The sequence below is a fragment of the Elaeis guineensis genome, chromosome 2 (assembly GCF_000442705.2).
Source record: "Elaeis guineensis isolate ETL-2024a chromosome 2, EG11, whole genome shotgun sequence".
NCBI lineage: Eukaryota > Viridiplantae > Streptophyta > Magnoliopsida > Arecales > Arecaceae > Elaeis > Elaeis guineensis.
In genome coordinates this window covers 84693157-84765245 of record NC_025994.2, presented here as the reverse complement: position 1 = coordinate 84765245, position 72089 = coordinate 84693157, and the positions used below count along the sequence as shown (strand labels likewise).

General features: G+C 41.4%; 2 protein-coding genes and 1 pseudogene across 10 annotated transcripts; 2 read left to right on the top strand and 1 right to left on the bottom strand.

Annotated features, from left to right (window-relative positions):
• The first annotated feature begins 26501 nt into the window (after positions 1–26501).
• Positions 26502–37486, top strand: LOC140850831 (F-box/LRR-repeat protein 17-like; annotated as a pseudogene).
• Positions 37487–44811: 7325 nt separating this feature from the next.
• Positions 44812–60202, top strand: LOC105055869 (ATP-dependent kinase-like protein notR'). Of its 9 annotated transcripts, none has more exons than XM_073251984.1 (12): positions 44812–44992; positions 47339–47472; positions 47544–47587; positions 47962–48039; positions 56204–56396; positions 56504–56534; positions 56617–56675; positions 56888–56961; positions 58818–58904; positions 59374–59435; positions 59517–59545; positions 59980–60202. In XM_073251984.1, exons 1-12 carry the CDS (start codon positions 44938–44940, stop codon positions 60064–60066), a joined length of 933 nt encoding a protein of 310 aa, XP_073108085.1. In that variant the 5' UTR covers positions 44812–44937; the 3' UTR covers positions 60067–60202. The 9 variants fall into 9 exon arrangements, with proteins under 9 accessions (XP_073108085.1, XP_010936181.2, XP_010936204.2 ...); XM_010937902.4 differs by having other exon boundaries at positions 44816–44992; positions 47544–47616; XM_029268138.2 differs by having other exon boundaries at positions 44816–44992; positions 47544–47616; positions 56201–56396.
• A 6179-nt stretch (positions 60203–66381) lies between these two features.
• On the bottom strand, positions 66382–69626 carry LOC105055859 (auxin-responsive protein IAA16). Its single transcript, XM_010937869.4, has 5 exons — positions 69208–69626; positions 68010–68239; positions 67305–67446; positions 67095–67156; positions 66382–66656 (listed from the first exon to the last, which is right to left on the bottom strand). Exons 1-5 carry the CDS (start codon positions 69489–69491, stop codon positions 66619–66621), a joined length of 756 nt encoding a protein of 251 aa, XP_010936171.1. The 5' UTR covers positions 69492–69626; the 3' UTR covers positions 66382–66618.
• Positions 69627–72089: the final 2463 nt, after the last annotated feature.

The following is a 72089-nucleotide window of genomic DNA, read 5'->3' as shown; positions in this document are numbered from 1 at the left end:
CGGTCAAGTCAGAGAGGTGACTGGGCAACAGTGAAATATAGACAGAGAGCTCGAGCGAGAGAGAGAGAGAGAGGGAGGAGCGAGCCTGCGTTTTTGGGAGAGACGGAGCGGATCGATCCCTTGCACTGTTGCATTCCCCGGTTTATATAGTGGAGCGCGGTATGGCGCCGTCATTAATGGCGCGGACAAGTGAGGAACTGTCAACTCACTGTGGGCGGTCAGAGTCGCCGTGAAAATGTCACGTCGCCGTGCGGCTGTCAAATCACCAGGGTTGACAATGCCCTCAACGGGACAATGCCCCTAGGTAGCCGTGCCGCATGTCGCTGTCAGAGCTGACAAGGTCTGGCAGCTGTACGGCGATCGGAGGAGTCGGCCGACCCTAGGTCGGTGGCCAGCAGAGTGGCGTCGGGTTCCTCTGTCGGTCGGCGAGTTTCACGTGAGTCGGCCATCAGACCTCTGGGTTCAGTCGGTCGGGATGGATACGCCCGACATATCCCCAGTCGGCGATGGACCGTTGAATGGCCGGCAGTGGCGTCAGTCGGTCGCCCCCGACCGTCAATCGGTCGGTTGGGGCAGAAGTCAGTCGGGCCGCCAGTCGGTCGGTCGGGCCGTCAGTCAGTCGGTCGGGCCGCCAGTCGGTCAGGCCGCCAGTCGGTCGGTCCTTCTGGCCGTCAGTCGGTCGGTCGGTGGGTATCCCCCAATAGTTGCCCCCCTCCACTCCGAGTCAGATGGTGAGCTGGCCGACGCCTTTATTCGGGCAGCAATCCTGGACGACTGGGAGTGGATTTGTCGTACGCATAGATCCGACCGTACCGCCGGCTGATCCGACGTCAGACGCCTCATAAATGCCAAGCGATCTGGACGTCTAGTCGGTGTCAGAAGTCACGTCGACGTCAGGTGTCAGACGTCGCATCTTGTCGTCGTCAGATGTTGCATCGGTGTCAGAAGATCGGGCGCCGGACGATACGGCGTCAGGCGGCCGGATATTCGACGTCGATCGCGGAAGTGTGGGCCGCTGTCAGGCGTCCCATCGGGAACGCGAATCGGCGTGGGTGCATAAATGCGGAACCGCGCGCCGCGCGCCGCGTGTCGAGGTGGTTGGCCGGCGCCCCCTCCGGTATTTAATGTGGGCGGTGCGGCCGTCCCGGGATGGGGCGCGCCGAATACTCCGCCAACCGGCGAGCGCCACGCGTCGTGCATCTGAGGGCCTTCGGTCGGCGCGGAAGCATCTCAGCCGTCGGTCGGCCCTATATATATAGGACCTCTCGGACCCATGACCCACACTTGCCATTTTGCTGGGGAAACTCTGTCCGGGCGATTTCTCGATCGTCGCGGGCAGAGCTTTCTTGTTTCCGGAGGGATCCATCTGGTTCGTGGTCCCATCTTCTTCTTCTTCCTCTTCTTCTCTTTCTTCTTCATTCGGTTCCGGTACAATGACCAGGAATCCGACTCAGGGAGCTCGGTCGGGGAACCCGACCGACGACTCCCGATCGGCTCCGAAAGATGAGGCCTCCTCGCTTTCGGGGCCGAATGTCGATCGGCTTCGGGAGCAATATCGCATCCCAAAGCAGTTTCGGCTCTCCGCTCCAGGGGCCGGCGGTCGGGTCAACAGCCCTCCGCCTGGTGATCTGGCGCTATATGTTGAAGACCTTCGCGTGGGTCTTCGGCTTCCAATTCCGGAGTTTGTCCGGAATTTATTAGATTATTACGGACTTTGTCCGGCGCAACTGGCGTCGAACTCTGTCCGTTTAATCATTTCCTTCGCGCTGTTGTGTCAGCTCTTGCCGACCAACCCCCGCGTTTCACTCTTCCGGGCATTCTTTGTGCTCCGACCCCACCCTAAAGCCCGAGGGTGGTGGCTCTTCAACCCCCGGAAGGGTCTTGCCTTCATCACCGGTCTTCCATCATCCATTCATGGGTGGAAGAACCAATTCTTTTTTGTTTCCTCCTCATCTCCCTGGGGCTTTCCTTCCCGCTGGGGCGTGCCCCGGACCGAAGCCAACGACAACAGTCGGGTGGAGGCGGACGACCGGGAGGACTTCCACCGACTAAAAGATATGTCGGTCCCGAAGCAGAGGGAGCTTGTTACCGAACAAGCTCTCTATGATGCTGGCTTGAGTCTGGTCCCCCGAATAGGTATCGTCCGATCCCCCGGTCTTTCTTTTCATTCGGCTCTTGGTCCGGTCTTTAACATTTTTGTCGGTATTGCAGGGACACCTCCAAGGATGCGGCCGACAGATGCCGAGATTCGGCGGTTCGCCATAAGGAAGAGGCCAGCATCGGGGGCCGGCCCTTCGCGCCCTCCGAAGAAACCTGCTCCAGCTCCGCCGACCGTCGAGGCATCGGCGATCGACCAGTCGGAGCCCGTAATAGCCCTCGCGGCTCCGATGGTTCACGCGGAGGAGAGACCGGCCGAGGAGGCGGCCGAGGGAACATCGGCGGTTTCGCCGGTGCGGGTGGAGCCGGATGACGTTCGGAAAATCGAACATCGTCCGACGGCGTCCGTTGGCGCAACGGGGGGCGTCGGGTCGAACTCCAGCGTCCCCTCGCTACCGATCCCGTCGGTCGGGGCAGCTGATCGGGGGAAAGCCCCGATGGAGCCCGCGGAGGAGGATAGATCGGGGAGCCGCTCAGTGCCTCCCAGCGCACATTACCCCGAGGGTGCATCGGCATTGGCCGACCACAACCTTGCGAGGAGGTTGTGTCAGGGGATCCTCCTCCCAGCCGACGTAGAGTCGCTGTGATCTCGGCAGGTGACCGAGATGCTGTCGCGGTTCTACCCGACCATGGTTGAGGTAAGCTTCGCATCACTTCTTCTTTCCCTTAGAAATTTTTCTTGTTATGCGATTCTAACGAAGCCTTTTCAATCGGCAGCTGATCTTCACGATGTCCGAACTGAAGGCCGGGTACCGAAGGTTCGGCAACGTTCGGGCAGCTTACAAGGAGAGGTCGGCGGCGGCCGAAGCGGAGAGGGCGATGTTGGCCGACCAACTTCAGCAATCGGCCGACCGGGAGGCCAAGTTAGTTGACGAGGTCTCCCGGCTTGGGTCCGAACTTCGGTCGGCCAAGAAGGAGGCTAGGCATAAGGGTCGTGCCGTGCGTCGTCTTCGGCGCGAACGAGATGGTGCCACCGTCGAACTCCAAGGGGAACGCGAGCAACTTCGGGTCAGTCTGGAGAAGCTCGTCGAAGCCGAAGAGGAGCTATCCATCGCCCAGATCGACGCCGAAATGGCGAAGGTTGAGGCGGAGTCGGTGAGGGAGTCGCTCGCCCGTGCGGAGGATGAGGCAAGGTCGGCGAAAGAGTCGGCCGATCGGGCGGTGGAAGACTTCCGGGCTTCCAACCAATATCGGGAGGAGATGCTCGAATCGGGCTTCGCCTTATACCGGGTCGGGTTCGAGGACGGTCGGGACGTCGTCCATGCCTTGTACCCGGAGCTGGACGTCAGCCGCATCATCCCGCCGCTAGCCGAGGAGGAAGGAGCCGAAGAGGAAGGAACTGAGGAGATGGCCGACCAGCCATCGAGAGGCGTCGTCGTGGCGGAGGAAGCCGTCCCAGAGCAGGTGCCGACCGATATCCCCTCCCCGACCGAAGCCCCTCCTTCAGCCGCCGACCTAGCGCTGCTTATGGCCGATACGCCGATCATCCCCGATCCTCCGTCGGTCGAAGAGATTGACTAGGACAGATGATCGGGCCCTGCCGATTATCTCTGTTTTTGTTTTTCTGAAGCATTTGTAATCGGGCTTCGGCCTTTTCTTGTAAACTTTCTTTTCAGTAATGAATGAAACTTTCTTACTTTCTCCTTTTGTTTGCAATGTCGAATGAGTCTGCAATGTCGAACGTGAGTCGCTAACTTAGGTAAGTCACTAACTCACGTAAGTCGGTAGGACTTCAGCAACTTGTGCAGCCCCGAAAGTAGAGTGCGTTCCGACTTTAGGTCGGCTTCCGATAGTCGAAGTCGTCAGTCGGGTGCATCTGTTGAGTCGGGAGCCGACCGAACCTGGTAAAGGTTCGGTAGTCGGGCTTCCATAGATGCATTTAGTCGGTCGTCGTTCGGCGCAGTGTCGGGGGAATGACAACAAGTCGGATCCCCAAGCTCTTGCGTCGGGTATTCGCTCTTTATCTTTCGACATACGGTGGCAAGCCGAATGTCGTCCAGCCGGCCGTAGGTAGGTCGGCAAGTCGTAGATGCGACTAAGGTCGCGTCGTGCGATAGACGGTGGTAAGCCGAATATCCCTCGACCGGCCGTAGCCTGGTCGGAAGTCGCGACGACAGTCGCGTGGGCTTTTAGCCTCTCTTTGGTCGGGGCCTGATCGGCCTGTCGGCCGATGGTTCGGCCTGAAAATTCGACCGTAGAGGGAGTATGAACTCCCGTCGCAACAGATGCATCGGCCTTTGTCAAGGGCGGATGTGTTGCCGAAAGTCGAAGGAGTGCAACCCCCGTTGATATGGATACATCGGTCCTGGTAAGGGTCCGATTTATCATTGATTGTCGAAGGAGTGCCAACTCCCGTTCATAAGGGTCCGTCGGCCCTTGTGAGGGTCCGACGCATCGTCGAAGGAGTGTCAACTCCCGTCATTGTAGATGCATCGGTCCTTGTAAAGTCCGTTGCGTTACCGACGATGAAGTCGTCGGTTTTAGGTGGATGTTGGGCCCACATCGATACGTTGGGGCGTTGGCGAGCACCGATCATTAGTCGAAGAGTCAAGACTCTGAGATTTCAAACTGAATTTGTATTCCGGCTACTGAATTATAAAATTCACTGGTAATACAGCTTCAAGTTGTCGGCGTTCCAAGTCCGGGGAATGGGCTTCCCCTCAAGGGTCTCCAGCCGATAGGCTCTCGGCCCGTAGGTGTCTGCAACCTTGTAGGGTCCTTTCCAGTTGGGAGCCAGCTTCCCTTGGTCCAAGGGCTTCGACACTTCTGCCTTCCTCAAGACCAGGTCGTCAGGCCTGAAAAGCTTCGGTCTGACCTTGACGTTGTAATACCGGGCGACCCTCTGTCGGTATGAAGCCATTCGGATTTGAGCCTCATCTCGTAGTTCGGGGAGGAGGTCTAGGTCGGCCCTCCGACTCTCGAAGTTGTCCGACTCTTGGTACCGTTCGACCCTTGAAGATGGTAGGCCAATCTCGAGCGGGATCATCGCCTCTGTCCCGTAGGCCAGGCTGAACGGCGACTCCCCGGTCGGGACACGGGGGGTCATTCGGTAAGCCCACAGAACGGAGCCCAGCTCGTCGACCCAGAGACCTTTGGCTTCATTCAGTCGGGTCTTGAGTCCGTGGAGCAAGGTCCGGTTGGTCACCTCAACCTCACCGTTGGACTGTGGGTGCCCGACTGAAGTCAGTCGGTGCCTGATGTGGAACCTGGCGCAGAAGTCTCTGAAGTCTTGGTTGTCGAATTGCCGTCCGTTGTCGGTGATGATGGTGTGCGGCAATCCGAACCTGAAGAGATGGATTTTTGGATAAAGTCCTCCATCTTCCGCTCGGTGATCTGCGCCAAGGCTCGGCCTCGACCCACTTCGTGAAGTAGTCGATGGCGACAACGATGAACTTCCTCTGGTCCGACGCTGGAGGGAAAGGGCCGAGAATGTCGACTCCCCACTGGGCGAAGGGCCACGGAGCGACAATGGAGCAATTTGGCTGGCCGGTTGGTGCTGAATATTGGCATACTTTTGGCATGGCTCGCACCTCCGGACCAACTCTGCCGCATCCTTCTTCATGGTTGGCCAGTAGTAGCCTTGTCGCAGACCTTGAAGGCTAGGGACTTGCCCCCCAAGTGGTTCCCGCAAATTCCTTCGTGAACCTCTCGGAGAGCGTAGTCGGCGTCGGTCGGTCCCAAACACCTAGCAGGGGAAGGGAGAACGACCTTTTGTAGAGTCGGCCGTCCATGATGACATATTGCGAGGCCGACCATCGGAGTCGCTTGGCCTCCGTGGGATCTTCAGGACTGATCCCGTCGGTCAGGTACCGGACGATCGGGTCCATCCAACTTGGTTCGGACGTTAGCTGCTGTACTTCTTCGACCCGATCGATGCTCGACTGCTGGAGGTTCTCCACAAACGTCCGACCAAAGAGTCGTAGGCCGACGTTGCCAATCTGGAGAGTGCGTCAGCGCGGCGTTCTCCGACCTAGGGATGTGGGAAATTTCGAAATACTCGAGTCGCGCCACGAGGTCCTCACTTTCTGAAGGTACTTGATCATGGTCGGATCTCGCACCTCGAATCGCCTTGACCTGCCCCACGATCAGCTGAGAGTCGGAGAATGCCCGGAGGCTGTCGATGCCCAGCTCCTTCGCCATCCTCAAGCCAGCGAGGAGTGCCTCGTATTCGGCTTGATTGTTGGAGGCTTGAAGTCGAACCGGAGGGCGTATTCGGTGACCACCCCATCCGAATTCGTGAGCAGGAGCCCGGCCCCGCTTCCCTGAGCGTTCGAGGCTCCGTCGATGTGGAGTACCCAGGTGGAGATCGGGTCTGGCTCAGAGACCGCATCTCGTCCCGGGTCTTCAGCTCCCGACCCTTGGTCGGTCGTCGGGCATTCGGCGATGAAGTCGGCCAAGACCTGGGCCTTCAGGGCAGGCCTTGGTCGGTACTGAATGTCGAACTCGCTAAGCTTCATCGCCCACTTGGCGAGTCGTCCAGATGTGTCGGGTCGGCAAATTGCCCTCAGGGGCTGGTTGGTGAGTACCACTATGGCATGGGCCTGGAAGTATGGTCGAAGCCGTTGCGCGGAGACGGTCAGGGCGAAAATCATCTTTTCCGTCTCCGAATATCTGGCTTCGGCGCCGTGGAGCACTTTGCTGGTGTAGTAGATGGGCTGATGAGTTCGGCACTCGTTTCCCGAACGAGCACCGAACTGATCGCCTCGGAAGATGTGGCCAAGTAGAGATACAAGGTCTCCCCGACCTGCGGCTTTACGAGCAGCGGCGGGGAAGCCAAGTACTTTTTCAGGTCTTCGAAGGCCGTTCGCACTCATCCGACCAAGAGAAACCGTTCGCTTGACGCAAATCTTGAAGAACGGGAGGCACCTTTCAGCTGATCGGGAAATGAATCGGCTAAGAGCGATGATTCTTTCGTTCAGCTGTTGGACCTCCTTCTTGGTGTTCGGATGGCGCATGCCGAGGATCGCCTTTATTTTCTCAGGTTGGCCTCGATCCCTCTCTGAGAAATGAGGAATCCGAGGAACTTCCCTGAGGTCACCCCGAAAGCACATTGGTCGGGTTGAGCTTCATTCGGTGTCGTCGAAGGGTGCGAAAGGTCTCCTCGAGATCCTGAACATGGTCCGGGATCTGCGTGCTTTTACCAGCATGTCGTCCACGTACACCTCCATGTTACGCCCGATCTGGTCTTTGAAGACCTTATTGACGAGTCGCTGGTAGGTGGCGCCGGCGTTCTTCAATCCGAAGGGCATCACCCGATAACAGTAGAGGCCCTTGGGAGTCACGAACGCGGTATGCTCCTCGTCTTCAGGCGCCATCCGGATCTGGTTGTACCCGGCGAAGGCGTCCATGAAGCTGAGCAGTCAAAATTCGGACGTCGCATCCACCAGCTGGTCGATCTTCGGAAGTGGGAAGCTATCCTTCGGGCAGGCTCGGTTTAGGTCGGTATAGTCGATGCAGATCCTCCACTTCCCGTTGGCTTTCTTGACCATGACAACATTGGCGAGCCAATCGGGATACGTGATTTCCGAATGAAGCCTGCTTCGAGTAGCTTGTCCACTTCTTCGTCGATGGCCCTCTGCCTCTCTGGGGCGAAGGACCTTTTCTTCTGCCTCACCGGCTTCATCGTCGGGTCGATGTTGAGTCGGTGAGTTATTGTTTCTGGAGGGATGCCCGACATATCCGCTGCCGACCAAGCAAATATGTCGGCATTGGCCGTCAGAGTTCGTCAGTCGGCGTCGTTCGGTGTCGGGCAATTGAGACCCGACCCAAACTTTCCTGTCGGGATTTTCTCCTATCGGGATCGCCTCGAGCTGCTCGGCCGGCGAACCCCGTTCCTCCTCCTCCCGTTGGTCCAGCTTGTCGATCGTCAGAGATCCCCTCGACTCGTCGCTTTGAGCGGAGATTTGGAAGCATCGTCGGGCGAGCTGTTGATCTCCGCGCATCTCTCCGATTCCATTTTTGGTCGGGAACCGAACAAGGAGATGGTACGTCGAGACGATCGCCTTGAGGGCGTTCAGTCCGGGTCGTCCAAGTATGGCGTTGTAGGCCGAAGGAACTCGGACAACCGCGAAAGTGAGGGAGCCGTGCTTTGCCGTGGTTCGGTGCCAACCGTCACGGGCAGGGTAATTTCTCCCTCTGTCGTGACGGCGTCTCCGGCAAAGCCGATCAAGGGCATGGAGACCCTCTTGAGTCGGTCAGTTGACAGTCGCATTCGGGAGAAGGTCGAGTAAAACAAAATATTTGTCGAACTTCCATTATCAATAAAAATTCGTTTTACATCATAATTGGCTATTGTCGCCGACACAACAACAGCGTCGTCGTGGGGAGTTTGGATGCCCCGAACGTCGTCTTCCGTGAAGGTGATTACGTCGTCCGGGCGCGGCCTTTTCGTCGGCTCCCCTCCTGCAGAATGTCCCGGGCCCAGCCGCTTGGAGATCATGTTGATGACTCCGGCCGTCGGCTGGTTGGTTGCCGCCTCTTCAGTCGGCTGGGGGCGTCGATCGGCAACTGGTTGGGTCGGCGGACCCTTCCGGAATTTGCCGAGGTACCCCCGGCGGATGAGAGCTTCAATCTCATCCTTTAACTGGATGCACCGCTCGGTGTCGTGGCCGTGGCTTCGGTGGAACCGGCAGTACTTCCGACGGTCGAGGCCCTTTGCCTTCAGAGGCGGAGGCCGTCGCAGGTATTCCTCTCCCTCGATCTCCATCAGGATCTGCGCACGGGGAGCAGAGAGAGGAGTGTAGGAGTCATACCTGGGGTGCACCGGCCTCGAAGTCTGTTGCCGGGGTGATTTTTGGATCCGTCGGGGTGGCGAGACCCGACTATCGGTCGGGGGCCTGCTTGGTTCGGCGGGCTCCCGACCTTTTCTCCGCTTCTCTTTCGGGCCTCTGGGCTCGGCCAAACGTCGGTCGGACGCTCCTTCGTCCGCGTGCATATACTTGTATGCGCGCTCCAGGAGCTCGGCATAAGTTCGGGGGAGGGTCTTGTCCAGAGAATAGGTGAATCGGGACGCCCTCAGGCCCCGCTTCATGGCTGAGACAGCCATGTCTTCGTTGAGGTCCCGGACCTCGAGCGTGGCCGCATTGAATCGCGCCACGAAGTGTCGGAGCGTCTCGTTTTCCCCCTGCTTGAGGGAGAAAAGGCTGTCCGACGTTCGCGGCGGCTTTCGGCTGGTGCTGAAATGGGCCACGAACGAGTGCTCGAGCTGCCCGAAGGAGTGGATACTCCCCGATCGGAGATCGGAGTACCAAGCCCTGGCAGCCTTGCGGAGTGTGGCGGGGAAGCCGATGCAAAAAAGAGCGTCGGTTGCCCCTTGAATCGTCATGAGAGCTTTATAGCTCTCGAGGTGGTCGACTGGGTCGGTGGAGCCGTCGTACGGCTCCACGTGCGGCATCTTGAACCGACTGGGAATCGGCTCGTCGAGGACCAGTCGGGAGAGAGGTTGGGCGGTTTGGAAGTCGACGTCGTTGGAAGACTTCTGACCGTCCATCTGCAGCCGGACGAGTCGGCGGTCGATTTCCTCAAACCGTCGCTCGTAGTCGTCCTCTCGTCGATGCTGGGAGACCCCAGGAGTGGAGTCTCCAGAAGATTCTGAGAGGGAGGCCGACGGTGTGCGCGGCCGTTTCTCCTTCCTTGCCCGTTCCAACGGGGAAGGAGAGGGCCGTCGGGACCGTCGGTCGTCGTGCCATGGTCGTCCCTCCTTCTCTCCGTGGGAGCGCTGTTGGGGGCGCTCGCATGGAGGCGACAGGGATCGGCGCGGTCGTCGGTGGCTGCTCCTAGAAGGCATAGGTCGGGCCGTCGGTTGCTGCTGGAGGCTCTTGACTGCGTCGGTCAGCACGGTCATCTGCCGTACGATGGCCGCAATCTGGGCCTCCGTGGTCACTGCAGGGCGCGGAGAGCTAGGCTCCGCCGCCGGTGGTGGCGGGGAGGCCTCTTCCCGACGGGAAGAGCGCCTTGCCGACCCAGTGATTCTCGATCGTTGAGCTCTTGTCTTTGTCATGCTGCCCCCTACCTGGCGCGCCAGTCTGTTGCGGCCAATCGCCTCGTCGTCCGATCGCCGGGAAGCGTGCACCTGCAAAATGAAGTCCGCACTGATCGGAGGCGGCTCCGGCGGGGACCCTCCGACGGTCAAGTCAGAGAGGTGACTGGGCAACAGTAAAATGTAGGCAGAGAGCTCTTATCGAGAGGGAGAGAGAAAGAGAGAGAGGAGCGAGCCTGTGTTTTTGGGAGAGACGGAGCGGATCCCTTGCACTGTTGCCTTCCCCGGTTTATATAGTGGAGCACGGTATGGCGCCGTCATTAATGGCGCAGACAAGTGAGGAACTGTCAACTCACTGTGGACTGTCAGAGTCGCCGTGAAAATGTCATGTCGCCGTGCGGCTGTCAAATCACCAGGGTTGACAATGCCCTCGGCGGGACAATGCCCTTAGGTAGCCGTGCCGCATGTCGCTGTCAGAACTGACAAGGTCTGGCGGCTGTACGGCGATTGGAGGAGTCGGCCGACCCTAGGTCGGTGGCCAGCAAAGTGGCGTCGGTCGGCGAGTTTCACGTGAGTCGGCCATCAGGCCTCTGGGTTCAGTTGGTCGGGAAAGATACGCCCGACATATTTCTAGTCGGCGATGGACCGTTGAATGGCCGGTAGTGGCGTTCGTCAGTCGGGCGCCCCCGGTCGTCGGTCGGTCGGTCCCTCCGGCCGTCAGTCGGTCGGTCGGTTCCTCCGTCAGTCGGTCGTTCCGACCGTCAATCGGTCGGTATGCCCGTCGGTCGGTCGGGCAGTTGGTCGGGACGCCAGTCGGTCGGTCGGTCGGCGGGTATCCTCCAACAGGTTCAGATCCTATATTTATCAAAATTAGATATTCCAGGAGTGTCACGACAGCATTGCTACCCATTTGTCGCTGTTCATTGTATGTAATTTTTGTTAAACCAGAATAATGCTTATGGGTGCTATTTGGAATAATTCAAAAATTACGGTAGCTGCATTCATAGGTTTGGGTTCTGTTCTTACATTTATTGGAATTAGATATTCCACCAGTGTCGCGAGGGCATTGCTACCCATTTCTCAGTGTTCATTGTATGTAATTTTTTTTCTTCGACGGGGAAAAATCAGCACAGACAAATAAAAATAGAGTCTTTATCAGCATATAGCTGCAAATCAATAATCAAATAATATGTTGATAGTCTTTGATCTCTAGTGTTATGAACCTCAGAATTTATCATCAAAAAGTTTGAATCCAAACTTGTTTTCATAATATCAGCACTAACACAACAATAATACTAATGGATTATGACGAAGGAAGTGGCTTTTTTGAATAAATCGGATGCCTTATTCTTTCTTCAATAAATTCATGATGTTAAGCTTATGTAAACTCTATCATCTTGGAAAGAGATATCATTTGAGCTTGTTGATGCATGTAGAAAAACTCTACCCACCAATGTGAGGTTTGGCTCAACTAGGCTAGCTTGTCCTAAAGCAACCTAGTCTAGGCTGGGCACAACCTTTGTGCATGATGGAGCTCAACAAGGACTCCCAAAGGAAGTTGGACTCTTGATAACTCTAAGTGGATGCCGAGTCCTAAAATGATTGGAGGGTAGAAAACTCTAGCCTTTATTCCTATTTAATAATCTCCTATCCCTGTAACTCGCCATCACTGCCGGTCATCGGAACAAGGCAAAAAAGGCAATGGGCTACATGTGTTCAGATCATAAACATGGATAGATTGAAATTAATTTATTCAATGACTTGTTAGTTGAGTTTGAGTAATTTTTGAACAGTTGACTTGACTGGCTAAACATGAAAATTCATAATTAAAGGTAAAATTGCATTACCCATAAAAAAATTTATTATTTTTTTATTTTTTGCATGCAGTCATTCATAAAAAAACAAAAAGTAAACCTCAAGCATTACGGAATGCTACCTTCGTCACATGATATTTATGATATTTCATTTTAACTTTTATTATGATCTATAACAACCGAGGATCTAATCCTAAAAAACTAGCCGACAAATGTTATTTTGATTTTTTTGATTCTATATAAATATTCAAATCTTTCCAATGAATAATCGATGTGAGACTAAATATACATCCATATAGATTTTCACATACTCCTCTCTGTTTAAGCCTCAACGTCCTCACCAAACTAAAGATCCAAATCCATGCTTCCATTCACAGACAACATAATTGACCCATGGTCTGCCCCAATGAACTTGTGTTGCAGTATCCCATAATCCATATAGGCTATAGGCCAAGTCAACTCTATTACTATTTATAACAATCTATGATCTCATCTAAAAACGCTAGCCAGTAGATATTATTTGGATTCCTTAGTGCTATATAAATATCCAAGATCTTTCCAACGAATAATCTATGTGGAATTAAATATATGCCTGTACAGATCCTTATATGAATAATAATCAAATTTGATAGATTTTTCTGGCATTTTAGTTTTAGTTTCTTACAATTCGATGCTTTGAATAGAATAGTAATTACATGTCTACAGTACTTTTAGTTGCTGGAGGATAGAAGACATGTACATATTCTAATATATGAATCGGTTTCATGGTTTGTATAATTTCAGAGAATTAATTTTTATTTATTTATCCATATGGCTACTTTAATTACTTTTTACTATAAATATTTTTATATATTTTTGGTGAGAATGGCTCATATCTACAATTTTCATCGGCTCAATATTAAGATAATACTAAGAAATGCTTTAGCAGAGGTGATAGAGAAAATGAAGGAAAATGATCTTAGTAGCAGAAGCACACCATTTGAGTGGAGTAATTTTGGCAACAATAAATATTTATGGTTTTGAAAACTTATAAAACTAGACCGTCTAAGTGAGAGAAAGTCAGAAAGAGAAAGTCTAACGTCTTCTAAGGTATTCGGTGGGTTAGGGTTTGTAGATTTTATTCTTCTCCTTCTGTTTCTTAGAGATCTGTTTAAGTTCTTTAGGGTTTCTACATCAGATCTGTGCAGTCCTGATCCTCATGGACCAAGATTCATTGATGGTTGGATCTTTGGAGAAATCGGTTCAGTCAGGCCCTTTGTTGGAAGAGAAATCATGTGAAAATATAGCCTCCCCGTCCGATCCTTCTCTGAGGCAGAAAGGTAAGGAAGTGATGATAGATGCGACCATAGATATTCCCGACAACAAGTCTAATGTGGTGACAAAGGTATGCCCCCTTTTATCACTGGAGGGAACCTACAGCATCTCAACAAGTAAGCTCTTTAACAGGTTCTGTCTCTGACTTTGGACATCACAGGAGAGTACCAATTGCTCAAACATATGTGGAAGGCTCTACAACAGTTGGAAGGGGTTCCACTGAAGAGGTTGGAACTTGGTCTCCAGTTGTGCAAAATCAGAGAAAGTTTCAATGGGAGACATCGAGGGTGATGGGTGCGGAGGTGGAACTTCTCCAGCAATAATTTATGAAGGTAGTCTCCTTCTCTGATGACGAATTTAAATCTTCTGCAACTCGTTTGAATCTTGCTTTGGTAGATAATTTTTGGATAAAGGGCTTCCAGTAGATTTTGTAGAAAGAGAAATGAAGCTGAGATGGAATGTCCAAGGGGACTTTCATGTCTCAGCTCTATCAAAGGATCTGCTTTTATTCCAATATCCTATAGAAGAAATCAAAAAAAGAATATTGAAAAAAGAGCCTTGGTCACTGGCCGGCCAACTATTGGCTCTTCAGCCTTGGCGGCCAAAGTTTTGCCTTGTGAAAGATATGGTTACAAAGGCTAGAGTATGACTTAGAATGCCAGACTTCCCATTGGAACTGTGGGAATCGGGAAAGATACTGAAAATTACTGTTTAGGCTGGCACTCCTCTTTTCTTAGATAACTGGACTGTTTAATCTTCCCGCATGGGTTTTGCGAGAGTATGCATTCTCTTGAATATGACAAAACCTATATATCCGGGGACTAAAGTGCAGATCCAGGATGAAACTCTATGGCAGCAGTTTGTGTATAAGGAGCTTCTTGAAATATGCTATAATTGTGGTCGGATTGGAGTTGAGGTGGAAAACTGTGATTGGTTGAGAACAAATGGATCAAAAGCAATGCTTTTTGGTCCATGGATCCGAGCGATCAGGATTCTAATTACTTAACTTCTAAAATCTCAACATAAGGGTGTTTCAAAATCAACTTCGATTGATAAGCAAACTTCTTCTACTTGGGCACAACCAAAGAACCCTATCAAAATGAACTCTCAATCTAGCCCAATGGTGCCTTCCTCAGGAATTAAATCACAATCTATATTTAGCCCATTGATGAATATGACAAAGGATATTGTTATGGAAACTAACACTAACAATGATGAGATTATGATATTTAGTATGCATGGAAATCAAAGTGATGGAACAGAGATCAAGCGAAAAAGATCTCCATCTAAAAAGCCTACCAGTCTAAAATCTTCATCTCCCCCATGCTCCAAAATGGTCATGGGAAACAAACAAAGTACAAACTCAGAAGCTAATAATTAGGTATGAAAACCTATGGTGACGAAGGCTCAATCTTCAAAATCCTCCACGCAAGAAGAGGTAGGGATGCAACAGGAATCAAACACGTGTCATGAAGCAATAGTTGCTAAGATTCAAGCAGTGACTGATACAAACAGGGATAAAACTTCATTAGTTAATATTCCAATACAGCAAGGTGAGGAAAGGATAGATCCAAGAGTAATGGAAGTTGTTCTAAGGACACAACCTCCAATATCTTTACCCCCTACATGAAGATACTTGTGTGGAACTATCATGGGGCTGCAAAGCCCTCTTTTGTTAATTATGCTAAGATTTTAATGCATCAACATAAATCTGATAGTATGTGTTTTTTGGAAACTAGATTAGATGTAAATGCTTTTACTCATATTCAGAAGTTTTTTGGGCTTTTATGGGATATATATACATGGTTCCGGCTATTGGTCTATTGGACGGTATTTTTATAGGTTGGAAGAAATCTATGAGCCAGATTTTTTTTATGCATGATCAAGTGGTTTTTTGGTTTATTACTATTTCGAAATTTCCTTCATGGATTTTGGAAATTGTGTATGCTAGTACTTCTGTTTTTCAACGTCGTATTTTATGGACTCAAATTCTAGATGTGTTAAGTTTGGGTTACCCTTTATTACTTGCTGGGAATTTTAATTGCATCTTAACTGATCAAAATAAGAGGAAAGGGGAGTTTTTAATATTAATCGTGATATTCGTGAATTTAGAGCTTTTATCCAGAACTCGGGTCTTATGGATCTTAGTTTTCAAGATCCCACTTACACATGGTGCAATAATCGTCAGGGATAAGCTCGGGTTTGGGAGTGGATCGATAGAGTATTTGCATCTCCTAACTGACTGTCAAGATATCCTGAGTCATCTGTAACTTATCTCATAAGGTATGCATCAGATCATTGCCCTCTACTTATACATGTTGCTCTTTCTGTTGCAAAAAGTCCTAAGCTATTTAGATTTGAGAAAAACTGGATGACCTATACGGGTTTTCTAAATTGTTATCTGGCATGTGTGGACTGGTTTTTATAATCAACTCCCTCCAAATCATGTATCCTTTTTGCTTTCGAAGGTTCGACGGGCCATCCATAAATAGAAATATTGCATAGAAAATCTTAATAGCATGGAGCGAACGTTTTATAATCAAATTCATGATTTGCAGGTTATAGAGGCCCAACAAGGAGGCTTATCAACATCTGAGCATTCTCAATTGCTAGACCTTCTCTGTCATTATCATAATACTCTTCGTCGGATTGAGATCATGTGGAGATAGAAGTCGCGGATGCTTTAGTTGAATGAAGATGATTTGAATACTAGATATTTTCATCACTCGACTTTGATGCACAGACGATATAACCGCATAAATACTATCACCACTGACCAAGGTACAATGATCATTGATTTAGTGACTATTGTAAACACTTTGCTTAATCATTTTCAATGATGATGGATGGATATATAGGAAGACCAGCAACTTGATTATCCTTTGATGCATAATATTTTATCAATTAAAAACTATCAAAGGCTCACTTAAGATATCACTGAGAATAAAATTTAACAAGCAATTATGTCGATTCATCCCGACAAAGCTCTAGGGCCAGATGGATTTTTTGCTTCATTTTTTCAAAAGTGCTTGCCCATTATTAAAAGAGAGATAATTGAAGCTATCCTTTATATATTTAATAAAAATATGATTCCTAAGGATAGGACTAAAACTCATATTGTTTTGATTCCTAAAAGATAAATCCTCAAATTTCAAATGATTATAGACCTATTAGTTTGTGTAATACTATGTATAAAATTATTGCAAAAAATTTTGTTAATTGATTGAAGCCTGTTCTTCTCTCACTCATCTCTCCTGAGCAAAGTGCGTTTGTTTCGGAGAGAGCTATAACTGATAACATTTTGTTAGCATAGGAAATAATACACTCGGTACATACGGTGCCAACATCTCAAGCCTTGATGCTATTAAAAGTTGATATGAAAAAAATATATGATCGGCTCAGATGGTCATTCTAAATTCAGGTATTACATCATTTTGATTTTTCTAATAAATTTATCCTCAAATAAATGCTTGTGTGTTAAACTCAAAGTTTGTGCTTCTCATAAATGGATCATCTACTGAACCTTTTTCAATATCCACAGGCTTAAAGCAAGGATGTCCTCTCTCACCTTATTTATTTTATGTAATGAGATTCTTTTGATATTTTTACATGGTGCTGTCCAGCAAAGTTGCTTAGGGTCTACCAACCAAAAGATGGCCCTCAAGTCTCACATATATTTTATGCTGGTGATTGTCTTTTAGTAGATCGAGCAACGATGAGAGATGCTATTTGAATGTAATACTAGATGCTTTTGCAACCATTCGGGATGAAAGATAAATAATAGCAAATCTTATATTTTTTTTAGTAAAATAATAAATTTGAATGTTAAATCTTAAATTTGTAATATATTACAAATTAATGAAAAGACAACTAATTGGTAGTATTTTGGGATTCCTTTGTCAGGCACCTTGCTGAAGGCAAGGGATTTTCAGCCAATGCTGAAGAAGATTTATTCGAAAATTGCATCGTAAAAATGACGTCTGCTTTTTCTAGCTGGCTGACTTACTTTAATTCAATCGGTTCTGCTATCCATTCTCCTCTATACTTTATCTTCGGTATGAGTTCCAATGCATATTCTCTATCAAATGGAAAGGGGGTTTAGGACTTTTTTGTGAGGGCATGATGCAAACCGATATGCATTTCATCCGATTGCGTGAGAAAAGATTTGTTCAACTAAAGCCGAGGGAGGTTGGGGCTTCTCTTCTCCGATGAACACTCAGTTATATTGTCTTGAAAAAATTGCTGCTCAATTATTGATTAGAAACGATTCCTTATGGGCACAAGTAGTTAAAGTTAAATATAAATTTAATAATTATTGGATAATATATAAAAGACCCAGAAATTATTCAGTTATTTGAAAAAATATTTGCACCATGGGTGTTCATGTCCAATTGCATATTAAGTGGATGATTGGCAATGATATGACAATTAAAGTTTACGAAGATCCTTGGACACCAATTCCATTGAGATTATGGCCTATTTATCTTAATGTTGATCAAATATCTTTAGATATGCATGTTAGGTACCTTATAACACCTATGAGTATGTGGGACATCACCATGTTGAATATTTATTTTGCTCCCCCACTTATGGATAGTGTCTGTTTGATTTCTTTGCCACTGGAAAATTGGGAAGACCAACTGGTATGGAAAAAAAACAAAAAAAAAAGAGTCTCTCTGGCAGATATCAAATTATTTCATTCCCTTTCTTTGAAAAGAGATCAAAATTCAAATAGTTTTTTGTAGATATGAAAATTAAAAGTTCTCCCAAGAGTAAAAACTTTTTGGTGGCATCTGGTGTAGAATAGACTTCCAACAAAAGCACGTCTAGCTCACTGTCATATTATCTCATCTGATAATATTTTTTATGATTTGTGTAAGGATCAAATAGAGGATTAATTGCTCTCATCCAATCATGGAATGTCACTTTGCCAAAATGTGCTGGCAGCAACTAGCAGATATGTGTTGATTGACCTTCTTTTCGATTTCTTTGCCAGTTATGGTTCAATATTTAGCCATAGCTTTGGTAGAGAACAATCAGAAAGCAACCCTGGCATATACTACTTGGTTGCTTTGAAATGCTAGAAATGAGAGAATCTTTAAACAGATAAATTTTAACACAAATCACATTATGCGAAATATATTATTATTTATCATAGATTCTAACTTTCTTGAAATGCAACCTAATTAAACTCTGTGGCGGCACTAGGGCAACTCTTCACAGCATAATGGCTGGTGTATAGAACTCATACATGTTTTTTGATTGCCTTCTTCTGTGGGAGTTTTAAAGGTCAACTTTGATGCCTTTTTAGTGGGAGATAAGGCTGCAGCTGCTTATGTTATTCGAAACTTTCGAGAAGAAATGATTCAGGCTGGTGGCAAGCAATTACGTCACACTAATGTATCTATGGCTAAGTTAATTGCTGCATGGTTAGGGGTTAAAGTAGCTATACAAGATCAACATGCCAATCAAGTGTGGCTAGAAGGAGACTCAAAAACAATGATAAGTTGGATAAATAGTCCAGAAACCTATTTAAATGCATATTTTTCTTTTTTATAGGACCTATGGCAATGGAGACGGATAGCAAATCTATTCAAGGTGTCACATATTCTGCGTGAAGCCAACCGAATAGCTGATCACATATCACACATTGCTTTACAAGGTGATTTTCTATGGATGGATCAGACTGGGATAGACCCTTTATGTGCTTACCTTGTAAGAGTTGATGGATATAGAGTATTATTCATAAAGAAATAGAATTAAATAGTGCCTTAGAATAGCTACTTCACATAAATAAGAAAAGGATCGCCATTTTGATAATTTTTTCCAAATAATAACACTTTATTGCACTTATGGCGAATCAGATGACATACTGGGGGAAATCTTCAGAAACAAAGTAAAAGAGGGAAAGGTATATGGAGAAAAGTAAAAATATTTGGGACATGTGTAAGAGAGAAAAAGATCGGCTATCATAATCTCTTAAGGGACGAGAGGAATAAATTACAACCATTGAGAAAAGAATGCTTTGTGCAAAGAATGTTCGAAGGTATTTTTGATATTAATTATTTTTTGTGTGAAGATATATGTATATATTGCAAGTACTTGAAAAGAAAGAAAAAAAGAAACAAAAATATTGAGGAAAAGTACAAAAAAAAGAAAAAGAAAAAATAAAGAAGGAAAAAAAGAAAAAAAAGAAAAAAAGAAAATAGTGTTATTACTAACGTCTTATCCATTTGGTTGCAAGTTGCAAAAGAAGTAGATTATCTATTATTTCTTGATTTGAGAAGAATCTACGACTAGCATCAAGAGCAATGGCAATTTATACGATACTGTTATTTCATCAAACATCATCATAGTAAGTCTACTTCCAAGAAGACTTCAAGATTAATGATATACAGTTGTTATTGTATTACTAAATTAGTTAACCTGGAACTCTATAACTGATGCTGCTATACCATACTCATGCTAGCTCAGATATTGAAGTCAAAATTCTATTGTATTATTCTCACAAGATATATGCTGTGCATAATTAGATTGATTCTTTGTGATCTTTGCACTGTTGGTGTCTTAGCACAATTCTTAGTCATATTTCGGATGAGAAGCAAGAATGTTCTATAAAGTACTATATCCATTCAAAGGAAAAAAGAAAGAAAAGTTGATATAAAAGAAAATAACAAAAAAAAAAGGAAAAAAGGAAAGAAAAAAAATTGAAAAAAAGAAAAAGAAAAAAGAAACAAAAAATAGAAAGAAAAAAAGAAAAGAAAAAAGGAAAGGAAAAAGCAAAAACATGGAACAAGGAAATGAAAACAGATATGTTTACTACTAACTTTGTTTTCTTTGGTTACAGATTTCTATATTAAAACATCTTGGCGTATATCATCTCTTTTATAGTAGTTATTTGATCCTAGATTATTATATTAAAGAATGAAGACTTCGCCAAGGGAGCTAGAGGTATTGGCATCAAGGGATGCTTTGCATGATTGCTTCGGATCATAACTTCTGTCATGTTACCTACCTAGATTATTGGAAAATAGGTGATTACTATTGAAAATCAATAATGAACATGGACATTCCATTCAGTATTATGCTTATAGTGGGTTTCTCAGCCTACGGCTGAGCTCTCAACCGAGTTGATTCTACAGGATTACTATTGAAAATTTTGTATCAGAGTGGTTTAGATGGATCTAATTTCAAATCCTTGTGTTATTACCTGAACAACGTAGACTCTTCGGATTATATGTGGCAGAGTGGTACTCATACTTATTTCTTTTCTATTTCATTGGGTTATCAGTAGTCAATTACACCATCATCTTAGAGTATGCTTATATGTTTCAACTTCATCAGGGTGAATGATCATTAATTGGATTTTCTGGAAGACATTCAAGATTTAAATGCGTCCTTTTGTTTCTTCGAATTTTACTGACAAAAGCTCTTGGCACCTTCTGATCGTGGTATAATTTCTATTATGTTTCATTTTAACAAATAAATATATGCAGTTTCCAGGGAGTTTGCTGGTCTTATATATATCAATGGTGCTTATATGCTTATGCTTCTTTGGAGTTAGGCTATCAGTATAATAGAAGCTGTGGGTCAACTTCATTGTTGCATATTGATCAAAATCATAATTTCAATCCACAGTTGAATGGTTTCATACTCTTATGTTAGCTGGATGATTTGAATGCTCATATACTACTCTCTGTATTCCTAAATGTGGGGTTATGTTTATATGTATTGGTGGATCATCATTTTGTAATGAGCTATTTAGCTGGATAGTTGTAAATATGTATACTGTCATAGACTTTTACTTTTGATAATACAGCAGCTGATGCTTCTTACCAAAAAAAATATATAAATATTGGGATTTCTGATAATTTAAGTATAAATTAGTAATAGCATCTATATAATAATAGTAAAGTGATACATGCATATTATGGATAAAATTCCATATTGACATATAACATACTAGAGTCATTTTCCAACCGTCATGTGTCAAAATGCTTCATCGTTTCATTTCCGTTGATTTTGCCTATGTTCTCCCCATTTTTCCTCTATTTTCTCCTCCTTAGGAGCATATTAGAGGTAAAATTCTTCATTGACACATAAAATTCTAGAGTCACTTCCTAACCACCATGCGTCAAAACGCTTCATTGCTTCATTTTTGTTGATTTTTTTTTTATGTTTTTCTATTTTTGATTTTTTCTGTATTCTCCCCATTTTCCCTCTATTTTTCCCTCCTCATGAGTCCTAATCGAGTAGAAGGCTTGGAGCGGCCATGTTTTCCCCTTTATTTCCCATCCTCTGGAGTCCCAATCGGGTGGGAGGCTTGGAGCAGTTGAAAGGAAGCTTAGATGGCTGAGGTTTTGTGTTCGATATTTTTTTTTCTTTTTTCCATTCTTGAGAGTCTCAATCGGATGGGAGGCTAGGAGAGATCTAATATATTCAAAGATTTAGGGCTCAAATCATCTTATCCATCTAATTATCGGGTTTACTTCCATGTTTCCTTTGTTTTTATTGATTTTATTTTTTTTCTATGTTTCCTTCTTTTTTTGGTTGATTTTTTCTATATTTTTTTATTTTTTTCTTTATTTTTCCATCCTTGTGAGTCCCAATCGGGTGGAAGGCTTGGAGCAGCCGAAAAGGAAGCCCAGACAATCATACATTACAAGATGATTTCTAAAAATAAGTAGATAATGGCCCAAATCATGTTCGGCCAGCTTTGTGCCTAGCTAGACCTAACCTAACTTGGTCAATCCAAAGCCCCCACCTTAACTCACGATACCCTCAAATGCTCCTTACTTGCTCTCCCATGCCGCCTCCCGATGGATCTCTCTCTCTCCAAATTCTCTTTGCTCTCTCTCTCTCTCTCCCTGGCTGCTCCTAGCATCCATCCCACTCTCATGTTTCTCCATCTCTGACTCTCTCCATGCCATCTCCCTCCTCCTTGCCCCTTCCACTCTCACTCCTCTCTCTCTTTTTTGGACTTCTCCATGTTGTCTAACTCTTCCGACGCCCCTTTGACTCCCATGCTACCCTAGATCTATCTTTCTCTTTCTAACTCTTCCTATCCTACTGTATTGCCATTACCACCCTGGAGATGTTGGAGAAGGGGAACAGAAGAAACATTACCCACATCTTCCACTTCTCTAGCTCGAGCTTGGATCAAGTGTTGATTGGGATCCGTAGCCCATTTAGGCTTCAGCCCTAAAACTCTAAAGTTTTTCCAAGATCAGGCCAGGGCTTCATCAAAACCCATGTGACATGGTCCAATTTTAACCATACTCAGACATGCATGAGTGAGAGAGAGAGAGAGACAGAGAGTGGGGGTAGGGATGGCAATCAGGTTGGATCGGGTCATAAACGGATTGGATCATATACGGGTCGAATTAGAAAATATCAAATCTGAATCCGACCTATTTATTAAACAGGTTAGATTTTTCAATCTAAACCGAATCTATTTAATAAACAGATCATCCGATCCGACCTGTTTAATTTGTTTATAAATAGGTAACCTATTTAACTGATCCGATCCAACCTGTTTACTAAATAACTAACCTATTTGCTAAACCCAACTTGATCTAACCTGTTTAACTTGATTATTGAAAAAAATTAGTTGTTTTTTATCCAATACTATTTAAATTTTGACATGTTTGGTTTAACCTTATCAACAAACTTAAATATAAATATCAAAATTAGATATCAAAAATAAATAAACTTTTTTTGGTAGGAAGCTGTAATTTTATTTACTGACTCAAGTATACATTATACAACAAGCAAACCAAAATATACACAGCAGGCTCAGTTAGGGAATATAAGGATCAAAATTATAAAAAAATATAATTTTCTATACAGTGACAAAAAATGAAGGAGTTCCATGAGTGTAGCAAAAAGTTTCGTAGCAGAATCAAGCCAAACAAGCTGTGATGGTTGAATTTGTTGTTGGGATAAATGTTTAACCATCAAAGAATTAAAGACAGTTAGAACATCAAAGAAGGAAAGAGGAAGAAGAGGCTCAGATTTAGTATTTAATCTATAATTAAATCAAAACAATAATAATCGGTTGCCTATAGAAGAAGGATTATTGATGTTAGAATTAGTTGAATCAGTAAAAAGATATCCCAAAATTATCATAGCCTCTATATACAACCCTTACAGCAAACCTCCATAGTGCACATAGGCCATAATGCACATTTTGACATCCAGCATAAAAAATAGAAATCAAAAGAATATAAAATACTAACCATTAATCAAGAGAATACAAAACATTTAGAGCAATTAATCTAATTAGAGCAATTAAGCAAAAAAATCAGAATCAAAGAAACTATAGTAACACTATAACAACCAATTATAAAGTAAATACGAAAAAAACTCCTGTAGCAATTGACCAAGTAACACTGTAACAGCCAACACATTTCCATTAGGTATTAAGAAAAACATTCAAAAACCTTAGATTAAGGATTAAGAAAAATATATCTTAAGGAAGGATTGAGGAAACATGGAAGGAGGAAAAGAAAAAAAAATCTAGATCTTGAGTGGCCAACCCCCCTCAGCGACAATCGTTGAGGAAGAAAGCATTGGCCATCGAAAGAGAAACAAAAAAAGAAGAAAAAATTCTAAATCTCAAGTGGCCAACCCCCTTAGCGACGATCATTGAGGAAGAAAGCACCGACCATCGAAAGAGAAAAAGAAAAAAAATCCTAGCTCTTGAGTGGCCAAGGCGCCAAGCGGCACAAGCCCTCCTCTCAAGGATCGATGATGAAGGAGGACCGAAGGATGGCACCGGCCGCCATTGGAGGAAGTTGGAAGCACTAGCTAGGCGGCTATCGAAGGAGCCAAGGAGAAGTGGAGGAGCCTCGGTCATTGTTGAGAGGAAGCTGGAAGCACCAGCTTGGTTGCAATCGAAGGAGGAGTGGAACTTCGGAGAATCAAAGAAAGAAATCAAAAACCAAACCCTAAATCTAGAGACGGATCGGAGGAGGAAAGAGTTGAAAGGCCAACGGAAAGACGAAAGAGTTGTCTGAGAAATCGAAAGAGAGAGGAAAGGCTGAACTGAAAGGCTTTTAGGGTTTTATATTAAAGTCTTTAAGCTATGCAAGTTTACGGGTTACAACCCGATCTGACCTATTCTAACTCATTTATTAAATAAGTTAAACAGGTTAAACAAGTCAGCCATCTGAAACCTGAACCCGATCTGATTATTAAATAGGTTAAATGGGTCAACCTATTTACGACTTAAATCTGTTTAATCGAAATCCAAACCTCTTTAAGATGGGTCGAATGCAGATCGAGTTGACGGGTCGGATCGACTTTTGCCACCCCTAGGTGGGAGTGGAGGACGTGGAGCAAGCTAAAGAAAATTATTATTCCAACAAATATTATTCCTCTCTCTTTTTTCAGGCTTGTTACTTTTCTTTTGCTCCCTTTAGATTCTCCAGCTTAAATAAGAAAAAAATCTTCTAATTAAGCTTCAATTACCCTCATCAGAAAAAATAAGAGAACAGATCTAATCCTGAACAAAAAAAGATGAGAAAAAAATACCAATAAGAATAGCTTTATTGAGATCAGAAGTGAATTATGCAAAAGAAAGCGATTCTGCTCAACTCATATGTTGCTGGTTTCAGAAAAAGACATGGACGATTCGGTTCAAATCAATTTGGGATCAATTTTTAAATCGAAATTGAAATTAATTTTCTAAAATCGAAATAAAAAATAAATAGACTATATAGAAAAATCAGTTCAAACTTAATCGAAGAAATCAGATCGATTTAGTTCGATTTATTGAGTTTTAGACTATTGGGATTATATCAAAGAGGCAACTTATGGAATTAGTTAAATAGGCTAAATATACAAGCAATAAATTGGTGGAGCTATGAAAAAATATAAATAAACTGATGATGATTTATATATAATATTATATATATATATATATATATATATATATATATATATATATATATATATATATATATATATATATATATATATATGTATGCATGTAAGTATATATTCGCAGATCGATTTATTTGAATTATTTTTTCCTCAACTAAAACCGAAATCGAATCATTTCTTTGGATTTTTAAAATTTTTAAATTGAAATCAAATCAAATTTGAGAAAAATGATACAGATGAAATCGACATTAGCAGTTTGGATTAGTTTTGCATCGTGTTCCTTGCACGTCCACAGATTAGCTATAGTTAGACAGGTGCTATTCTTCCTTTTTGGTTAAGTCCCATTGTAGCTAAAACGATTGCACCGAATCTTCCAGATGAGAGGACGTAGAAGAGTAGATTCAGGGAATTAGTCTCATGTGGAATGGACAATAAATTTGGTTATTGGAAACAAGATGATGGCAACTAGTTACCATCTATTTCCCAATCTCCATCATCAGTCTTCACATGTCTTTGACTAAGATGAAGTTTTCAAACATTCTTTCGTTAGCGAATCCAAGAAGGCTGAACTCCAAGCTAAGTCTAAACATTGAGATTACCTAACCTAAGGACCATGAAATTCAAAACAATGCATTGAATAACTTCACGACATCAAGAGATACTCACAATCTCCATTCATTACTTGAGCCATTTTTATTTTATAAAAAGAAGATCATAATCTATATGCTCAATCAAGCATTTTTGGAGGACAATATGTATGTCATATATACGAGACAAAAAAGAACAATGCAGGATACATCCAAACATTAACTTATCCATGGAAAATTTCGAGTATAAATTATTATTTTTTTGGATAATTTGATTAGGAGTTCAAGTTGTAATTTTGGGAGGAAGAAAGCAAAACCCCTCTTTTTCTTTCACATTTTTGGTGTCACACAACAATCTAGCCTAAAAGAAGCTGACAACAATTCTTTTGCCAAAAGGTTCCCAATTTTTGTTTGAGACGAATTTCATACAAGCTAAAGAAAGAAGAACAACCATGATAAGGAGATGTTCTTTGGTGTTTGTGGTAAACGAAAATTATTAATCTGGCTTTGCAAATAGATAAAAATGTAATGAATTATGAAACATAGCTGCGCGAACATCTCAACCAAACAAGTCAAGGGTCAGCAGCACATAATTATGGAAGCAGAATATGCACCCAAGCCGCATAATTGGTTGCACACGAGCAAGTGCATTCTGGTAATTCAGCCGCCTTTCTCGCTTTTCCCTCCCTCCGCTCCGGTGGGCGTGAGAAAAATGGCGCGAAATTAACTCTAATCTCCCGCCCCTATTCCGACAGCCTCCTGCTCTCTCCCACTTTCTCTATTTCGTCCCTCCACCTCCTCACTCCATTCCCCCTCTCTCTTGCCGCCTCCCCTTCTCTCTCTTTACCCTCCGAACTTTCGGGATCCGGATGCTCGGCGAGTCTCCCTCGGCCGCCATCGCCTGCTCCGCCGCGCCCAAGCGGGGCGCGCCGAAGAAGCGGGGCAACTACAACTGCGGACGATGCGGCCTCCCGAAGAAGGGCCACGTTTGCCCCGCCGGCGATGGCCACGTCCTCCCCCTCGCTCTGATCACCGCCTCCGCCGTTCCCTCTCCTTTGACGAGGACCGGACTCCGGCACCCGTCTCGGCGACGCCAGCGATGGAGGAGGAGGAGGTAGCGGAGACTTCGGTGGCTGCGGCGCCGGCGGCGGCGGATGAGGAGGAGGTGGAGGTGGGCGGCGGGGTTCTGCCGGTGTCATGCCTGGTGGAGGTACTGAGGCGGCTGTCGCCCAAGGAGCTGATGGGGGCGGCGGCGGTCTGCCGGGGATGGATGGAGTGCGTGAAGAGAGTATGGCGATCCGCGGAGGAGCTTAGGCTTAGGGTTTCTCCTCGATCTCAGATCGGTTTCGTTGGATCGGTGCTCCACAAGTGTGCCGGACTGGCCCGGCTTACGCTGAGGATAGAAAGGTTAGGGTTTTTCTTAGATCGAGGGAGGACGAGGAGGGGGATCTCGTACGGGGATGTAGAGCTGAAAAGAACGATTTTTTAACGAAAAAAATCGAATTTTTAGTCAAAAGTAATACAGTCATGATAACTCACGGATCAGGGACGGGGCTATGCTGATAGCCTTTGCTCTGGATTTTCGATAATGGATCTAAAGAATATTGTTTTTGGTGAAGCAATTAATATGGTTTTGTGGATCAATAGGAACCGAAGGAAAATATTTTTACTCCTCACTTTTCCTTCTTGTTGTTGCTTCTGTTATCATGAATTTTGACAATGTTGATGTTAGACAAATGTTTCTAACCTTCATATCTCAGTCTCAGTTCCCTCTATATGGATCCGGGGCTTTGATGTGAGCTACCTTGGTCAATGTAATCGAAGATCTTTAGATTATGAAGCTCCCGTTGATGTGAGTTTTCTTGATCTTTTTACTTTGTCTGTGGAGTAGTTCTGTAGGTTGGACGTGGTTAGATCTTGCTATGGTTGTGGATTTTATGATCATTAATCCGATCAAATATCAAATTTTACGTTTTTATACTATATCTTTTTGTTGGTTCTTTGATTTCGGTTCTTTCGATGGTCTGAAACTGGCGGGAGACCGTAGCATGACAGAAATGAGTGATGGGGTATGGGATTTTTTCTTCATAATTTCTGTATTCATTTGCTTACTTTCTTTTTTTTTTTTGGTGAATTGTGAACAATGCAGTGCTATAGATTGTAACAAGTATAAGCTTTTATGAGATCCTCCTCCAATTAAAAGTAGTATGACGGGGAAAAGAAAATAAGATTACTGGTTTATCATGACCCATCATACATCTACATATTAAAGGGGATTTGATAAAACTGGAAAATGACAACAGATCCTTTTGTTTTGATTATTCAACTGTATCTAGATGCAAATTATGATTTGTATGCCCTGATAGGCAGCTGTTGGTGCAGTGATGTTGATGCTACATTGCTAGCTTGTGTTGCATTCTCGTGCCCTAGTTTAGAAGCTTTGAGATCAATATTGGCGACAATGCAGTCAATCAGATAACTGGGTATGTGAATAACTATTATCCTGTCTGATTGCCCCTTTTTTTGGATTCTGTGATTAAGTTTAGCCCATTATTCATTATGTGCTGATATCTAAAGTATATAGGTTTATGTTCTTTTTTTTTCCTATGTGTTTCTGTTCCGCCTTATTACTAGAATAATAAGCGGATTTAGGTCCACTCTGTGCATTTCATACGATTGATCTGTACCATCAAGACAGTCCATTCGCTATTCACTGGCACCTGTTGCTTATTTGATATTTACAGATGGCTACGTTATCCATCAACCATATCTGTGAATGTGCTCAGGCTTGTCATAGAAACTCATGTTCTGCAAAACCTTCCTTTTGTTTACTATTATATAGTACTTCATGTGTGATGTTAGTTTCATTTCTGTGCAACTCATTCTGGTGAAAGATCATGTATGGATACCTGGTACATTAAAAAATATTCATCGTTCTTCATCCCCCCCACAACCTGCTTGAAAGCAATGAGCTGCTTGAAATGTTGTTGATGTGATCAAGTTTGACAAGGAAACCATGTTCCAATCGAGGGTGTTTTTGAATCTTAGGTAGCATTTGGGGACCTAAATAAGACCATCATGGTGATTTAAGATCATCTGTGATCCGAATCTTGTGATGATTTTATCACCAGTGATCTAAGTTCATGATGTTTGGTAGGTCATAGTCTAGCGATTAAAGATTCTTGAGTATTCACGAGTAATCTATTTGGTATTGTTTAATTAGATAGCATATTGTGTTAACATATGTTAGAATATATTATGTTAACATATATATTGTTGGTGTCGATTTTCGTCTAGCGTTGGAGTAGCTGGAGCTGGTGCGAGTCGGGTAGTCGGAGGTGAGATCTGTAAGAAAAATCCTGATCGGAGGTTATTTCGGTGGAGACTTTCCGACATCTAAGTCAGAAATCTATTCTAACAGATGGAGGAGTATGAGAGGCGGAGTTTGTGGGTACCTTTTTTGGGGTCTCTTTTTGGTACTCCTTTTATAGATGGAGGTGGGAGCTTCTAAAGGATGGTCCTGCCATCATGTCTCAGGTGTCATGGGCAACTGTTGCTTGACAGCTGTTAGTAGTCTCTGGGGGTCTCAATGGGATTGAGAGGATGTTTGAAGGAGGATCAGTCGATCATAGATCGGTTGCTTTTCGATTGACTTTCAAGGAGAGAGTCATAAATGGGAGGTAGAGGGGGGGCATTTTTGGTCTTTTTAGCTACTTCAATTTGTCACATCTTGTCAAGGGCCGCGGTGGTGGATCCTACCACTCATGCGGTGTAATTAATGACTTCGAGATGGCTTAATCTAGCGTAGCTTGTTATTGCAGCGCGTAGTTGATCGCTTAGGATATGGTCTCCTAGATGACGTGATTTGATGTGACTCGATGGGACTGCATGGTAGCCATGCTTGACCTTCGGTTGCTCGTCGATGTCTGTGCTTTGGGATTCTGGCCCACGAGCGGGAATCGTGGTCTGCGAAGAATGAAAATCTAGAATTGAGATTGGACCTGATGTGGGTCGGAGGAAGAGGACCCATAGGTCGGCTAAGTGAATCCGTTGAGTGTTGCTGTCTAGTCGGTCTGGGGCAACCGGTTGCAGAGAGGGGAGTTCGCCAGAAGCCAGTCGGTGAAGTCTCGATCGCTTAGACAATGAGGCACTGATCGATCTTTCGGGAGCCGAGAGCTAATTGGTCGCAAGAGTAGTCGATGAGGGGTCGACGACAGCAAGGGAGTTTAGTTCATTGGACTAGGCTTCTTGGGCCTTGAGCTTCTTTATATTATCGCCCGAGTGGAATTTCTTCCAATACATGCCTCCTGCTTCCAAGCCCGAGCTTTGGTCAGGTGAAGGGAGTAATTTTGTGAAGAGCCATTCCGTCAGTGGGGCATGTGCGCGATCTTCGGGGTGCGCTCGCACTTTTGTGCCCGCATTGAACGCACGTCGCCTCAAAATCTGAGAGAGAGGAGATGAAGTGGCTCGATCGTTCTATTCGCACTCAAATTGAATGCATGTTGGTTGAGGCGGTGCTTGTGGCCCATCCTTGGCCGACACATCTCATGATTTAATAGGGGCATTATGGAGTGCTTGAATTTGGCTCCTCTTTTTATAGGGGAGATTCACTTGTGTGCTATGGTGCGATGGAGCGATCCCCTTCGTGGATGCGCGAGGGGCGCCTTCTTCGCGAACGAGGGAGCCCACCCTTCTCCGATGAGCGGGGAGTCATCACTCTATCTCTAAAGGCCGATCAATTCTCCGTTTAATCTACTGCCGAGGTTAATTTTCTGGTCATCCGAGCACCTTTAGCCTACAACGCCATCGTCGGCTGACCAGGTTTGAACGCACTCTGAATTGTCGTTCCACATACTATCTGAAGATGAAGTTTCCGACAGTAAATGGAGTTGAAGAAGTTTGTAGAGATCAAGACTTGGCACGCTATTGCTACAACATCGCTCTTCGAGGAGGGCGGCCTGTTGAATCCTACTTGATGGAGGGACTGGACATCCACGACGAATTGGTCGAGGAGCACAGAAAATCAGTGGAAGATCTCATAACCATTCCTTGGCGGACGGAAATCAAGAGCACACTGTTCAGATAGGGTCGAACCTAGATCAGATAACAAAAGATCAGCTAACCTCTTTTTTGGAGGAGAATACTGACGTCTTTGCTTGGACACTGGCGGATATGTTGGGCATCGATCCTTTGGTGATGATACAGTGGTTGAATGTGAATCCGCGGCATCAACTTAAGTGTCAGGATGGGATGGGATGGCGACACGTCCTGTTTCATGAAAAAATTGGGATAGCCTCGTCCCACGGGATTTAAAATCTTGATCTTGCTTCTTTGGATTTGGTCTTTCTTAAGCCTTTTCATGTCTACCGATGATGTCCCTCGCCACCTTCTACTGATGTTTTTGCTGACTCATCCCCTGCCCCGTTGTCTCCACCTGCCATGGACCTGCCTCCTGCTAGTCTTCTGACTGCTTTAAGAAAAGATACTTGCTCTATTCGCAATTTCCATCCCATTTACAATTTTTTGAGCTATTATCATTTTTCAACACCATACTTTGCTTTCATTACTTCTTTATCATCTGTCTCCATTCTTAAGACTGTTTGTGAGGCTCTTAATCACCTTGGGTGGTGACAAGTGATGGTTGATGAGATGGCAGCTTTGTATTTGACTGGCACATGGGATCTTGTCTCTTTACCTTCTGGTAAAATTGTTGTTGGTTGCCGTTTGGTGTTTATCGTCAAAGTTGATCTTGATGGCCAGGTTAATCGTCTTAAGGCATGCTTGGTTGCAAAGAGGTATACTCAGCTATACGGCTTAGATTATAGCGATATCTTCTCTCCGGTTGCTAAGATTGCTTCTGTCCGTCTGTTCCTTTCTATGGCTGCCATGCGTCATTGGACCCTGCATCAATTGGATATCAAAAATACCTTTCTTCATGGCAATCTTGATGAAGAGGTTTATATGGAGCAACCATCAGGTTTTGTTGCTTAAGGTGAGTCAGGACTGGTATGCAGACTATGTCGATCCCTTTACGGCTTAAAGCAATCCCCTCGTGCTTGGTTTGGGAGATTTAGCACTGTTATTCAGCAGTTTAGTATGATCCGCAGTGAAGCAAATCATTTGGTCTTCCATTACCATACTTCCTTGACCCATAGCATTTATCTGGTTGTTTATGTTGATGACATAGTAATCACAGGTGATGACCATGATGGAATTCAACAATGGAAGCAGCATCTCACACCATTTTCAGACAAAAGATTTGGATAAACTCAAATATTTTCTTAGTATTGAGGTAGCTCAATCTAGCACTGGTATTGCCATCTCATAAAGAAAGTATGCATTGGATATACTAGAAGAGACTGGCATGCTCAATTGCAAACCCATTGGTACTCTTATGGATCCAAATGTTAAACTTCTATCAGGACAGGAGAGACTTTAGTAGATCCAAGAAGATATCGGAGAATCATTGGGAAGTTGAATTACTTGACAATTACTAGATCAGATATTTTTTTTGCTGTATGGTCAATCAATTCCTACAGTCTTCATGTGACAGTCCTTGCGATGCTGTAATTCGCATCCTTAATACATTAAAAGAGCACCAGGCTAGGAATTATTATATGAAGATGAAGGACATACTCAGACAGTTGGGTATACTGATGCCGATTGGGCAGGATCTCCTTCTGATAGATGTTCTACTTTAGGATATTATGTTTTCATCAGTGGCAACTTGGTATCATGGAAGAGCAAGAAATAAGATGTTGTTGTCAAATCTAGTGCAGAAGTAGCATATAGAGCTATGACACTAGCAACATGTGAGCTTATATGGATGAAGCAATTACTTTAGGAATTAAGATTTGGATCAGTGAAATAGATGAGGTTGGTCTTTGACAATCAAGCTGCTCTACACATTGCTTCGAATCTGATTTTCATGAGAGGACTAAACGCATAAAAGTGGATTGTCATTTTATCCGAGAGCAAAATTTTATCGGGGTGTATATCCATTACTTTTGTCAACTCCAATGATCAACTATCAAATATATTTACTAAGTCACTTAAAGGTCCTCGAATTAGCTATATTTGTAACAAGCTTGGTGCACATAATTTGTATGCTCCAGCTTGAGGGGGAGTGTTAAATAAAATACTATATTATGTTAACATATTAGAATACATTATGTTAACATATATGTCATTGTGTATATTCCCTGTATAATTCTGTTTAGGACATATATCAATTAAGAGATCAATAGATTCATTGTGGCTAGACGGTTCATTGTATCTAGATCCTATTATATGGTTCATTGTATCTAGACCTTTATTGTTCTATATATAGATCCTCTTGTAATATAAAATAAAATACAATCAATTTTCTTTATCTTTACCTATCTCTCTTTCTCTTTTAGTGTTTCTAACAAGGGTTCTCTCTTTTAGATCCTATCTTCTACAGGTATTCTATGGGAATCCAAGATCACTGATTATATATATCAAAACTACCCACAATATATTTCATAAAAATATATTTATTAATGATATATACTATATTATAAATAAAATATTATCATATTTATTAATATATTAATAATTAATAGATTTTATGAAAATATATTTATTAGTCCTATAAATTATTACTTCCATAAAACAATATTAATTATCATTATAGAATTTATATTTATATTTATACTTATAACATATTATTTATTAATGTATAATATTTATTTTTATAAAATTAATAATTTATTGGATTGATAAATAATTTTTATAGAATCTATTAATTAATATTGATATAATATATTAATGGTATATTGATATATCAATTTTTTTTACTAGATTGAAGGGTATTTTGTCCTTATATTTTAGTTTAAGATCACTGCCTGGGGGTGATCTTAGATTTTCGACCTCGAGGACGGGCATCCTATCATTGGATTGGAGAATGATTTGAGGAGTGAGGGTGATTTATAATCACTATCATGTAGGATCACCATGGTGCAATCAAACGCGATGATCTCATCACCTCCACCCACATCACCCTTGATTTTGAATGGATCACCCCATACCAAACACCCCCTTAGATGCATTTTTGTTGGGTTTCAGTTTGTCTTCATTGATATCAAAATATACATTCCCTTGTTTCATCTGCTTGTTTTGTCACTTTTACTTCTCAACCTTGTCACTGAGAACCTTGTTGATTGGAAAAGCCCTTGGTCTTATCCATGCATCTTCTCCCTGCATTTGCTTTACTTTTGAAGCATTTGCTACATTACTGAATCCAATGGTTGGATTTCTGATGCTGTTTTGTTGGGAATGCTGTTATTTTAACTCACTATTTGTTTTGTCATGACTTGTTCATACCTTTTAGAAGGCTGTTAATGGTAAATTCATAAATGTGCCTTTTTTATCTTGAAAACTATATCAAATCAAGGTCTGTGTTTATAGTCTTTTTGACTGGTGTACATATTAGTGGCAACTTCTTAGATCGACAGGTTTCATCTTGTAGGGATGAATTGGGTCGTTTTGTTGCTGAGAAACGGTGTCTTTCAATTCTGAAAGTGGAGGGTTGCACTAGTCTTGGGTTTCTCAACCTCTATTCTTCAAGCCTGTCAATTCTCTGGCTTTCAGACCTTTGTTGCATTTCAAAAATGGTAACTATGAACTTCTTCTTATGCATTATGTTAATACAGTAATTCTTTCATGTTTTTTGTCCATGCATTAATTGATTCTCATTGACTCTTTATAGGTTATTAGCTGTCCTAATCTGAAAGAGCTTTCTCTTGATTTTACTCGACAAGAAAATGATTCTACAGATCTTGTTACTGTTATGGATAGTTTGGGCCGTACCTGTCCACGACTGAGAAATATGCATATTGCATCAATTCAACTTTGTAATGAAGCTGTGCTTGCTTTAGCAAGCACAAACCTAAGGTATGTTATTTATCTCAGATGTATGTGAATAACTGCATAATAATTTGCTGATTGGTGATATAAGTTATTGAAAGAATCTGGTGCTAAGATTAACCTCATATAATATTTATCATATGCATGTTGGGTCATTGAGCTTTCTACAGATGTTAGAGCTCAAATATGAGTGAAATTGGGAAATCCAATTTCAACTGCCAAGTTCTAATGCAATCTAAAACATCTCTATTATTTTTGGCTCTTCAAATCTTTTTTTTGCTAGGTCTGCTAATGAAGTTGTTGTTGTTCTTTTTTTTTTTTAGGGTCAGGGGCTTGCGCATGCTGTCACTTGTTCTTGGTTCAAGGATCACAGATGCAGCTGTGGCTGCTATAGTTTCAAGTTATTCAAGTCTAGAGTTGCTTGACTTGAGTGGGTATGCTCCACTCTGCGCTTTATGAATGCTTAACCTCTAAAATGAAGTGCCTGAAATCTCCAGATTCAGTGATTTACAGCAATATCAATCTTCACCATATATGCTGATTACAATAAGGCTCCTTAAACATTCCTTGTGAGCTGTTGCTTGTTGCAATTTCTCTTGATCCTCTAGGTTCTTAATTTTCATTTTCTGCTTGTGTTTCCAGGTCAAGCATTAGTGACAGTGGGATTGGAATGATATGCAATACATTCTCTCAGACGCTATCTAGACTCCTCCTTGCTCTCTGTCCTAACATTACTTCAAGTAATTAGCAATTTTCTTTGTGCTGTTATGCTTTTGCATATTTAAGCTAGATGTGCTAATACAGAAAATGCACACCAAGCCTTGTCCCATCTGATGAGGTTGGCTGCATGTTGTGATTTGTCTATGTCCTTAGATATCTGCTTCCATGGTTTTCCAGGTGGAATCCAATTTGCTACAGCACAATTACCACTTCTTCAGCTAATTGACTGTGGGATGAGCATATGTGCCATTAACTCTCAATATGAAAGTCCTGAAGAAAATGGGTTGATTGGTAATGAAGGTAGCGGAGAACTCGGAAGGTGTCAGAAATCACCTATGCCAAAGCCACAACCAATTTACCAAAAACTAATTATAAAACATGGGTGTTTGAGAAAGATCAGTTTATGGGGTTGTTCTGGTTTAGATGTAAGTCACACCAAAAAAGCTGTTCTTATATGCTCACATTATCTCTCATCATTCCCTTTTGATTAATTTATAACCATTGCAGGCCCTATACCTAAACTGTCCAGAGCTTAATGATCTCAATCTTAACTCATGTACAAATTTGCATCCAGGTATCAGTCTGTGGCTATCTTCATTCAGGATTAGACGCCAAAATAAATTCTCATTATCAATTTTATGCTTTGCAAAATTTTCCCCAGAGAGGTTGTTGCTCCAGTGTCCCAATTTGGAACATGTACACGCTTCTGGGTGTCAAGATATGTTAATTGGAGCAATCCAAAACCAGGTATTGAGCGAGACCGACCATTCTGATTGCTTAAACGTGATTGCATGACATAAAGATAGAGATAGCTTGTAGTTTTATATGATGCATCTTTTGTAAACAAGTATATTGCTAAAGGTGAGTCCACAAAATAAATATGTTACTTGCATTTGGAGATAACTGAGGAAAAGTATTGTAAAACATATGTGACCATATTTAATGTAAAAGGAAATATGGTGTGGTTTGGCAAGATGGGGGAAATTCTCTACTGCTGTAGCAAGCCTGAGTTCTATCTTGAGCACAGCTTGCTGTTGAATGGTTGGTAATTACTTTTAAAAAGAGGAAAATGAACCATAATTGACTATATGTTTCTCAAATGCAGGCTACTTTGTCAACGCCACATTGTTCTGTAGGTTGCACAGAATTACTTTTGAAGTTTTAAAATTGGCTATGGGTCTTTATCAGCAGATATCAGTATATTATGGGACTGGTTCTGATTTCAGACTAAATGGCATATCCGCAGGTTGAGTTCATTATCTTGGTATACAAGAAATTTAGGTCAACTTGTCTGGATTTACTGTTATCTATACAGTATGAGTTTAGTGCGTCTTTTATGCAACTCGCATCTGCAAATGCTCCATTCATAAACTCAAGGTCTTGGATGTTAGCTATCCGCTGATGTCTTGTAGCCGTTGCTTTTCTTTCTATATGTTTGTCGGTTTTCTTATATGATACAAGGCTGATCGTCTTACCCTTTTCTTAAAAACAGCGATTACCTGCAAATATTCGTCATACTTGGCAATTTCATGAGAAATATTAAGGTGAAGTTTCTTTTGAATACTATTAGTGAAATTCTTATAGGTTCTTAATGAGTTTGCTGCGGTTCAAAACCATTTACCATGCAAGCGGCTTGCTGATGGCTCCAAAAGGGTTCAGGTCCCTGGATATCCTCTACAGCAGGTGAGACTAAGGGCTTCTACAGCTGGCACTCAGCTGTCCTCAAACATGTTACTTGGTCTTTTCTTCACATTTCTTCGCACTATTCTCCTTATGTCATTTCACCACAACTTATTGTTCCGGCGTGCTTGCTGCAGCCATCTGATGATGGGAAGCACAAAAGGTTGCGGCAGACCCCGTGCACCATGCATCTTGATTGATGATTCTCTTGTATACCTTTCAGACTGATCCCGTCCTAGCAGTTGCAATCTGTTTATCACTGGTGATGTTCTCACTTACTGTTGAACTGCAGACCTGAAACTCCAATTTGTGTTGTCTCGACTGTATTTCTGGGCTGCTTTCATCATTCCAGATAAATGGGTTTGCCTTTGTAAAACGGGACTGTTTGTCGTAGAGGAATAAATTGCAGCCTACATGTCTAACTTTTCTTTTCAGAAATAAAGTTTAACATGATTGAAACATGCAATTGGCTTAAAATGGATCTATCTCAGTGGATATATCAGCTGCCTCATCTCTGATTAGATGTAATTGGATTATGTTTATGCTTGATTATGGTTTGGCTGGTTTATTAGGAAGTGCATTTGCCTATGGACTGGTGGTGGTTCTTAACTCTGGGGAGTGAACGCTGCGCTCTATGTAATTGAGAAAAGTGGTTCTTAACTGTGCACTTGACCAGACCACATTTTTTTCTTTCCAAAAATGAAGAGATTCAGATAGAAAACATTAGATACTTAAAATAAGTTTCTTTTTATCTCTTTTACCCTAAACCTGATGGTTCACATAAATCTCTTATTTTTGCCCCCTCTGCAGTGCATCAAAGTGAAGAGATTTAGAGAGAAGAAATTAGATGCTCATAATAAGTTTTTATATTTCTCTTTGACACCTAAACCAGATTATTCACATAAACCTCTTTTCTTTCTAACTTTTTATTTTTCTTGTTTCTATAGTTCATCCAAACAAGAGATTGATGGGATGTACCTCTCTCCTCTTACATGTGGCTTGTGTTGCAGTATCCTTACTTACTGGATATAGGCCATAGATTGGTGTCATTTGTAATGATTTAGAATCTCATCTAAAGATGCTAATTGAAAAGTGTTATTTAGTTTCATTGATCTTATCTAAATATCCAAAATCTTTTTAATGCATAAATGTTATGCTAAACATAAGCACGGGCTCTTATACTAAGTTTGCAACAGTGCGTCTCTACTTGGCAATATACTAATAGTATATTCGTAGTTGACCAACATATTGCTCTGTAATTGGTCCACTTATTCGTGGGTTTTAATGCCATCTACTTTAGTTGCAATACCTGATTGTCAAATTAGATTGGTCATCAAGCTAGTATATTCCTTATTAACAAGAGATGCGATGGAAGAGAGCATCAAGAAAACCAGATTCGTGTAAAATATTAGTACTTGTGAGCATGAGACGGTGGTCAACATTTTACAGTTGCATCTCAAAGACTTTGCAGTAAGAGATGGACATCTACTCAAAATTGAAACAATAATAATGTGCCATTAGATTCTTCTCAATCTGTGGGACCGTAGTCTTTTGAGCTAGAAGTAAATTGTCATCAAGGATCACCATGATATTTTTATTTTTTATTTTTTTTTGGTTACAAATGAAAACAACTATGAGATACACGATGGGGGTGTACTTGGAGTTTGTTATTTGGCGCCGTCGAGAGACAACTGTTGTAACGGCATCTGTGGTGTGTGAAGCCATGGAAACTCGGATGTCTTATAGAAGAAATTGATCTCCAATTTATAATCTTCGAAAGGATAAACCCGGCACCATTTTTATTTTTATTTCACAATAAAAATTAAATATCTATTTTATATTCAAAACATTAATATTATATCTGCTGTACTAAAAAAATATTATTTAATTTTGCAAATCAAACGCTAATCTTTCCTTTTTTTTGACCTTTGGTAGCAGTTGCAAACTGGTGGCAGCGATGGATGGTGATGCCAACAAAGTTGGCGGCAATAATGATAAGTAACAGTAGTGGTGGTAAAGGTGTAGATGGCAATAGCGTTGGCCCGCAATGTTCGCAGTGGTGACCAAGGCTGCGGAGATGATAGTAGAAAGAGCATCGATGGTAACGCTAGGAAGCTTCTACTTGTAAGCTGTAAAACTTTAGCTCTCTATTTCCTTTTATAAATAAAAAAGATTTTAATTTTATTCTTTTCCTTGTCTCTAACGCTTTTGCTGCTCATGTTTCGATTTGTTAAGTAGAAACGGTGATGCTTCTTGGGCTTGGCAAATTGTTCGCTGTCACCCTTTGACTTCTCAGTATCTAAAATTTGTTGTGCTTCCTTCGCTTCGAGAGGCCTGCCGAGAAAGGGCTTGTTGCGCTGAAGGTGGGATCTCAATTGAGACGGTTCACAAGTTCCTGCAGGAGGGAGTTCATTCTCCACTCACTGTTCAAATGTGGAAATGTACCCTTCCTTTCAAGCTTTGTCTTGGCCATTTGCAACGGGACATGCAACTGTGAACTTTAATAGAAGTGAATTAGACTGTCAATTTGCTTGTGTTATTGCATGGTAGAGGAAATCTATAGAGCATTTCTTTCTGTTGGAGAATACCGACCGACTCCACTCGTGCCGACTTATAATCGGGCATACACGACCGACCGACCGACTGACCGATCGTCGGGTGCCGTTACCGACCGATTGACGGCTCTCTACCGATCGAGGATATGTCGGTCGGGCAGACCTTTTCCGCTCTCCCGACCGACTGCACCAGGGGGATCCGATGCCCGACTCCCGCGACGTGTCCGACTGACTGTCGGAGGGATCCGAATCTCCACCCGACGCCCCTCAGCTGGCCACCGACCTAAGGTCGGTCGACTCCTCCAATCGCCGTACTACTGTCAGAGACTATCAGTCCTGACAACAGCATGCGGCACTGCCGCCTAGGGGCATTATCCCGCCTATGGCATTGTCAACCCTAGTGATTTGACGGTCCCACGGCGATTTGACACATTTATGGCGACTCTGACAGTCTACAGTAAATTGACAATTCTTCAATTGTCTGCGCCATTAATGACGGCGCCATACCACGCTCCGCTATATATATCGGGGAAGGCAACAGTGCTAGAAGTCCCTTCGAAACGTCACAGGCTTGCTCCCTCTCTCTCTCTCTCTTTCCCTCTCTCGCTGAGCTCCTTGCTTTCTTCTCACTGTTGCCTAGTCTCCTCTCTGACTTGATCGTCGGAGGGTCCCCGCCGGAGCCGCCTCTGGTCAGTGCGGACTTTCTTTTGCAGGCGCTCATTCCCGACGACCAGGCGACGAGGGGATTGGCCGCAACAGATTGGCGCGCCAGGTAGGGGGGGCAACGCTCGCAGTGACAAGTTAGTGCTTCATCGACAGCACCAGGGATTGTAACCCCCACAGAATTCAAGATGACAAAGACAAGAGCTCAGCGATCGAGGGTCACCGGATCGGCGAGGCGCTCTTCCCACCAGAAAGAGGCCTCTCCTCCACCTTCCGCAGCGGAACCTAGCTCTCCTCACCCCGCAGTGACCACGGAGGCGCAAATCGCAGCGATCGTGCGACAGATGACCGTGCTGACGGACGCGGTCAAAAGCCTTCAGCAGTGACCGATCTGGTTGCCGCCCTCGCCGGTGGAGCAACCGGTGGCACGGGTCGAAAGAAAAAACGGAAGAAAGGTCGGGCCCATGCTGAACCCGACAGGCCCTCCACCGATAAACGGGTCTTGCCCCGACGACGGAGTCCGAGACCGACGCATCGCAGGTATGACTCCCACACCCCTCTCCCCGCTCCTCGTGCGTAGATTTTGATGGAGATTGAGGGGGAAGAGTACCTACGACGGCCTCGGCCTCTGAAGGCAAAAGGCCCCGACCAACATGGCTCGATCATCGGTCGCCGAATCAACGGCTCGATCATCGGTCGTCGAATCTATGGCTCGATCACCGATCACCGAAAACGACGGCCTCGACCTCTGAAGGCAAAAGGCCCCGACCAACATGGCTCGATCATCGGTCGCCAAATCTATGGCTCAATCATCGATCGCCGAAACCGACGGCCTCGGCCTCTGAAGGCAAAAGGCCCCGACCAACATGGCTCGATCATCGGTCGCCGAATCTATGGCTCGATCATCGATCGCCGAAACCGACGGCCTCGGCCTCTGAAGGCAAAAGGCCCCGACCAACATGGCTTGATCATCGGTCGCCGAATCTATGGCTCGATCACCGATCGCCGAAATCGACGGCCTCGGCCTCTGAAGGCAAAAGGCCCCGACCAACATGGCTCGATCATCGGTCGCCGAATCTATGGCTCGATCATCGATCGCCGAAACCGACGGCCTCGGCCTCTGAAGGCAAAAGACCCCGACCAACATGGCTCGATCATCGATCGCCGAATCAACGGCTCGATCACCGATCGTCGAAACCGACGGCCTCGGCCTCTGAAGGCAAAAGGCCCCGACCAACATGGCTCGATCATCGGTCGCCGAATCTATGGCTCGATCACCGATCGCCAAAACCGACGTTCTCGGCCTCTGAAGGCAAAAGGCCCCGACCAACATGGCTTCATACCGACAGAGGGTAGCCCGATATTACAACGCCAAGGTCAAGCCAAAGCTTTTCAGGCCTGGGGACCTTATCCTAAGAAAGGCAGTAGTCTCGAAGCCCCTAGACCAAGGGAAGCTAGCTCCAAATTGGGAAAGGCCCTACATGGTAGCAGACACCTACGGACTAAGGGCTTACCGACTGGAAACTTTGGAAGGGAAACCGATTCTCCGAACCTGGAACGCCGACAACCTGAAGTTGTATCACCAATGAACTTTGTACTTGTTCATTCGGAATACAAATCCAGTTTCAAATTTCTGAGTTTTAACTCTTCGACTGACGATCGACGCTCACCAAGAAGGTCGAGTCCCGACATCCCAACTCGGACTTAGTGTCCGCATGGAATCGACGGCCCGACCGTCGACGATGTATCGGGCGCTCACAACGGTCGAATCGTCCATGAGAACGGGAGTTAACACTCCTTCTACGGTCAAAGTTTCGGGCCAAACGATCGGCCGACTTGCCGACTGGACCCCGACCAAAGAAAGGCAAAACGCCTGTGCGACCGCCGTCGCGACTTACCGACCGAGCTACGGTCGGTCGAAGGATATTCGGCTTACCACCGTATATCACATGACACGACGACGGAAGACCAGTGATGAAAGAAAGCCCCTTCCGAGGATTGAAGTACCACCACCCTCGGGCTTTAGGGTGGGGTCGGAGGACGAAGAAAGCTCGGAAGAGGGAGATCCGAGGATCAGTCGGCAAAAGCCGACACAGAAGAGCAAAACTGACTATTAGCCGAACTGAGTTCGGCGCGAGTTGTGCCGGGCACAGCTCGTAATAGTCAAAAATATTTCGGACAAACTCCGGGACCGAAAAACGAAGGCCGGCCCGGAGGTCCTCCACGTAGAAGGCCACCTGGCCCTCAGGCGGGCTGTTAACCCGATTGTTGGCACCAGAGGCGAATAGCCGAAACTGCTCCGGGATGCAATATTGCTCCCGGAGCCGATCGACGTTCGGCCCCGAAAGTGAAGAAACCTCCACCTCCGGGGTCGACCGAGGGTCATCAGTCGGCTCTCCCGACCGACTGCCTCGTGGAGATGTTCTAGCTATGGACTGGAACAAAAGACAAGGAAATGAAGAAGAAGGCATGGAGGAGGAGACGGTGAAGATGATGATGGCCCCCAGAAGAGGGAGCTCCCAAGAAGAAAGGAAGCGGAGAAGAGTACCTGGAATGAGGGATTACACGGGCAGAGTCTTGACAGCAAAGTAACGGGGGGGGGGTAAAAACTGAATATGGGTGACCCTGTATATATAGTACCCTCCGACGGTCGAGATGAAGGCACGACCAACGAGAAGTCCCCAGATCTCGTCACGTGGCGTCATCTGGTCCGTCCGTCGGCCCGACAGTTCGATGCACCCATCCTCAGATCGAGCCACGTCACCTCAATCCGCTCCAACGGATCCGTCCCAATGGCCACGTGTCACGTGGCACAGAGGCCGTGACGTTTCGTATCCCCGAAGGGACGGCGGGAACAGCGGTTTTTCTTTCCGATGGGATGAGACGTCTGACACCTACAGGACGTCCGACATCGACATGACACCTGGCGCCGACAGGACGTCTGACGCCGACGGGACATGACATCTGACACCGACGAGACGTCTGACACCGACTGGACATCTGACGCCAGCGAATCGCCCAGCATTCATGAGACGCCTGACATCATGTCAACCCGCGGTACGGTCGGAACTCGATACACAGAGGATCCACTCCTTTTCGCTCGGCGCTACTGCCCAAACGAAAACATCGGCCAGCGCGCCGTCCGACTCAGGAGTGGAGGGGGGCAACTGTTGGGGAATACCGACCGACTCCGCTCGTGCCGACTTATAATCGGGCATACACGACCGACCGACCGATCGATCGTCGGGTGCCGTTACCGACTGATCGACGGCTCTCTACCGACCGAGGATATGTCGGTCGGGCAGACCTTTTCCGCTCTCCCGACCGACTGCACCAGGGGGGTCCGATGCCCGACTCCCGCGACGTGCCCGACTGACTGTCGGAGGGGTCCGAATCTCCACCCGACGCCCCTCAGCTGGCCACTGACCTAAGATCGGTCGACTCCTCCAATCGCCGTACTACTGTCAGAGACTGTCAGTCCTGACAACAGCATGTGGCACTGCCGCCTAGGGGCATTATCCCGCCTATGGCATTGTCAACCCCAGTGATTTGACGGCCCTACGGCGATTTGACACCTTTACGGCGACTCTGACAGTTTACAGTGAATTAACAGTTATTCAATTGTCCGCACCATTAATGACGGCGCCATACCACGCTCCGCTATATATATCGGGGAAGGCAACAGTGCTAGAGGCCCTTTCGAAACTCACAGGCTTGCTCCCTCTCTCTCTCACTCTTTTTCCCTCTCTCGCTGAGCTCCTTGTTTTCTTCTCACTGTTGCCTAGTCTCCTCTCTGACTTGACCGTCGGAGGGTCCCCGCCGGAGCCGCCTCCGGTAAGTGCGGACTTTCTTTTGCAGATGCTCGTTCCCGACGATCAGACGATGAGAGGATTGGCCGCAATATTTTTTTTTTTTATCATTTTGCCCGTAGCTTTGAAGCTTCTCCGGAATCTTGCTGAATATTAATTTATTTCTAGCTTTCTTGTTCTCTCTTTCGACATACAGGAGAAATAAGTTAAAGCAGGGCTGACAGCAGGGTGAGATTTCTTGGCTGTCATTATTTATTGGTGCATCTTGCTAGAATGGAACAAAAAGGTCTTTGTGGATTCCTGCTCTCAAACGTCCAAGCTGATTAAAAACATTATCTTCCTAGCTGAGGATTTGTACGGTCAGTCTGAGTTGCAAAACCCAAATGTAGGAGTTCTTGGTCATAAACGTTGGCGGTTCCTTGATGAATGGCTACTTTTCTTCTCATTAAATTATCTTTTCATTTCTCTTGTACTTTATTTCATTATCTTAATAGATAAATATATAGACTTTCTTTTTTTAATAAAAAATATATTTTCATTTATTAATTTTTAAAATAAAATATTTTTTGAAATAAAATATGATAATACAAATCATAATATTTATTTTGATTTCTGAATTTTATTTTTAAAAATAGAAAACGAGAAAAATAGTTAGTAATGCAAAACAGACAGCTAGTCCCGGCATCGAGGCTGCCGGGACCGGTCCAAAGTTAAATTCCTTCAAAATACCGATCTCTATGGCTTAAAGATCGAGCCACTTCTGTCGCTTGTAACGCCCATTTGCAGCAAAGTCACGGGGGAGTTTCGAACCTATCTTCTCCCTCTTTGTTCTGTCTCCTTCTCGCCAAACATCGCGCCCCCCTCCCTTCTCTCTCTCTCTCGCAGATGGAGCTATCGCTGTCGCACAGCAGGGGAGTTCTGTGGCGTTGTTCCTCCTCGGGTATGCAATCCTTTTGATCTAACTTGGGTGTAATCTCCACTCTCATCGAGCAATACTACGGGGATTTGATGATTTCCAGTACGCACCGTATTCCTACAACTCATGGGTCCTCAGATCCATAGTTATATCCTATGCCACAGAATCGATCAATTCTTTGTTTTTATCCTCTCATCCATCCCTTTCCGATATGTCAAGGTACAATCTTTGGCCTTCAATGCCATGAAGAATCAATCTTTTGGTTTCTTTTGGTAGAAGAATTAGTCTGTTGGTTATGGATGGTTATAATTTTCATCCAATAAAGATTTGCTGAAATCAGTCTCTGAACCATCAATGTGGGATTCAATTGATGCCTGATTTTGTCGTCTTAAACTGACACTAAATTTTATCTTTATCGTTTGTTTCCTGGTAAATAGTTAGAGAAACTGACAATCAGCTCAAAATTAGTTTTTTTTTTTTAATTTTATCTGTCAAAGTTCTGCTATTTTTTTTTATATTAAAAACAAGTTTTTTTTGGACAAGACGTGTGTTGTATTGGAATTTTATATTTAAGATATTCATATTCTATAATAATAAGTGATTGAAGTTTCATATTCTACGATGATAAATGATTGATTTTTCATATTCTATAATAACAAGTTATTGTGGCCTAACCTTTTTTTTTGGTCGTGAGAGTGAATTCATGTGGTCATAGATTATTCAGGTGATTATGTACACTACTGATTCAATCTTTTGGGCAACAATGAAAACATGTGCGGGAAGAAATCTAGAAAAATAGAACCTGTTATAAGCAAAGGTTGTCCAAGGTTGTTGTGATAAAGAAGTTGTCCAATGGAGCCTGTGCACTGATTATGTGGTACCAAAAAGAAACTTAAACCTATTTATATATTTCTCGAAATCTAGGTAATTTCCAGTTCGCAATTCAATTTGCATTAGTGTTGATAAGCAATATCAACACTCTTTCTAGATTCTACTCTGTAATATTAAGCCAAAGCCTCTGTCCTTTATGCTAATTTCTATGTTTGACTTCACCAATCCACGATGTGGATTACTGCATTTGACCATAGACATTTTATCTTTTTTTTTATTCGATAACTGCCCACCATTTTTATATACATGTAAAAATACAAGGATTTTAACATGTAACCTGTAATTTTACTATTGATAGATCACTTGTTTTCGATCTGTAAGTTTCAATACTAGTAACCACATAAATTGTTTATGTACAATAATATATAAATTTCAAAAATATGAATAAATTATTTACTTGTTACGCACACATAAGTAAAGATTCTGATTATGCCCGAAGTACTTCAACAATGAATCTAGCCCCATTTATCCACACATTTGATATGTTTCAGTACATATGCAAGGAAATGTGCTGAAAGGTAGTAAAATTAATTTAGTTTATTGCTCTACCATCATGGAAATTGCACATGCCATTAAGAAGGAATTCTCTTTTTATTTCCTACTATCACCTATTTTTATTGCTCATTTTCATGATTATTTTCTTTTGGCTATTTATTTAGGGTTCTCTACGGTCACAAAATTTAAGTTTTTGTATATAGGTGTTGGAATGTTGCTTGTTGCTACCCTCTTGTTTAGTCTTGATTACTTGGGCCTGAAATAAGAAATGAAGTATATGGTTTGATTTTGGCTCCTTTCGTTCATCTGGGAACTTTCAAAAGCTTGTTATAAATAGGGGTTCTATTAATATTGAGTGCACGAGATATATGTGAGATTAAATTTCTCTTTGTTGCATGTAGTTGAATTTGGAGTATGGATTATCATGTAACAAATCCTCAGTTTTTTCTACACCATCTATGACCTGATTTTGCAACAACATGGTTGGCTGCATATCTTAAGATCATTCATATTTTGACTATAGAGACATAGTGTATCCAATGTTTGAAAAATGAACTTCAGGTTTCAATTTTTTGGCTGGCTCATTGAAACATAGCAGTTATAGTTTTGGTGGTTTCAGTGGTTTTGGAAGTTTTGGTCCAAGCTTTGGACTTGAGGGAAAAATAAGAAAGAGAAGGGGAAAAAGGTAAAAAAAATATATAACAAGATGATAATATGTGTGTGTGTGTGTATCACATGATTTTGAAGAATTTGGTATTGTTTGGAATCTTTGAAATTTTGAAACTGTCAATAATTATCAAAAAGTTTCTGAGAAATTTGGTATTGTGTCATAATTGTCCTAGATGTTTCAGTTTTGGCTGAAATTTTGAAAGTCAACGGCAAACTGCTCCATGAATGATGACACTCCCTTGCACAATATAGATACATTCTATTCTAACTTTTCTGAGGCGATGTTTTGAAGTTAGGATCTTTTGTTACCTGCAGAGTCATTGGCAGTTAGAAGTAGACAACATGTCAAGTGGCAATGCTTTCCAGGGTTTTCTTCTCCGACCAAAAGGACTTCACAACTAATGCTAGGTCAGAACTGGGTTCATTCTGTGCAGCAAAGCAACCAGAAGGTGAAAATCATCCATAAATTTATCATTTCAATTGCTTAACCATGTTATCTTATGTGCCTTTTCTATTTTAGGTTATCTGTTATCAGAAAAAATCTGTTCCTGTGGTGGAGGGCAGGTGTGTTATTTATTTCTGATATCAGATGAGTAAGTTCATTTTTAAGCTATGAAATTATGTATTTTATCTGGTGTGACCTACTAAATATGATGAACACACATTTTATGCTACTGCATGCATGTATGCATGCCTTTGTATTGATTATTTCAATGAAGCTTTTATACACAAGTTGTACTTATGAAATAATTTTTAAGGATAAATTCATTTTTTTGGTTTGCAAGTTGAATGAACTATAATATAAGCCCAGTGTCATGGTATCTTCTTAATCTGTGATCGACAACTACTTCCACATTATCAAGTTTTCATTTGTTTAGCTAAAATATCTCACATCCTATTTTTTTGAAAAAGAAAATAAATCCTTTGTACACTTCAAGGTCTATTGAAGAGGTGTATGATGCTTTAGCTGAACGTCTTCTTTCTACTGCAACCAAGATGCAGGATCTTAATTCAAAGTAAGTTTCTCTACATATGCTTGTGAATGGTTAATCTGTTTTGTAGAGAATTTCTGATACAGTTTATTTTTCTATTGCATTATCATCTTACACAAGTTGAGGTTTCTGCATTCATTCAGCCATATGAATGGTTGGAGATGAATATCTAACAGAACTGACAAGTGGTTTCTTGTCATGGAATAATTTAGTTCTCAGGCAGAATACTTCTTTTGATATTTTAATTGGAATGCTTATTATCGTTCTTTAAAATTTAAGTGCTGATGTATCCACTAATTTTCTAATTTTTGAAAAAAAGAAAGAAAGTGAAAGTGCTGGTCCAATATCTTTAGGAAAAAAGAAGCTTGTTAATTATGACTCTGAATAAGAAGGATATGCGATCATACCGAAATCCTGCCAAATATAGGAGAACACTTTCTCTTACCCGAATCGGTAAGATTGTATGGAAAACTGTTCTGTAGGAAAAGCCTGTTTTACAGTTGTGCTAAAATTTGTCATAATTTATATATGATACAATTGGCTTTTGAGATCTGGACTCTTTGGCATTTTAGATAATTCATGGTATCTCAAATGAAAGGACAGCCTTTAGTGCTGCCAAGTACAGATGATAGAGAGGTAAGTATTCAATCAATAACTGCTAGATGAAACCAATTAAACTGAAAGATGTCTGATCTATGTCTTGAATAGAAATAAAAGTGTATATAAATTAGCTAGCAGTAAGGCTCAAGATGATATATCTTTTGTTGTGTAATCTTGTTCCATACTTGATTTCATCTATTTAATAATTATATCATGTTTGTACACATCATTAGCCATAGTTACTGGGAATTTCTCCTACCTTTTGTCAAAGACAATGAAACCCATTGATGATGCTTATTTTTGCTTCACAAATCTTTCACATAATTTTCTTTAAGATTATCATCATGATTAGTTTTTGATTGGAACTTATGTTTTTCCCATCCCTGACTGCCTATTGCTTGTGAGATCATCTCACTATCAGGATCTCTCTTATATTTTCTTCTTCTGACGATCCACTTCTCCCAACATTAATACCAACACAGGTTTCTACACTTCTTAGAACGGACAGACCTCAGCAACAAGCTTAGCTGTCTTCATGTTTTTCATGGAGATTACCCTTTTCATCTGTTAAAATTCTTGTACCATTGTAGGCTTTCTTACTAGCCACAGATTCATAAAGTGATTTGGTATGTCCCCAGCTACATTCTGTACACATGATAAACAATTTCTTGTTTTGTGTTCATGGACGTGGTAGACAGGCATATGCATTTTCAGAGTTTCCATAGTCTGGTTTTCTTATAAGTTCAACTGGATAAAATGAGTCTCTCAGCTCCACTTTTGGCAATTTCGGTTGAAAATTATGGAAAATCAAAAAATCAATTAAAATTTGGTAAAAACCACAAAAAATAAAAATAATGTAAGTCAAGAAAATAAATTAGGAAACATTAAAAGTATTTAATATTGTTTAGGATCTTTGGATGTGTAGTTGTGAACTTGTGATTATTTACATTGAATCAAGGAAAAATAAATTCCAAGTCACCGTGTTTAGACTTTAGAGTTAATATACCATTTTTTACTATTTGATGACAATATAACATATGAATTATAGATACCTATGAGATTTGATTTTCAGGATAGACAAACAATATTTAAAAACTTGCATTCCTATAATCCTCGTTGAAATTCGTAGGAATGTTAATTATGATATGTGATCATACTTTATTTGACTGAAGGTAGATTGTATACTTCTCACCATCAATGCACCTTTTCTGCCTTACATGGTGATGGTGTTACATGGTTCTTCTCTGTCAATTCTTGTTCTGGGTTTTTTGGCAGATTAGTCCCTAACGTTTTCATATTTGCATATGAATCTCTATCTTTTTATTTTTATGTTAAATGCCTTGTGAAGTTCTTTGTTTGTGCAAATTGGTCTTTTTGCTAGTTTTCATTGATCGAACCCTGTTAAGATTAATTAGGATTTCAGAAGGACACAAATGCACTTGGCTTAATGACAAATCAGGCTCGAAATTTTGCTTCTTCTTGCTCACTTCACCCTCTTCTTTATTTATCCTTCTTTTTGGAACTTGACTATTAGAGGACCAACCAAGGTCTGCTGTACCGATATCGATGCCCATACCGGCATCGGATCGGTATGGTACGGTACGGTATCGATACCATACCATACCGACATGGTACGCTCTGATGTACCGATATATATATTTTTTTGTTTTGTTTCATTTTCTTTTTGGGTCTCCAAGTTATTAATTCATAATTATAACTTCAAAATTATATTATATTGCATATTATTGAAATATTTGGGTTCAATTTTTGAGTTCGATAGCGATACAGAGAATCTTGATCCAAAATTTTAAATATATATTTATTTACATTATATTACAACTCTATCATCCTAAAATTAAAAAGAAAATATATAAATATGCATTAAAATGTATCTAAACTTTTAAAGTATAAAGCACAAAAAATAATATACTAACTTCAAGATTTGCTCTGCATTTAGTTTCTCATCGAGTGTCTGTGATGCTTGTAGATATCTGGATTATTGGCATAGTCTGGAGGAATATCAGTCCATCCCTCTAACCAAGAAGCACTGTACTCCTGAATATTCATCTCATAAGGCATCCTTTCTGGATTGTAAGATATCTCAGATCTCTCACTCAAACTCTGGCTCTGAGAAGTATCCTCGAGATGATGGTATGGTTGTGGAGGAGCCCATTCAAATATGTTGGTAGCAAAATCTAATCCGTAAGATACTCCAGACTACATAGGATAGTAACCACTAGAAGACGATGCCTCGGATGCACCATATCTATATAGATCATAAGGTGGCTGCGGGTAATAGGATCTATAATGCAAGGATGATTTAGATATATCCATGAATCCTACTTCACGTGTAAGATCGTCTGCAGCTGCATCGTGTGCTGGACTACCTCTAGGAGCCCGTCCTCTATATGAAATTGGCTCCCCACGGTCTCTACCGACTTGTCCACCATAGTCCCTATTTTGTGTGGTATGTGTAAACTGAGACTCACTGATGAATCGAATATCATCCTACGACTGTATCTGATAAGCAGTGATCTTATGTCCTCCAGTTCCTCCCTAATTATCAGATCCATGGCTACTACTACTAGTATCATCATCACTTTTCCTGATCTTCGAATCTGAGCTAGATAGCTCATGTACTCTCAAGAATGGTGCACGTGCAACTATTTTTTTTCCCTCTCTTGTACCCCTTTGTGACTGAGTTTCCTGTGATTAGGAGGATAGATGTCTTGTTGTTGACTGCTGACCTTGTCTAAATATTTCTTACTCAAACCTCTGCGAGGATGTATCGGACATCGAGTCATGTGATGAATGAGTCCTCTGTGTCTCCTCAGGCTGTGGCTGATCAGCTGAAATCTTATGTAGAATATTTCTTTCTGCCCATTGTCTTGGATCCACCCTGATCTCCCTAGTTACCACACTAACTGGTCGTGGAGGGGACCTCGGCTCATCAAGCTCTGGCTCCTGCTGCTGACCTGCAAGTCATCTGATGATTGGATCGTTGTCTTCATCAGCATAATTATCTAATATCGGATCAGTGTACTTCAATTATACTTCCTCCTGAATGCATTTTAGCCTCAACTTTAAATTATAGTGAATATATACAAGATCACTGAGGCGCTTTTATGTTAGACGATTTCTCTGTATGCTGTGGATAAGGGCGAAAGTCGATCAATTACACTCATAGCCACTAGTAGAGACCATCTGGGAAAGAATGCGGACAGCTACACCTCTCAAATGTTCTATAGACATTCCAAAATGAATCTACCATTTAGCTGCAAAAGTAAAATTACATATCAAATTTCATGATATTATTAGGCATTTGGTGTCAATTTATGCTGCTCATTATTGATATGTAATTTATCTAGATTTATCTGTTTTTTACTTACGATAGCTGATGGGACTTCAAAGCTGTTTGATCCCTCTCTAAACTGTTTCGTTTGTAAAAAAATATATTTATTAAATTTATAAATATATCATTGAGTACAGATCGAATTCAGTTGAATAATCATATTTGTTTGAAACTAGCATACCTCTTGCAGACATAAGGATGCAATTTCTGGATCGGACATCATCTTATATATCACATTACGAAGAGCAGCAAGAAGCTCGTTATCCATATCTATCCTAGAAATGGTATATTGGAATCTTAGATTCAAATAGTAAGCTGCAGATAAATTTCATAATTGATTAAGTATACTTTTACAAGTATAAGAAAAAAATATTTTAAAGTATTCTTGAATCCGTGCTTACCGGCTAAATGCAAATCTCTACCCATCTGCTAGTCCCAACGGCGCTCAATGATGTTAATGAATTCTTGAGCATGCTTCGGATCATTCTCACTAATCTGTTTCTTTGTCTTCTTTATCATATAATATAAGAAGCTCATCTGGGGGTATCTTTCACTGTCCACGGTGCGAAGCACCTCGTATAATGGTTTAATAGCTTTCACTATCTTCTTAGTCCGCTGTCAGAATGATTGACTCGTCATCAAGTTCCTCACATGACTTTCATCAGTGCCGGCTCTCGTGCCACTCAGCACTGACAAACATCTGACGTAAGGCTGCTTTCTTCTGAAGAAGACTATCAAGTGCTATGTAGTTGGTAGCAAATCGTGTGATACCCAGTCTTAAGATCTCTCCCCTAGTATACATCCGCATCAATGAAAGGATCCATGTGTGATTGTAGATGAATCTAGTAATAATCTGGATAATCTCCACTACTTGCTGCACCCTACGAATCTTTTCAATATCCATCAATATAAGATCAATGCAATGTACAGCACATGGGGTCCAGTATATCTGCGGTCGCTATTCCATCAGCAACTCTTCGGCAGTTTTATATTGTGGCCCAGTATTTGTGATGACTTGCACGACATACTGCTCATCCACTGAATCAATCACTTCCTCCATCAGACCAAGGATATATGCAGCATCGTGCATCTTATCTGAAGCATCAATTGATTTGTGAAAAAATATTTTTCCATCATATGATGTCAAAAAATTAATGATGCTCTGTCTAGTAGGACCGTTCCAACCATCACACATCACTGTCAGTCCGTATGTGGGTCATTTATTCTTGTAAGAAGTAATCCATCTCTACAGATCCTCCTTGTTACTGTCAAGAAGCTGATCATAGATGTCTTTAGGTCCTGATGGATCTACATCCTGACCGACAGCTTCTATGGCTGAAATGGCAGATCGATGGTAAGGATTGCCTACTGTATTTGCTGGAATATGGCTGAAATGAAATCATGATCCAATAGCTCACCATATATCCTTCTTCTTATCTTTTTTCATCATAGTGTCAATCCTCTACTGTTTTGAATTCTTGCTGGAAAAAGTATGTGGATCCAAATCATAGATGGTGGCTTCTGCTGGAATATCTCTGGAGGATCCCCTCCTACTGTCAAAACTCCCAACAAATATGACATGCTGTGTCTGCTCCCTCTATCATCGGGCTTTCTGACTGAGATAGTCCTCTTGAACTCGGATTCTCCCCCATCGGTCGTTGATCCAGATCTCGATTCGTAGCATGATGGTCCAAATCGCTCTCGATACCTGATCATCTCCTCTTGTCGGTACTGATCATCCAAGCTCATCTGAATAGCAGCCTCAATCTGTGCCTCTTTATCATCTGGAGCGGAAACCTCCTCTGACTCTCTAGAGTGATAAGAAGGTGGTTCTGCAGTTCAATGGTCTACTTCCGTCCTCTTCTGTTTTGCCCCTTCCTTCGCTGCTTTCGAATCAGCGAAGTGTTTCTTCATCAACTGTCGGATCTCCTGTGGGTATTTTTGACATATGGACATATCAGAATAACCACCAGCCAAGTGCTGCTTCAATCTAGTCACTCCTCTCTTGAACTCTGTGTTGCATCATTTGCATTTTCAGTAATGTCGAGTCGAGAGCATCTCGTCATGATCCCAATCAATGTCATGCTCTGAGCCTTTCTTCTTATTTATTTCTGCAAGTATAACAAAACACGACAGTTTAATAATTATTAAAAAATATTATATATAAATTCAAAAAAAATTCAATAATAATTTTAAAACTCATAAATTCAAAAAAAATATGTTATATGCTTCAAATAATATTTTTGAATTAACTATAATATAATACTAATTTTATATATTTTTTATTTGATAATATTTTTTAAATAATTATAAAAATAATTTTTAATTTCAAAAATTTTAAAAAAATTTGAGGTTAGATTCAAGTAGCTTGAATCATTCTAAATATGATTCTGAAACTCTGATTTTTTATTTTTTGAATTTATTTTTTAATAATTTTTTTGAATAAATATATATATTTAAAAAAATATATAATTAATGAAAATCAACGAATGTGACGCTTTAAATCTTTCTTCTTACTCATTTCTTTAAGTATAAGAAAACACGATAATTTAATAATTGTAAAAAAAATATTATATATAAATTCAAAAAAACATCAATAATAATTTTAAAACTCATAAATTCAAAAAATATGTTATATGCTTCAAATAATATTTTTGAATTAATTATAATATAATACTAATTTTATATATTTTTTATTTGATAATATTTTTTATTATTTAAGTAATTATAAAAATATTTTTTAATTTCAAAAATTTCAAAAAAAATTTGAGGTTAGATTCAAGTAGCTTGAATTATCCTAAACATGATACTGAAACTCTAATTTTTTATTTTTCTTGAATTTATTTTTTAAATAATTTTTTATGAATAAATATATATATTTAAAAAAATATATAATTAATGAAAATCAATGATTTTAGTGTCATCATGTAAATCTTTCAAAGACCTATCACATATGATTAAATTATACCAAAATCATAAAATTTTGGCATGATTTTCTCTTATTTTTTTTACTTCTTCATTCCTATCCTTTTTTTTAGCCACAAAAACATAAAAAATAAAATATTTACTAAAAGAATAATATATTATCTTTCTGTCAAAAATCAGTGTCTCTTCAAACCAGTATTGTAATTTGACGAAATTTTTTTTCCTTTTTCTAATTTTTTTCGCGTGTCATCGAATGCCTGAGAGCTCGGGAGTTCTTTGAGAGAGCTCAGGTCTCTTAGAGAAAGCATCTGGGCTGCCACTAAATGACAGTCTAGACCTCACCACACTCCCCCACAATCCCTCCAACGTGGGTTATGTCGGTACGGTTTGGTTCAATGCCGAACCGAGCCATACCGCCTGGTACGATGTGGTTCGGACTTTTTTTTCGAAAAAAATATCCGAATCGGATCGGCTGGCCGTCGGTCCGGTTCGGTACGCCCCGTACCGGGCGGTTCGGCCCAGTACGGTATTCCCTGGGACCAACAGTGGAGGTCCATGGGTTAGCAGATCGGTTAAGTGGGAGGGCAAGGGGAAAAATGTCCAGCAAATATAAGTTTAATACTATTTGGAGAATATAAAAGAGTGGCATTATCATCTATTCAAGTTAACCCGAGGGACATGTATGCAATAAGTTATCTGATTTCAGGGATTAAAAAATACAAATATAGAAAAGACAGTGATTGATGTACAGATATGGAAGATATTAGGACTAACCTGAAAATCCCCCTTAACTTTTTAGCAGTTTGTTGAGATTTGTGAATGCTGTGCAAATCCACCATCTTTCCATCTTTTGTTCTTGACATAACATTTTTATTATCATTGCACCTCATTTTTCTTCATTTAATCTTTTAGTTATCTTGTTTTCTTTTTATGGAGTTGTCCTATTGGACTCTGATTTAAATAACTTTTTCTATTGGCACCATGGCCTACGTAAACCATACTGGTACTTGGGAGGTATTAGTAAAAGAGAGGGATAGAGAGGTGTCAAATGATGTGAGGTCAATTGCATTAAACCAAGTGAATTATGTGGTTTCTAGCCTGGGAGGTTGTCCTTCCTTTTTTAATGTAGTCGGTTTAATTGGCCTTAATGAAATGGGTGGGTCTTCCTCCCTTATGTAGGAGGGTAAGGTGGAAATGATCACTCATAGTGAGTTCTTTAGTTATGGTGGGTTATGAAAATTTTTATGGCTGATACCAACTATTTGTGCTAACCTGGTGTCGAACCTGAAAAAAAATCTTCACCATTAGCAGATATATTGTAGGTTTGGCTGGTCCACCTGGTGCAGGCAAGAGCACTCTAGCATCTGAAGTAGTTTGCCGTATAAACAAACATTGGTCCCAAAAAACTTCGAAAAAGGATTCAGCTCCCCAAAATGATAATGTTGGTATAGTACTTCCTATGGATGGATTCCACCTGTACCGTTTCCAGCTTGATGCAATGGAGGTTAGGTTTTCCTTTATGAGCCAATTTGATCTCCACTCTCTGTTGAGGCAAGTTTCTTGTATGTTAAGGTTAGGCCATCTGTTGAAATGATCTCTTTGCATTGTTAGGATCCAGAAGAAGCACATGCTAGAAGAGGAGGTGAGTCCAACAATTTTGTTCATTGCATTTTAGGGATCTGAATATGTACAAAAGTACTGATTACTAAAGTTGATAAATTCAGCCCCATGGACATTCAATCCAGATCTTCTCCTAACATGTCTGCATGCTCTAAGGAATGAGGTAATTCACTGTTTATGCACATGTTTCCTCTTCTCATGTTTCCTATGCATAAAATTTTGGTAGTTGGCTATGATATTCTGCATCGTACGTTTCTTTTTTAGTTTAGAGGCGTGTGCAGTATTGGCATTCAGATACTAGTTTATGAATATGAAGATACAACATATAGGGTTTTCCAATGCTTTAATACTCTTGAGCTGATGGATGATTAACAGGGATCAGTTTATGCCCCATCATTTGATCATGGTGTTGGTGACCCTGTAGAAGAAGATGTATTTGTGAGTTCACAGTAAGTAGCTTATTCCTTTTGGTTTTATCTATGATCGAACCTCAAATGTGCTATTCTGCATGTTTTTAGGTGTACAATTTTGCATATAAAGCGTTGAAGGAGTTTTTCAAACATTCTTCATCTGAGGGCTCTTTAGGACAATAAGCAACAATATTTTTTTTACTAGCTGTAATACTTTATGGAACATCAAATGCTTTAGTAAATTAAATTCAGTTTCTCCTGGATATTTGCATATGTCAAGATGCAAGAAGAAATTTGCTTAACAAGCTTCTATCCAAAATTATGCTTTAGTAGTGGTGACCACCTTATATGGATTATCATATACATTTTAGTTAGTTAACCACCCCTACTGTGCATGGGTTGTTTGTGCATGCCCCTCCAATCTTGCCAGCCATCCTTCAATGTGCACGCACCTTTGATGCATCTAGAGGACTATAGAGAAATCCCTTCGCAACTGCTTGTACCATGGGGCCCTCCGATGGATGACATTTCATAAATACCATGGTTCCAAGTGCTGGCGAGCATTTACTGTTCGAGTCCATACCTGCACCTGGCATGGGTTGGTACATCTATTAAATTCTTTTTTATTATTTCTAGTTAAAAAAGGGCTTAAAAAGTTTTTTTTGTAAATTTTTTCTTCATAATATACTGTGCAGTAGATGGATGGCATGGGTACTGGCATTGATTCCTAAACCCTTGCATAGCACTTGTTTTAGTGTGGTGGGTTCACTACAACTGGACAAAATGCCAAAGGATTTATGGTGCATGGAATATATGTTCCTACTTCAAACTTACTAAACTATTCTACATGAAGGACTTAAAATGTTTGCAAGCCATGAATGAACTGAGGTCCAAGGCTACCTATTGTCCAACTCTACCTTTTGCAGTGAGTAGGTTGTGACAAGCACCTCACATAACAATTATCCATGAAACTAGGGGTGAGGTTAAAATAACTTGATGGATCAGCATTTATTTTCAGAGAGTAAACAGAAGCATACTTGATAACTGTTGGTCATCTGTCAGCATTATCGTATATAAAATAATAATTCTTGCTTTTGGATTTTAATTGCAGTTATAAAACCAAAGCATAAGTTAGGGTTTGAGTGTAATGGACATCAACACGTAAAATCAACTCACCTGCTTAGACAGTCGGACATGACTGTGATCACACTAGGAGGCCTGACACCTTCTCTTGGGCCTATGTACATATAGATGTAGCAGTTGTACATATCCTATGATGAACAGTTAGATTTTTAGTTCCATTAGGTAAGATAAAAGAGTCTTTTTATTTATGCTCCTTGCTACTAGATGTAGATCCTAACTTCTGCATTATTTAATAATTTGTTTTTAGGTATATTGATGTCATTGTCACTCATCATAATAAGGGGAAAAAAATGCTAAAGAAGCATATGAAAAATGGGCCATGCTTAGTTACTTCCCCTTCTTACTGTATATTTTACACATTATAATAAATATTTTAATCGTCTAAACCATATCTTTTTAAACCATTCACTTATATGACAGCACATTTTTAAAATAAAATGTGTAATTTTTGCTGGACTTGATAGTTCAATGGCTTTCTACTTTGTTCTGTAGAACTTTTCTTTAGATATTTTCCCATTTAATCACTCATAACTAATAAAAAATTATGCATGCATCCAATGTACTCATAAAAATGCTGCACGGAGAAGGAAAGAAAGGAAAAAGAAACTGTACAATTATATGCTTACAATACAGTACATTATGGGGTAAAATTATTTTTGGTTAGATCGACACCATAGTTGTTCTGGCCAGAGCGATATACCTAAATGCTTCTTTACAGTTTTAAATGCTTAATACATTCTTATTTTTGACAGGCACAAAATAGTGATTGTGGAGGGGAATTACTTGTTCTTGGAAGAAGGGGCTTGGAAGGATGTTTGTTCTATGTTTGATGAGAAGTGGTAAGCTCATTTTATGAGCATTTGGCATGGATTAATGCAAGTTATGCTTTGTTTAATTGAACTTGTAAGAGTGTTAAAGATCAAATACAAGGATATCATGAAACTTATTTTTTCATGATTTTTGAGTAGATTTGCTTTTTGACACACGCCCATTATGAAGTAGATTCTCTTTTCAACATGCACCCATTATGACTATTTAATCTCAAGTTGGTGTCTTAGAGAAATTAAAACAAAGAGATTGTGTCTGGCAAGTTAAAAAAAAAAAGGACAGTATTAATCAGTTCAAACTCTCTCTAGATAAAACGGTGTTGGAATGGTTGCAGGAATGACTGTACATACTACCCAGACAGTGGGCTACTAATTTGCAATTTAACTACTACCCAATGCTTGTGTTCATTTTGGATCTGGTTATTCAAAACTGGGTTTAGAATTCTTTGGCTAATTTCTGCTGTCATTTTTTTCTTTCAAGGTTCCTTGACATTGACATTGATACTGCGATGCAACGAGTTCAGAAAAGGCATATAAACACAGGTCAGTATTCTGAGCAAATTGTCAAGGCCATGTTTCATTCTGAAGATCATAAATGTCTAATTCTTCTGATCACTTTGACAGGAAAGGAGCCACATGTTGCGAAGTGGCGGGTAAGAATGCTTTCTTTTTTAGTCCTTTGTTGGACTTCTCAAACAGTAAAATAATGGCTGGAAAATATTTGAAGGGTTATGCTTTGGAAAGAATCTTCATTCAGCCTTATTGTTTTCCCTACTGCCACTATATGTAGCTATGCTATCTTGCCTTGCTGGTGGTACACTCGAGTATCTGTGGAAATGAATGCTCTCAAGCTATCCATTTTATTAAGATATTTCCGTTATAGTTCACTTTAGTCTCTTCTGTTTTATAAATTTTGACATTTAGAAATTTCAGCCATTAAATTTTTTTGTCAAAATGACTTACTATTCCTTTTGCTGGCTTAAGCCCTAATGTTAGTTTCCTGTCTATGATCGGAGTTGGGTCAAATGTTGAACATCAATTCTGACTCACCATATCTTTTTTGTGCTGTGCTTCTTTCTATAATCAGGTGGAGTACAATGACCGTCCAAATGCAGAACTCATAATCAAAACAAAAAAGAACGCAGATCTTGTAATCAGGTCGGTCGACTTCTAAAGCTGGACATCAATGCCTTGACAAGGGAATAACTGAATAAGAATGGTTCTCTCTGTATTAATAATCGTGATCATCATGTAAACAGGGATGAGTCATCTTGTTTATTTAATAAAGAATGTTCCAATTTCAGTTGCTCCATTTTCAGTTTTTCACTTTGCATTCTTCTCTCCAAAGAATTATAGATTCATGGTTCAAAGAAAACGATAACTGTAACTATGAAGAGATCAATCAAGCTATCATGATTCACAAGCCAGGGAAAAACCTATAAAATGCCTTGTTCATTAATAAACAATGTTTTTCTTTTTCGGGTTGTTAGGGCAGCTGGCCCTGAAGTGATCCCATTTATACCAGCACTTTTCCGCTCTCTTCCAGGATTATAATGTTGGCCCACCCAGAGGCAGGAGTACGAGAAACGATTCCTTGCTAATATTAATGTTTCTGGATTTTATCTAATTGAACATGCTACGGCTATACGCGGATTATATTATAATCTTGAACAATGGTGTGTGGAGAAATTATATCCTATGTGGTGTGCACTGTATGATCGTCTATATCATCAATCACAACTGTTCATTTTTGTGGTAGTGCATCAAGATGAGTACTTGATAAATGGAGCCCATAGGAGCAAGTGGGTATGATTGGTGGCATGTATGGCTACGTAGTGTATACGTTTAGGATATATTTTTTATGTGCCCATCAGTCTTATATTTTCATGATTGAAAAGATAAAGTTTAGCTTAGATTGTAACATCTTTGGAATTTTTTGCAAAAAGATAAGTCGGAAGGTATTATCTATATAAGCATTCAAGATTTTTTTAGCGGATAACTCATGTGGGACTAAATACATGTCCATACGGATCTTTATATGCTTCTCTTGTTTAATTTTGAACGATTTTATCAGACTAAGAGTTTAAATTTATATAAATTTATTTATAAATATTACGATTGATTTGAGATTAGTTCTACTAAATTCATACTACAGTATCTCTTAGTTCATATAAACTATGAATCAGATCGGTTCATACACTATTTATAATAACTCACGATCTCATCAAAAAAATTTAGTTGAAAGATATTATTTAAATTTAAATTTTATATAAATATTTAAAAAATTTTTAATGGATAATTAATATAAGATTAAATACATATTTATATGGCTCCTTGCAAAAACTTTTTGGGGTGAGGTCCTGATGTTACATGGATATTCAAGTCCATAATATGCACTGACTGACAGATGGATATCGAATGGATTGAGCATGCTGTCAGATTCGGCCGGTGCAGTTGTCAGTGTATAATTATAGGACTACTGGGGCCTTAGCAGGACTATAATTTTGTATTTGTCCTGCATTTCTTTTTTGCTGCTCCATTACTCTTCACTCATCATGTACCAGGTCTCAGCATCTAGGAATATGCTCATTGTTCAAGTGCTGGTTCCAACACTTTCTATCATGTTGCCCTGGCTACACTATCTACTATGGGTCCAAGACTATAATTCATTGTTTCAGTGCTGCTCACAAGGTCATGCTTCATTGTTTTAGTACTTTGTTCTGTGTTTACTTTCTCATCTTTGGGTTCAATGGCATACGTTCTGGTGTAATTTTATTTTCCTTTGTGTTTTTGTAAGGGTCTTAATTTTGGCTTTCGGTAAGGGGCTTATGCCCCTTTAACTTTAACAAGGAATTCTTCATCTGTATTGGAGCGCAACTTTGGGTCTGGATGCAATGCTCCACCTGCAGCAATTCAATGCCATTCGTCAATTTTTTGGTGATTAATTTTTCAGTTTAGAGCATACATACACAGTTTTTTCGGGCCGAAGGTGTTGGGTCGGGCTCGGGCTTGGGCCTGGCTAATTGTAAAAAATCTGCATTCGAGCTGGGCTTGAGCTTGGCCCGACTCATTGCAAATGATTTGGGCCGATCTGATTGGGTTTAGATCAGACTTGGGTCTTAAATTTTTAAAAATTGTTTGGCCTAAGATCGATTTGAAGTCCGAAAAAATATTTCAGGCAAGACTCAGGCTGGGGTGTTGCCCGACCCATTTCCAGTCCTACCTTGAAACGAAAGTGACCTTGATGGCTGCTTCTAGTCAAGATACATTGATGGTTTCTTCATCCAATGGATTTGAGATGCTCGATTTATAGTTTAAAATTGCATAGCCAATGCTTCGGTCCCCTAGTTAATGATCCAACCATTGGATCAATCAGTAAGTAAGATTGGATTTGAAAAATTGAAAATTATTTAAAAATTTAAATATAATGATGCAGATACATTAGTATTACTGTCAACCCCCGTGCCTGAGGTCGGATGGCAAAGGTGAAGAAGCGGCATGGGGGGTGGCTTCCAAACTCCGACCTGATACCTATAAAACAGTCATGTTAGGGTATTTTCCAGCGACGACCATCCGGTGCTCAAGTTAGGAGATGGAGAACAAGGAGAAGGAGAAAATGGCTTTCAAGAGCTTATTTTGGGGATCCTACGCCCCTCTATTTATAGGGAGGGAGTTAGAATCATATACGTCCTCGAGTCTGATTTTCAATTATTACGCATAGATTAAGCTGACGGGACTTATTTCCATTTGGGGCATGATTCAATCAGAGATATCTTTTCTTATCTATTTTGAAGTCAAAAAAAGAGGATGGATTTTGTCAATGGAGAGGGCTGTATATCTTAGTTGGAGGTCGGTTTGTGCCGACTTGAAAATACCTCGTTTATGGTCGAGGTGAATCACTTTGGTTAGAACTAAGGTCCGAGTTGCCGTCGTGTTCCCTATAGACTCATTCAGGTTTTAAAGCGTATAGCTGGCGCCTTTAGATTGGCCAAAAATAATTTCCATGCTTGTTGAGGTCTGGTCTTCAGTATCTCCGGTTGGTGTCGAAGATGTAATTGGCTGAGGCCGAAGAGATCCACAACAATTAGTAATAAATTATCTATTTTAAGTAATAAAAATTTGAATATTTGTGTTTTGAATCCAAGACTACCTTCTAATCACAATACAACTCCTTACTTTTAACTTCAAGATGCAAATAAAACATGCATCGTCAAAGTTGTGCCCGTTTTCCCATGTAGCCAACATCACCATCTTTAGACTCTCCCAAAATTGTCTTTTAGAGGAAGCCATAAAGCATGGTTGATTCGATCATCCTCCTCCTCGCCATCTTTTTGTGCTTAAGCCTCTAAAGTTCCTTCTCTCCAATATTTCAACCACTACCGAAAAGTAGCCAAGCCTTCCAGCTTCGCCCTAAATAATTGTATATGAAATTCTATGTATAGAACGAGTAAAATCTTTGTGAGGACTGGAGAGGATCCCAACTAGTGGGCTATCTTCATGCGACCTTTTAGTAGGGCACAATTTAGGGGAAAACAACTACGGCCTGGCGAGAGCACTGGACGGTGATGTAGGGATCTCGTCCGTGCATTATGCGTGCAGGGCTAGACACTACCGTTCTCGTGGCGCCGCTGGTGGTCAGTGGTTAGCTAAACTCATACCTGGCAAGACACCGAATACAAAATTGAAACCTTTGAGCCCGCCTCGGGAGATAGCCCAAGACCCGTTGGGCCGGGCCAGCTTCGAGCCATGAGGGGTTTGTTCATGCCTGTGCATGTATGTATGAATGTATATATATGTATATATATATATATTCTTTGAAGGATTAATCTGGGGCCTTTCCTATAGAGAGTTTGGTGCTAACCAGCTTAGCTAACAGCTGTTGGCAAAGCAAGGCTATGTATGACGTTTAATGAACACTGAAACAAGACATGGCCCAGGACTATTAAAACCCAAACAGCTTTGGCATGTCACCAAATTCCAGGATGAACTTTGAAGCATGAATTCCCAGTCTGACTGCAAAGATGCCCAAGATAGCAAAGGACAAGCTGCCTGCATGGATTTGAGCTCAGGCGAGTGGTGATATTTTTGGGCTCCCGCCTAGTCGCAAAAGGATTTGTTAATTTTGGATTAGGACAGGTAAAGGGCTAGCCTGACTTGAATCCAGCTTACTTCCAGCTCTGTCTTCTGAAGTGGGACAAATGCAGGGACCAGCATGGTCCACTGAGATGTATTCATGTAGGATCGATCGCTCTCTAAAAGAGTAAAAAACCATCATCCATTAGAGCAATAGCACTGGTTTTGATAATGGCAAACAAACCCGTATCCAATCTCATGCACGTTTTCTCCCTAATTGAACTTGAGAGCAATGCCACATCAAGCAGACAAAAAATATGATCATTATTTAAATAAATAAATAAAAAAAAACTGAGGAAGAAGGTGAACAAGGCTTGCATGGGCCAAGAATCATGGAAGCGACTCATGCACCATATTGAAGGTCCCTGAGAACGCCATGCAGTGCAACATAGCTTCTTCATGCAACATTTAGGGAAGGAACAGCAAAAAGTCCCTCAGCCTATTTGTAGCCATGGCAGCTCTGTCTTTATTAACTTCATGGCATCAAGCAATGCTATTCCAACACCAATGCCTATATCACCATCCATGTGCCATTCATGGATCTCATTATTGATATGATAGAGGATGTGCAATTACTGGAAGCTCGAGTTTGATTTGACTCAAAATACTCCAGTTCGAAACATAACTTTAGATCGACTGAGCCTTAATATTCAAATTTGAACTCGGTTCGATTGATGAAATATAACCTAAACTAAATATCGGCTCGAATATCAACTGAGCTATACTCGAGCTCGAGTTCAAACTTTAGTCCACACACACACACACACACACACACACACACACACACACACACATATATATATATATATATATATATATATATATATATATATATATATATATATATATATATATTTGAGTAGGCTTGTGAGCTTTCGAGCTAGTAGCTTGTTATTTGTGCTCAATTCGAAAAACTATTCGAGCTACTTGAGCTCGATAATAATCGAGTCGAGTTGAATTTGGATTCAAATCGAGCTCGAGTAGCTTACAAGCGGTGTGACTCGTTTGCACTCATATATTACAACACCGGTGCTTAACTCACCATCCATTTGCCATTCATAATTTCATTATTGATATGGTGGAAGATGTGCAATTGCTCGACTCGAAGGGATTTTGTCGAATAGGTTGATCACTTGATGAAGTAATGGCTGATCTCTTCAATCAGTTGCATAGTCAAATATGCTATGCTTCTGATAGGAATTATCTCGAGGAAAATGTTTGCCGAGGTGAGGAGGTATTACAAATCCAAATGGCACAATTGGCGAACCAGCTGGCTGATGCATGATTTTTTCAGCAGCCCATGGCCTATTGTTTCACTAGCAGCTGCAGTCAGGTTCTGCACCGTAGAAGATTGTGCAATTATGGATAGCTGCCATACCATCCATCTTAGAGATGAAGATGAGCAACAATCATCCATCTCGGAGATGGATGATATGGCAGCTATCTACGGAGGATGCCGACACCTTTTTGCTTACTTTTGAGCCATCGATTTTTGTTGCCTATTCCTATTTTAGCCCTTGGTGGGTGCACGGATATGGGCTACAAAATCCTTGCCCCAGTGTCTGCCATGTTCTAGCAGCTTTTTCTGATGATCTTTCTCAAAGGGACAAGGCAGCATGAATATCTTGTCCAGTGTCAAGTACGCATTTGATGCTATATGGCCTAAGTAAACTTCTCTCAGCTGTACCTTTAGAATTCTAGGCCGGCTGAGGAAAAAAAGCAACAAGTATTCTTTTCCTCCTTTTTCTTTTCCCCTTGTTAATTGGTAACTGGAAGAAAATATTGTGAATTCCGCTCTTGCCTAATCCCTCTAACTCTCTATTCGATCGGCCAAACTTTGATCGTCATCAAGCAAGAGATCAACCATGTTACATCTAATGAATCATAGTCAGAACTCAAGTTTAATTCTTAAACAGAATGCATGTTGTTCATCACACCCTTTTCTAGTTAATAGACACTTCTACTTCTGATGCAGAAAGAAATTAAAAAGTGAAATGCACTGTAGCACCACCCAAGTGGGGAACCTGAAAAGCGGATTTGAGATCTTTTCTTACATTTGGATATTTCAAGGCCCTGAAGACTACCTTGTTAAATTAATCACTTGACTATAATACTAATGAGGGAAGGATATATAGAGTCACTTTGCTATCATGTAACCAACTACATAGGTGCATTAAAAATAATGGAGAGGAAACATATACATATGGAGCAAATTATATATAAATAGATGCCCGTCGCAATGCACATGGCTTGCTCCCTTCTCGAGTTGGCTGTAGAATTTAATAATTGCCTTATGACTAGAGAAAGAATAGCAAAAAGAACAGCAGATGCAAAGAATCGCATTATAGAATTCCGGTTTAACTAAAGGAATAAAAGCAGATTTCAAATACAATCGCGACATGTAACAGAATATTAAACACACCATAATAAACAATGTAGACAAAGCCGGTCATTAGAGCGAACAAGCAAAATTGCTTGTTGTCCGTGAAACAATATAAATATATCCCATTTCTTTTACGCTGACATATTTATATATTATATATAAAAACATAGCACATCCAACTCACTGGCCAAGGTCATCAGTTCTGCTTTCTCAGCTTCTATTCTTGCATTTCTCCATGGCTCTCGGTGCTGAATTCAAGAGACAATTAGAGCGTTTTAATTTAAATGTGAAGTCAGATTCATAGATTTCAATCAGAAAAAAAAAAAAAAAAAAGATTCATAGATGACTGAAATGAGAAGGGCAAAAAGATCAACTCATGATACGCGAATGAAATTTGAGTTCTTTTTTAACAAAAATAAAAGAGGAAGTGGTGTTCTTCTAAGCAAATAAAAAACCAAAGGGACAGAGATCAAGAGCTACAGCCGACAAGTTTTGGTTGAGAAATGAAGTTGCTACTGTATGCTTTCTCAAACCAAGAAAAAAAAAAAAAAAAGAAAAAAAAATCGTCACGATAAGATTAGAGACAATAATTTAACTGATTTTAAAGCATTACATTTTTTTAAAATAAATAAATATATATATATATATATATATAAACTGAATCAACGGTGCGTGAGGATACTAACCGAGTCCAATGGCTTCTGATCCTTTCATTATCCGCAGACGCTTGCACGAATCAACAAACATCCTGAGATGTTGGCAAAGAACGAATAATATTTTAACTATTTTCTACATCACAAATGCAAAAATTCTTGTTTTATTGTAGATGATGCAAGTGCAAGTGCAAGTGCATGGGACTAAACTATTATATATGTTTATGATGGCAAGAAACTTACTCCCATGGGACATCCCCAACGAGCATCCAGTCACCATCTTTGTCTTCGTAGGTGGGCACATACTCAGAACCATTCAAGAGATCCATTAGCTTGCTCTCATTCATGAAATCCCTTCCATTCATTCCTTGAGAGCCACAGTTCCCTAAAATCCAACAAAAAGGGTTTAAAATACCGCATACTTCTCTTTTAAATTTAGATCTAATTACTTCTCTCATAACAAGCAGGTGCTTTCTCAAAATATTTACCTCTAAATATACTGTTCTATGCTATAAACCAACATATGTTTTCTTTTAAAAAATAATTGGTAGGGCCAAAATGTTTTCTATTTTTTTCTCCATTGAGGGGATATGTTATCTAATGTTGTGATATATATATTATAATATAAAGAAATGGAGATAAAACCAAACAAACAAGATCCCCAAAACCCAATGTAATGATCTGTACTCCCATGCATGCAAAAACTACCTCCACTCATTAAAGTGGCATCAAAATTGTATTGTGGTGTGGGGTACAAAACAAGTTAGTGGGACAGCTATCCATGTGGGATGCATTGATCTGACCATCACAGATGGGTAACATGTCATATATATTATTCCCTGATCTTGATCAGATGGCCATGATCAGCACACCTGCACTATTACGGTGCACCCTATATATTTATGGCTCCATGCACGCCAAAGTGGTCCAGGCTGGATGGTAGCTTACCACTGGTGAAGGAGCTAAACATCTTCTCCAAGGCCATGGAGAGCTCCTTGTAGCTGCTGTACATTTTGAGGTCCACCTTTCGAAGGTAGGGTGCACCATCCATGCTAACCTTCACAAAAGCCGCCGAGTTGCTAGACTTCTCCCCTGCTTCTTTGCTCCCCTTGTCGGAGTGGCTGGCCATCATGTTCTTCCGAAACGATCGAACTGGTGGCCAACCTACCACCTGCGCCCTGAAGTTGAAATAATTCAATAATTATTATCAATATGAATTAATTCTAGGTGGGCCAAAAGAAATTCAAAGTTCTTAGTGGTTTTGTAAAGGAAAAAGGAAAAGAAAAGAACTAGGTTAATTAATACTGAAATTTTACAAAAGAAATCCATCTGATTTTGCTAATATATGCCATAAGAGAGGTTCAAATTCTTGGCAAGGGCCATTTTTTTTTTTCAGCTATTTTTTTTCCTTTCTAAGCTAGTAAAGGTTGCCACCTATTTAATAGATAGACCTCTTTATTAACTGTGCTGGTCTGCTGCTTTTGTTTTGTTTCCTCCACTACTGCACAACATTGAAGTTGATGTCTCCTCAAGGAGTTTTTTTTTTTTTTAAGTGTATCAGAGGTGAAAATATATTTTAAGCTATATTTTATGTTTTTCTCTATCGAAAATTGTTATCTTGCGGCTGCACCTGTATGGGTTGCTAGTAGGCTGAGAATCACAGGAATTTTATATTTCTAAACAGGAGATAAGGATTTTGCTTCTCATGTTACTTTCTCATGTTACTGCAACTCAAGCTCAAGTTTACCAAGAAAAAGAGATTTACATGTAAGACGTAAACGGCAACTAAGGTAATCTAATCCATTCTTATCTTCTAATACAAAGAAATGACAACCTACCATTATGTTGAGAGAGAGAGACTAATGAATCTGACGCTTACGCCATTAAACAGAATATGTACATTAATTTTTAAAAAATACTCAAAAATAAAAATGATGGAATGAAAAGTTCACAAAGTCGTTAAGAATTTCTTTATCCTTGCATTAGCTTTCGATCGTGTTCATATTCCATCCCGGTGATAAGGAGCAAGGTGGACAAGGTAAAAGTAAAACCATCAAACCAGAAGGATCACTTCTTCCGCTAGCTACTGACAAAACCATTTCTTAGAAATGAGAAAAAGAGAAAAAAGGGAAGAAATAGAGCATACTTGGGAGCAGGGGGCTTCTCAGGGTCGTTGGTGCAAGTAAGGATGTTATTCTGGCTCGGCGGCGACCTCTTCATCTTCTCCGACGCCTCCATCACCACCTCCTTCGAGTCCGCCACCGTGTGAAGCTTTAGCTTCAGGTCGATCGTCTCCGAGAAGCCCCTCTTGCCGGAGTTCTTACTCACATCCCCTTCACCTCCTCCGCCACCCGGCAACCCCAGGCGCAGCTCGGTCTCCTCCAACCCCAAGCCATAGTCCTCCTTCCCCCGGACCAAGAGGCTCGCCATTCGCCGACCAACTCCTTTAACTCTCAAACTCTCCACTCCAATCCTTCTCTTCCTCTCCCTTCTTGTTCTCTTCTTCTACTTGCTTCCAAGCTCCTTCGTATGCGTCCAACCGAGAGAACCAAACTGGGGTGGACGTTTTCCTTCGCCCAAGGGGAGGCGGGGGGGGGGGGGGGGGGGGGTTCTCTCCCCTACTTGGCCTAGCCTATATAGATGGGTTGCGGTTGTATACTATGTGCGAAAGAATGATTTATCTTGTTCAAAGACGACGTCCGTTGGATCGCATCATGCACACCGCTCAAAGCAATAGAGCCGAGTCATTCCGACAGCCGTTGTTCGATCCAACGGTGGATTCGCGCGAAGGAAGGTGAATCCTTCGTTCGAGAAAAAGATACAACCCCCGTCCGTATATAGATACGGTCCGTCGGACCGTCCGACCGCGTTAAGCACGACACGTGTTGGCACGTTAGCTGGCGGGATTTTGCCGGGGGAGTTGATGTGACGCTTGCTGACGTCAGACCGCATGATTGTGGCGATCGGAGTGGACAGGGCGGGGCCACCCTGTTTTTTTTCAATTGCTCGCCGATTAATGGCCAACCACCGCCGACCTAGACTTGCTCGCCGCTAAGGTTCCCCACCGGAAATTAAAAAACAAAAATAATAACCTCCCGTAAACGAAAATTGACCATGACGGCGGTTCCCCACCGCAACCGTTGTCATCCATTGAAACGGCTATAACAGCCATCATTATTTCAAAATTATTTTTTTTAAATTTCTATATTAATATAATGTCATTATTATAGCTTTGTACCAGTATCATAACCGCAAATAACATAAAAATAACAGTATTATTTTTCATTCACTTTTATTCAATTAAAAATAACATATTTTTTTTTGAATTCTGTGTAATATTTTAGACTTGTTTGGTTGACAGTAGAGAAGAAATAAAATATGACTAATTAGAAAAAAATAAATCTTTCTTATTTAGTTAAAAATTTCAAATGGGAGATTTTTGTAAGAATAAATTTTTTATATTTTATGAAAAATAAAATTTATGCAAGACATCTTTGATTTTTTAATGAGAAAAAAATTAATTATTTTTAAGCAAAATATCTTAAAACTATATATAGAATGGAGTAAGATCTTTTTCTTTATCAAGAATATAATAAAAATTTTACATAGATTTTTTAAGAAAATATATGTCCATTTTTTTAGGTATCAAATTTTTAAAAATTAATTTTTTAGAAAAAATATTTCAGGGAGGAAATTTTGTTGAAGGTAGAAATGAAAACAATAGCCATTATTTATATTATAGTAGAATACTATAATGCTAAATAATATTCCGCGACGATACAATGTAATGGGGGCCGGGGGGCATCCGAAACTGTTATGGTGGCTGCTGTAACAGTTATCACGCAGTTGGTCAAAACGTTGGTTGCTCTGCTCAACCGCGTGACACACGACATAGGTAGGGTGGGTTATTTTGTGGGCGCGTGATCAAATCAGTGACGATTGTTGTGGTCCTGTTCGGGCGGTGGGTCCCACATGGGCGGGCATGTGAGAAGATTCTGTGAAAGGGGACCAGGGGTCCCACGTGATGCTGTTGGCATGTCGAGGGGGCCCGTCAAAAGCCACTGCCATGTGATGCCCATGGAGGGCCGTGCGTCTCCCTTAATCCGGTTTAATGAGGGGTTATTGTTGTTCTATTTTTATGATTACGTGATCGAGTCCAAGCTCAAAATGACTCCAAAAACCAAGGGTCTTTTATGTCGTCTCTATTTTGGGCATCATGAACTCCTCGGATTCAAGTGCGTTTTTGTGATGTTAACATGAGTTCTTTCCTGATGTGAAGATAATATTTCATAAATGTATTTTATCAAATTTCTCTTCGCATTTGTTTGATTACAGATAGGATCGTTGTACTATTTTCTGCTTTTGATGTCTACATCATCCCCCAATTTTTTTTTTTCTTTTTTGGGTGGCTGCAAAGATGCGAGGAAAAGATGCATGGTTCTTTTTTGGGTCTTAGGATGTACGACATGAAAGAGATGCTATGTGGATATTGAATTGCCACTTGTTTGGAGTCGGTGTATGTCATTTTATCAATCAAGTTTCATTCATAGACAAGGTTACCTTTAAGAATTAAAACCTGGGAACAAGGAATCTAGCAACTATATTTTCACTGAAAAAGCTAAATTTGAGTTGTTGACTTTTGTTGGAGGGTGCTCCTTTCCCCTCTTATTAAACATGCATGTGAAGTACTTGGATTCTCCATTGTGTTTCCAACTTTTAGGGCTTGAGTGGTACATTGGAATTTTTTATTCTCTTTTGAGAAATAGTTTAAGTTTTCACAAAGAAATTCTGAGAAAATAACAAAATGGAAAAGATACATTGACAAGTTGATGGTTATGGACTGGGCAAAGGCTAATAATTAAAGTTGTTTGCGAAATAGAAGCAATTAAGTAACAATCCTCATGGATGAAATTACTGCTGACCTTCATGACGTTAATAAGACTATGCAATTTATCTGGATCAATTAAATAAATTTGCTACTGAAGTTTGTCAAAAAATTTCGTTATGGTTATGCCTTGCATGATCTAA

Coding starts and splice junctions, on each gene's coding strand:
- LOC105055869 (XM_010937879.3), top strand. CDS start 44,938: ATGGAGCTATCGCTGTCGCACAGCAGGGGAGTTCTGTGGCGTTGTTCC. Junction 44,993..47,338: donor GTGGCGTTGTTCCTCCTCGG/GTATGCAATCCT, acceptor TGTTACCTGCAG/AGTCATTGGCAGTTAGAAGT. Junction 56,676..56,887: donor TGCATGCTCTAAGGAATGAG/GTAATTCACTGT, acceptor GATGATTAACAG/GGATCAGTTTATGCCCCATC.
- LOC105055859 (XM_010937869.4), bottom strand. CDS start 69,491: ATGGCGAGCCTCTTGGTCCGGGGGAAGGAGGACTATGGCTTGGGGTTG. Junction 68,240..69,207: donor GAGAAGCCCCCTGCTCCCAA/GTATGCTCTATT, acceptor TTTCAACTTCAG/GGCGCAGGTGGTAGGTTGGC. Junction 66,657..67,094: donor ATCAGAAGCCATTGGACTCG/GTTAGTATCCTC, acceptor TCTTGAATTCAG/CACCGAGAGCCATGGAGAAA.